This window comes from Petaurus breviceps, unplaced genomic scaffold (assembly GCF_028583685.1).
Source record: "Petaurus breviceps papuanus isolate PSGF00001 unplaced genomic scaffold, PetGlider_PUasm1.0 99, whole genome shotgun sequence".
Lineage (NCBI taxonomy): Eukaryota > Metazoa > Chordata > Mammalia > Diprotodontia > Petauridae > Petaurus > Petaurus breviceps.
This window is the reverse complement of record NW_027187465.1, coordinates 2,127,826-2,195,602: the sequence shown is the minus strand read 5'-3', so window position 1 is coordinate 2,195,602 and position 67,777 is coordinate 2,127,826. Positions and strand designations below refer to the sequence as shown.

Sequence of the window (67,777 nt, the reverse complement as noted above, 5' to 3'; positions counted from 1 at the left end):
AGGCCCCCATCGGTGATGTGACCACAGTGAACAGGACCATAGTCCATGCTCCCAGAGCTGGCAGGGCACCACACGTACCAAGACATGTGAGACAGGAGGGGGCAGAGACTCTTAGCGCCTTCCCTCCGAGCTATGTCCCGCCTCTCCCGCTGACAGCTCGAGTGCGCCTGGCCGCGTTGTCTCCCCCGTCAGACTGAGCTAGTTGAGGACAAGGATAATTTTGGGGCTTTGCCTTTCTGTGTATCCCTAGTGATTGGCCCGCTGCCTGGTACACTGCAGGTGCTTAATAAATGCTTATTGGCTGCCAGCCTGATAAATTGCTCAAGGGGAATTCAGGGAGGGAGAGAACTCAATCAGCTCCCAGAATCAGGAAAGGCCCTCTGGAAGGGGTGGTTGAGTTCCACCTTGAAAGAAGAGAAGAATTCTCTACGGAGGAGGGGATGAAGGAGAGCATCCTCAGCCACCCCGAGAACTACACACTCAACATCCCAGTCAAAAGAAGAAACTCATTGTTCCTCCATCTCCACAGGCCATCTCCCACTTCCATGTATTTGCAGGCCATCCCCTCCACCTGATGTGCCCTCTCTCTTTGTTCCTCCCAGTTATTCATGTAGTCTCTCCTTTCTCTTCATGCTCTTTCAGCTGGTTGGGTGGCTGCTTACCGCCGTTCCTGAAACCATTCCCACATTTCAATCACACTTTCCAATTTGCAAAAAAGCCTTATTCCAGATGGCCCTTGAGGTCTATCTGTAGAGATAATGTGTCCCTACTGCCACACCCCCAGTAGAATGGGAACAGGCGCCATCTTGAATTCCTGGTGCTTTGTAAAGGGTCTTACAAACACTAAAAGTTTAAAAAATGTTTTTTGATTTGAATTCCCTCCTCAACCCCTTGACTTCCAAGCCCACAGTTGTATTAGAAGAGTTCTCTTCAAAACCACCACCAACTCTGAATTCCTAACCCTGATGGCCTATCCTCAACCTTCATTGCTCCCTTTACAGCTTTGGAAACAGTTGGCCTCCTCTTCCTCCTGTGCACTCTCTCTCTTCACCTTCTGTCCCTCTATCTTTTTCTCTTTCTTCTCTCTCTCTCTCTCTCTCCCTGCCTTTTCTCTCTCCTTCTCTCTTTACTCTCCCCTCCTCTCTCTCTTCTCTTCCTCTCCTACCCTCTCTCTTTCTCTCTCTGTCTGTCTGTCTCTTTTCTCTTTCTCCTTTTCATGCCTCCTCTCTAATCAATTCTTCATATGGCCAACAAAATAATCTTCACATGCCTACCTACCTCACTCCCCTTCTCAAAAATCATCGGTTGCTTCCTACTTGCCTTACTTACCTTGAGGACATAGCATAAGCTTTCACAGTCTGGTTCCAACCTGTTCCTCTCTACAACCCTTAGACTTGAGTCACAGTGACCCACTCCCCAGACGTGGTCAGTTGTCTCCCATCTCCGGGCATTTGCACAGGCCTCTTCCCTCCCCCATGTCTGGAATGCATTCTCTGACCAGATTTGTCTTTCAGAAGCCTTATCCTTCCTCAGATTCTCCCTGAGAGATCTTTCCCCTGGCACCATCACCCATGTTCTGTCTATCTGGGAACATGCTGTACCTCTCCCTGCCCCCACCCCCAGAGTATAAGCTCCTTGAGGGCAGGATCTGTTTTGTTTTTGTCTTATATCCCTAATGTGTAGCTGGTCTCTGGGGCATAGTAAGCACTTAATAAATGCAGACCGATATTGTCCAACCCTGACATCCTCTATTCTCAGGCCCCTCCCAGCTCTTAACATCCCCTTTTCTGAGGCCCCTCCCAGCCTTGACATCCCCTGTTCTGAGGCCCCTCCCAGCCTTGACATCCCCTGTTCTGAGGCCCTCGCAGCTCTGACATTCCCTGTTCTCAGGCCCCTTCCAGCCCTGACATCCCCTGTTCTCAGGTCCCTCCCAGCTCTGTCATCCCCTGTTCTGAGGCCCCTCCCAATCCTGACATTCCTTGTTCTGAGGCCCTCCCAGCCCTGACATCCCCTGTTCTGAGTCCCCTCGAGCCCTGACACCCCCTGTTCTGAGGCCCTCCCAGCTCTGACATCCCCTGTTCTCAGGTGCCTCCCAGATCTATACATCCGCACTTAAGAGTTTATATATATATATAAAACTATAGCTTTAAAGAGGGTGGGGGTGAGGGGAGAAGGACTTCAGGAAGCACTGTTTCTGAGAATCTGGGTCTTATCAATGTGAGGAGGGGGGTGGTGGTGGGATGGAGCAGAGTTCAGTCAGTCCACTATGTTATCAACCCCCTCAGGCCCTGCTGATCAGTGGCCCCATCAATCAACCCTGAGAAGGGCTTAGAACAGGTCTTATCATTTCTCTTGCTTTAGGGAGATTAGATGGTCCTCTCTGATCACAGGCTGCTACTGTTGGTGACTGGGCAGAAAACAGATTAGATTTGGAGCCCGAGATGGGGTTCAGTCCCTCCCTGGGCTCTCTGAGGCCTTGGTCCAATGCTGGCCTCAGCCACAAATCCACCAGCTCTCCTTCGTCAGCTCCCAGCTATGGACCTTGGTTTTTACCTCCATCCAGTGGAAGAAGTGAACCTTAATTCTGAGGGCAGAATTTTCCAGTTCTAAGGTCCCTCCCAGCTCCCACATTCCCAGTTCTAAGGTCCCTCCCAGCCCTGACATCCCCTGTTCTCAGGCCCTCCTAGCTCCCACATTCCCTGTTCTAAGGCCCCTGGCCTAACTCTGCCATTCCTGCTCTTAGGTCTGTTTTTCAGCTAGTTGGGTTCCCGCCCTTCATGAAGCTATTTCCCACATTTCAATCATGCTTTCCAGTTTACAAAAAAGCTTTACTCCAAATGGCCCTCGAGGCAGGTGTAACAATGACTGTTGTTCCAATTTACATATAAGGGAATGGCCTGTGGACTTGTGAGTCACGAAATGTGTGATTTACATTCAAAGGAACAGACCTTTAGTCCTGGAAGGGCCTGTATGGATCTTCTAGTCTCAGCCCCTCATTTTATGGAAAAGGAAACTGAGGCCGGCAGAGGGGAGGTGATTTGCTCAGATCCACCCAGAACATTAATCCCAGAGCTGGGATTCAAGCTTCTCTGAGACTCCAAACCCAACACCCTCCTCACTCTTCCCCCAGCCTGTGATGAAGGATCACAGAGCATTCCAGACAGAAGAGGCCTCAGAAGTTATCATAAGCTTATCAGTGGAGACCTCAGAGGTCAGCTAGCCCAACCCCCTCGTTTTACAGGTGAGGAAACCGAGGCCCAGAGAGGAAGTGTCAAAACTGAGATCAGGTTTTGGTTTTCCAAACTCTAAACGTGACTCTCTCTTCAGCAGACCAAGCCTGGAAAGTGAAGCAGCCCCTAGTTGTACAGGGAAAAGGTGTGGAGCCAGGGAGAGATGCCTCTTCTCTGGGAGGCCCTCTTTCTGACCAGAGCCTGAGACCTGGGGTCCAACCAAGGATCCAATTTAAGAAATATGGGAGCATGGCCAAGTTATTGAACCATTCCATCCAAGGACAGTGATATTATTCATAGAAAGGCCTTCTCAGAGGAAGGAGGAAGAACTGGGCCCTTGACTATCCAACCCAGGGCCTCTGAGAAGGCCTCTGCTCAAACCCCTCCAGATCCACAAGTATGTCTGGCTTATGCCAGCTACACTACAGGGTTTGCAAAGCTCTTTACAATGAATTCTACCCCCGAACAAGCCTGGGGGGTAAATGCTCTTATTGTCCCCTTTTTATACTTGAAGAAATTGAGGCAGGCAGAAGTTAAGTGATCTGCCCAGGGTCACACAGCTGAAAATCCTGAAATCAGTATTTGAATCCAGGCCTTTCGGGTCTAAGTTTGACCTCTCTACTACAACAACCATAGCAAAGAAAAGGCTAAGACCTTCCTTTGGAACTTAGCAGTTTTATCCAATTGATATTTATTTTTTAACAATTTATTATTTACTTATTTTTAACATTCCTTTAAAAAACTTTTTTAGTCCCCAATTCTTTTCCTCCCTCCAATTTGTCTCCCACCCATCAAGCAGGCAGGCAATAGATCGACATACATTTAGTTATTTATTGATCACCTGCTCTGTGCAAGGCATGCTGGGATGTCTAGGAGCTTACATTCTGCTGGAAGAAACATATGCAGGTAAATACAAAGCATTTATATATAAACATATATATAAAGTAACTTTGGTGGGTGACTTGTAAAACTGAAGGTGTCAAACAGCTTTGTGGAGGAGCTGAGCCTCAGAGGAAGTCACAGATCTGAAAGCTGAAGGTAAATAGGGAGGGCATTCCAGGTAGGCGGCACAGCCTATGCAAAGGCATGATGACAAGAAATGTTCAAGTAGGCCATCTTGGTTAGAATGCAGAACACTAGAAGGGAGTCTGGAAAAATAAGTTGGAACTAGGTTATGACATGCTTTAAAGCTGCACAGAAGGGTTTGCATGTGATCCTGGAGGTAATAATAATTAATAATAACAGGCAGTGAAGTAACATGAACAGCTGTGGGCTTTGGAATGGCGTGCGGAGGATGGATTTGGAAAGGGGAGGGTTGGGAGGCAGGGAGATACCACATAGGAGGCAACAGTGGTCCAGGGCCTGAATGTGGGAGATGAAAGGCAGCTTCTCTGGTCACTTTTAGGCCAATGGGAGGGAGAGACCCATCTCCTGGAGCAGTCAGGCAGAAGTCCTGGGGCCTTGGCAGCTGGAAAGCCTGGGGAGCCTCTGCCCACCTTCCCCCTTGCCCCGCAGCCTACTTTCCTTCCAAGCTCCTGCCTCTGGCCTGATCCTTCTCTTGGGCCCTTTCCCATGTCTGGCCCCCTCTTCTCTTTCCAGAGCAGACACCACCTCGGTCCAGCACCTGGGCCCCTGTGCTGACCAGCACAGGTCTGGGCAAGCTGAAGTCACTGCCAGGTCTGGGCAGCCTCTCTCCCTGGAGCTGGCACCATTAGTGCCCAGCTCCCAGAGAGGTGGACCCACGGGGAGGCAGATGGTTAACCTCGTGCCTCCTGACATGTGGGCCCCGCATCGGGAAGGCAGGGAGGGGGCCAGGCAGCCCAGAGGGCTCCAATTCTGCCTGCGAATGGCTTTTGTACTCCGGAATACCAGACCAGGGAAGTGGTCTTTGCCAACCTGGGAACAGTCTCCAACAATAATGTTTTTCCTCACGATGTCCAGAGGCATCAGCTGAACGCTAATTCAAACCAGCCCCAGCCTGGAGGTTCAGGCAGGGAGAACTCCCAGCCTGCCTCCAGAGGCTGAGGAAAGGAGCCAGCCAGCGGGGCAGATATGCTGAGTCTTGTTAACGGAACTCATTCTGCCCCAAGGACGCCACTCCCTTAGGTGAGCCACCCCAGGCCCCAGCCCAGGTCAGCCTTTGCGGACCCTTGGAGATGGAAGGGAGGATGTGATCCCAAATGTCCACTGTGGCCCCCAGTAAGAGTGCCCTCACTGAGCAAGCTGAAGTGACTCCCCCCGGGTCAGGCCACTGGGCTGGCTGCCAATGGCTCCAGTCACAGCGAGAGGAGCCACCATCATGTCCCCCATAATAACTGACCGTCACGTATGGAGCCAGGCAGGACTTGGAATCTAGAAGATCTGAGTTCAAATACTTCCTCCAATTCTTACTGGCCATGTGCCCTTGGGAAAGTCATGAAAATCTCAGACTGTTTCCTCATCTGTAAAATGGAAAGAATCCCAGGACCGATGTGAGGATAAAGTTAGATAATATTTATAAAGTACTTTACAAACTTTAAAGCGCTATAGAAATGTTCATTGTTATAATATTTGCTTCTTTTTTGGGATCTACCCACTGTGGGAAGTAAGCTTATCAACTCCATTTCATAGGTGAGGAAACTGAGGTAGGGAGGATGTTGAATGCCTTGCCCAGGGTCACCTAGCTGGTGTCTGAAATAGGGTTCAAACCCATATCTGCCTGACTGTGTTTCCTCAGGTCCCATTGCCCTCTGTAGATCTCCCCTCCTGATAGATTAATAGAGATCCTGCTGGTGACAATGAAATTCAGGCCCAGGTCAGGCTTCAAAGTGACAAAGGCAGTTTAAAAAGTGTGCCAACAAGCCAGAAGGCATCCAGAGGAGGGCAGCCAGCCTGGGGAACGACCTGGAGTCCAGCTTACATGAGGATCCAAGTAGGAGTGTTTGCTCTGAAGGAGAGAAGACTCAGGGGAGCCTGGCAGCTCTCTGCGGGGTCCTCATGGCAGAAGAAGCTTCCCAAAGGGCAATGGGCTGCCTGGACAGGTAGTGAGTTCCCTGTCACCAGAGCTGTGGAAAACAGATGACCATTTGTTAGTCTGTAATAATGTGGGTTGGGTTTACTGGCTTCTGAGATCAGTTAGGCGGTCAACAAGAATTTATTAAGGGCCTGTTGTTTGCCAGGCATGGTGCTAAGCCCCAAGGATACAAAGAGAAAGGCAAAAGCATGGTCCCTGTCCTCAAGGAGCTTTCAGTCTAATGGTGGAAATCACATGCAAACAACTGTATACGTGCAAGATATGGACAAGATGGAGAGAAGGCGATGGGAGGCAGAGAGATCCCAGAACCACACCATGATCTGGTCCGCCATTCCCCGACTGTTGGGCATCTCCCACCGTTCTTTGTTGCCACAAAAAAAGAGGCTCTAAATGGTTTGGGATCCTTTTCCTCTTTGGTCACCAGGTCGAAGCCTAGTAGTGGCATTGCTGGGTCAGAGGTCATGCAGTTTAGTGACTTGTGGGGGGTGGCTCAAAACTGCCTCTCAGAACATCCCGACCAGTTCTCTCAGACATTGCCTTCCCCGAGAGGCCTCTTCTCATCCTGGTCGGCTCCTCCTACACTGGCCCCATCTTAACCACGTTCCTTGAGGCTCCCAGAACTGAATCCCATCCTCCAGAGGGGCTCTCCCCTGAGGAGGGGGCTCCTTGTCCTCCTCAGGCTTGGGAGCTTCTGAAAGAGAGTCAATTTTTTGAAAGTCAGGTCTTGTACTTGTGAAATTGATTCTTTGAAACTGAGTGTAAGATTCTGTATTTACCCCTATTGAATTCCATTTGACCAGATTCAGTCCATTGATCCCGCCCAGCCTGGGGTCAGTGGAACATTGGATAACTACACGACTTACACTCTTATGACATTAGAAAGATCAATCGTTGTATTGATAAGAGAACATAACTATTCTATATTGATAAGAGCAAGCCAAGCAGAGTTTTCTGGGCCACTCCACTGGAGATCTCCTTTCAGTTGACGTTAAACGGTTAATGGCTATGCTTTGGGGCTGCCCACTCAATCATTTCTGATTTAATCTTAAAATGTACTCTCTTTGAAGCCACATCTCTCTATCTCTTTCACGTGAAAAACACAAGACACTTTATTGAATATTTTGCTATCCTCTATGTACAGAATTATCTTAATGTGACAATTTAGTAATCTCATCAAAAACAGAAATGGGGTTAGCCTGGTGTGACCTATTATTTAAAAGAAAACTTTTTAAATGTCTTTTTTGTCTTTATATTACAGTCATATCTGGAAGGGGAAAAATATTACTACCTCCCTCTCCTTCCACAGATACACACATTCTACAGATTGAACGAATAAAAACAAGTAAAAACATGTGAAACAATGAGCACTCTGCCTCAGTAGGCCCTTGCCTCTCAAGGCAGGACTTGTTCTTAGTGAAATCAAGCTATCTCTGTGGTATCCTATCTACCTTTCTAATGTTCACTAATCCTCATGATCCTTCTTTCCTAGGACTCTGCCAGGAATCGAAATCAAGCTCACTGGCCTATAGTTTGAGAAAATGGGGTTATTTCCAAGAGTTATTCCTCAATGAATATGCGGTCCAAGAATATGAACAAACTGTTCTCAAAAAAAGCATTGTGAACTATTATGCTAGGAAATTATCAAATCATGTGAAAGTTTGCTCAAATCACTAGTAATAAGAGAAAAGTAGATCAAAACAACTTTGAAGTTTCAGTTCACACTCAACTAATTGGTAAAGATGACAAAAACCAGAATAGTCAATGTTGGAGGGGCTGTGGAAAGACAGGACCATTAATGCTATTCATTATTGGTGGAGTTTATTAAGTTGACCCCAACTATAAACTCCAATGCCTGCACCTAGGATAGAAAAGAGCAAATGAAAAGGCCAAACGTCCAAACCTTGGGGATCTCCTTGGGGTCCACATGTTTGAGGGAGAGGTCTTATGGACCTCCTCACTTGAAAAATCTAACCAGTTATGAGTCATCCCCCTCTCCCAAACACAAATGCCACCAGTTACATGGCTGGTACCAACTCAGGTCTTTTGGAAGCTTCAGACTATTCTGGCAGCACAACATAAGAAAAAAGACTCCTCCCAAGTATGTGGAGGCCATCTGGAGCCAGTTACAGAATGTCCATGCAAGTTCCAGGCCTCCCAGTTTTCCCAGAAGCAACTCCCTATTATCCTCCATAGGAATGATGACATCTTAGCAAATCAATGGGACAGTGTATGTACTAGATGCTACTATGACCTAGAGAAGCATGGAAAGATTTACACGGACTGATGCAAAGAGACACTACTGGAGCAGTGCAACACGGGAAGAACAAAAACCACAAAATACTTGAAATTGAATGTTGCAAAATTATAAAAAATAAAATAAAATAAAAGAAGAGATAGGAGAAGGCACTTCCCCAAACTCCTTTGCAGAGGCCAGAGTTCACAGGTATGGAACATTGCATGTAATATCAGATCTATTTCACTAAAACTTATTTTTCTTCTCTTTCAAATAATTCCTTGTTATAAGGGATGGCTTTTAGGGAGGGGGAAGAATTTTAGGAGGAGGAGAAATTTAGGCAACATGAAAAAGATATCAACAAAAGCAAAATTTTTAGAAAATTAATATTTTATTTATTTATTTATTTAGTTTTCAACATTCATTTCCACAAGATTTTGAGTTACAAATTTTCTTCCTGTATTTTCCTACCCCCAAACCCAAGATAGGAAGCCTATTGAATACCCCTTCCCCAAATCTGTTCCCTCTTTCATCCTCCCCCATTCTCCCCTCAACTTTCTAGTAGGGCAAGATGGATTTCTATACCCTAGTGTCTGTATATCTTATTTCCCAGTTGCAGGTAAAAACAATTTTTTAACATTTGTTTTTAAAACTTTGATTTGCAGATTCTTTCCCTTCTTCCCTCCTCACCCACCCCCACTGGGAAGACAGGCAATTCAGTATAGGTTGTACATGTGTAGTTATGCAAAACGTTTCCATAGCATTTATATTGTGAAAGACTAACTATATTTCCCTCCATCCTACCCCGACCCCCACATTCTATTTTTCTCCTTTGACCCTGTCCCTTTACAAAAGCATTTGCTTTTAACTCCCCTCTTCCAGAATCTGCCCTCCCTTCTATCATCCCCCCTCTTATTCCTTCCCCCCCCACTTTACTGTAGGGTAAGATACCCAATTGAGTGTATATGTTATTTCCTCCTTAAACCAAATTCAATGAGAGTGAGGTTGTCCCATTCCCTTTCACCTTACTGCTCTTTCCCTCCATTGTAACAGTTTTCTCTTGCCTCTTTTATATGGGATAATTTACCCTATTCTATCTCTTTCTCCTCCCATTATATTCCTCTCTCACCTCTTAATTTTATTTTTTAGACATTATCCCTTCATATTCAACTGATCCTGTGCTCTCTGTCTCTGTATACATGTACACACATATACACACACTCAGATATGTATTTATATACACATACACCCTCCTATACATATATGTATACATATATATTCCCTTCAACTATCCTAATACTGAAAAAAGTCTGAGTTACAGTTATTGTTTTTCCATGTAGGAATGTAAATAGTTCAACTTTAATAAGTTTCTTATGATTACTTTTCCCTGTTTACCTTCTCATGCTACTCTTGCCTCTTATAATTGAATGTCAAATTTTCTGTTCAGCTCTGATGTTTTCATCAAGAATACTTGAAAGTTGGGGGCGGCTAGGTGGCGCAGTGAGTAAAGCGCCAGCCCCGGAGTCAGGAGGACCTGAGTTCAGTTCTGGCCTCAGTCACTTAACACACACACACACACACACACACACACACACACACACACACACACACAAAACTATCCATGTAACCTTGGGCAAGTTACTTAACCACAATTGCCCTCCAAAAGGCAAAAAAAAAAAAAGAATACTTGAAAATCCTCTATTTCATTGAATGACCATATTCTCCCCTAAAGCATTATACTTAGTTTTGCTGGGTAGGTGATTCTTGGTTTTAGTCCTAGCTCCTTTGACCTCCAGAATATCATATTCCAAGTCCTTCAATCTCTTAATGTAGAAGCTGCTAGATCCTGTGTTATCCTGATTGTATTTACACAATATTCAAATTATTTCTTCCTGTCAGCTTGTAATATTTTCTCCTTGACCTGGGAACTCTGGAATTTGGCTATGATATTCCTAGGAGTTCTCTTTTGGGGATCTTTTTCAAGAGGTGATCGGTGAATTCTTTCAATTTCTATTTTGCCCTCTGGTTCTAGAATATCAGGGCAATTTTCCTTGAGAATTTCTTGAAGGATGATTTCTAGGCTCTTTTTTTGACCATGGCTTTAGGGTAGTCCAATAATAATTTTAAAATTATCTCCCCTGGATCTATTTTCCAGGTCAGTAATTTTTCCAATGAGATATTTCACATTGCCTTCTATTTTTTCATTTGTTTGGATGTGTTTTACAGTATCTTGATTTCTCATGAAGTCATTAGCTTCAATCTAATTTTGAAGGAATTATTCTCTTTAGTGAGTTTTTGAAATTCCTTTTCCATCTGGAAAATTCGACTTTTTAAGGCATTCTTCCCCTCACTGGCTTTTTGGGCCTCTTTTGCCATTTGAGTTAGTCTATTTTTAAGGTGTTATTTTCTTCAGTCAGGTTGTTGAGTCACTTTTCATTATTTTCTTGCCTCATTCTCATTTCTCTTCCCAATTTTTCCTCCACTTCTCTTATTTGGTTTTCAGAATCCCTCTTGAGCTCCTCCATGGGCTGTAAGCAGTTCATGTTTTTCTTGGAAGTTTTTGATGCAGAAGTTTTAACTTTGTTGTCTTCTTCTGATTCCATATTTTGATTCTTTTTGTCCCCAAAAAAGGATTCTGTGGTCTGTTTGTGCTTCCTCTGCTTGCTCAACTTGCTAGCCAATGACTTGACTTTTGAGCTCTTTGCCACAGTAGAACTCTGCTTCCAGAGTGGAGAGAGCTGTGTCCCAAACTGCTGGAGTTTTCACAGATGTGGTCAGGGCTATGATGAGGGCTCCCTCTCCACAGACACCCCAAGCTCTGGCACACTGGCCACATACCCCAGGACTATCACCCAAGACCGTGATCCAGATCCAAGCAGGTCAAAGCAAGAGTGATTGCCCACTGAATTGGTCCCCCTTGCTTGGTCCCCCTATCTGTAGGCAGCTCTGCAGGCAGCCACAAGGCAGCAGCTGCAGCCACCACACTCTGCTACATCTCACCCCAGGGGCAGGGGCCGGACCACGCTCTTCAGTCACCCAGTTCCAACAGAGTCCCCCACTGACCTTTTACTTTCTCTTTGGTGTTTATGGGTTGAGAAATCTGGAAACTGCCACTGCTGCTGGTGATTCAGTCTCCTGAAGTTTTCTCTGGCCGGTCTGGGCTGGGGGACGGGGCTACCCTGTCTGGGCCCGTGAGGCTCACGCAGGACAGCTCAGCCTCCAGCCCAGTGTGCTGGATCCTTTCTGTCAGCCTGCCAGGATGCCTTCAGAGGGAGATTTGTTTCTCTCTGTCACTTTGTGGATTCTGTAGCTCTAAAGTTTGTTTAGAGTCATATTTTCCAGGTATTGGAGGTGGTTGGTGTGGGAACTTAAGCAAGTTCCTGCTTTTACTCTGCCATCTTGGCTCTGGCCTCCGTGAAATTTTTTTAAGTGATATTCCCTCAAAAAAAGGAAAATGAAGGAGATGTAAAAACAAAAGAGCTCAATATTTTAGGAGGAAAAAAAAAGGAAATGGAACCCTTTGCCCTTATGCAATCTTGTAAAACTCTCTTCTTTACTCTGAAGTTTTTCAGAGATGGCTAAAGGTGGTGCAATAGATATAGTATCAGACTTGGAATTAGAAAGACTCATCTCCATGAGTTCAAATCCAGGCTCAGACACTTCCTAGCTGTGTGACCCTGGGCAAATCACTTAACCCCATTTGCCTCAGTTTTCTCATCTGTAAAAAAGAGATGGAGAAGGAAATAGCAAGCCACTCTAGGATCTCTACCAAGAAAACCCCCAAACTGTGTTGCAGAGAGTCGAACATCACTGAAACACCAAACAATAATCCCGTCTGCCAGTGTTCACCATGCATAGGGATGTGGTCTGTCCAGTCTTGGTGATGTGAAAGAGAGAGAGCTTCCAGGAATAAGGAGGTACTGATTCCACTGTCCTATGCACCAGCCAGATCCCATGTAGGGCAGAATGTTCAGTCCTAGGAGCCCAAATTTGAGAAGTCCACTCAGAGAAAGCGGAGTGTGTCCAGAGGAGGCAACCAGGATGGTGAAGTGTTCCATGGGGACAATGGTGCTTAGGCTGAGCTCTGAAGGAAGCTGGGGGTTTCAAGAGGCAGAGGTGAGGAGGGAGAGCCTTGTGACTTGGGGGGACTGGCAATACAATGGCCCAAAGGTGGAGGCCAGTTTTGCGGTAACAGAGAGCACATGAATTTGAGTGAGGAGGCTGGAAAGGTAGGAAGAACTTTAAATGCTAAATGGGGGACTCCATATTTGAGCTTAGAGGTAGTAAGGAGCCACTGTTGCTAATTGGTGCTGACATGGTTAGACCTAGGTTTTAGGAAAAGGTGGCTGAGTGGAGAATGGTCTGGAGGAGGGAGATACTTAAGGTAAAGCTGTTGTGAAAATACAGCAACCTTAAGCCCATCAAATTGGCAAAGATGTCAAAAAAGGGGGAAATGATAATTGCTGCAGGAGCTGTGATGAATAGTCACATTTGGGGATCATTGGGGGGCATCCATAAGTTGATCCGCCATTCTGCAAAGCAGTTGGAAACCATGACTAAGAAGTAAAAAATCTCCATACTCTCTGACCCAGTGACACCACGACTACATCCCCAAAGAGATCAAAGAAAGAGGAAAAGGACCCCTATGGACAAAAGCATTCAGAGCAGCTGCTTTTAGGTGGCCAGGAAGCAAGAGGGTAAGCCATTGGCTAGCGAACGGCTGAACAAATCATGTTGTACAAATGCAATGGGATATTCGAGTGATATAGAAATGATGAAGGGGCTGGCTTCCGAGAAACCAGAGAAGACTTGTATGAAGCAATACAGAGCAAAGTGGGCAGAACCAGGAGAATAACCTAAGCAATAATAACAACATTTTAAAAGACAATAGATTTTTAAAAGACCAGAACTCTGACCCAAAGTACCGAATGTGATTCCAACGAAACGGAAAGGACCTACTTTCTGGCAGAGAAGAGATGGGCTCTGGTACAGAGTGAGACAACATTTCTGGACATGGCCAACATGAGGATATATTTTGCTTGATGACATATTTGTTATGAGCTGGGTCTTTAAAAAAAAGATCTGGTTTTCCCATTGGTTGGGGATAAGGGAGTGGAAGGAAGAAGGGAGTGAAGAATAGTGTTGTCCTACCCCAAAAATAAAAAAATATGATGGAAGACCAGAAGTGATCACAGCTAAACAGGAATGCTTTAAAAGTCCTGTGCTGAATTTCATCTATATTTTAAAAGAAACACAAACTAGGTATAATAGAGTCATAGCTTTAAGTACAATCTTTGCCTTCTGTTGTACAATTTATATGGAAGGGTTCGTTTTGTTTGGTGTTTGTTAAGTTTAGAATAAATGGTTAAAAAGAGAGGGAAAGTCTGGGGTAATAGAGAGGTGAGGAAGGGTCTAATCTGGGGAAGGGGGTGACTGTCTCAGTGGGGAGAAGGGAATGTATAAGAGAGATGTGGTGGAAGTACAAGTAAGAGTTGGAAACTAATTGCATATGGGGGATGAGCGAGAGAGTGAGGAGCTGAGGATGGCGCTGAGGCTATAGCGACCCTGGCAGTGATAGGTGAGCTCAGAAGGAGGAAGGCAAAGAGAAGGAACTGGAGTTTCGCAGTCTCTGGGGAACTCAGTGTGAAAAGCAGCTGGTGATGAATGACTGGAGAGAGGTCAGAGAGTTGGCCTTGGGAAGGAGAAGGGCTGTCTTTCCAACAGAGAGGAGCGTGAAGGTGGATATCAAGGGGAAGTGCTAATATGAGAGGGGTTCAGGATGTGAAGGAGTTGTCCATGGATGGCCTCAAAGTATGAAGCAAGGTCTTCAGTGGAGAAGGTCTCAAGAGAAGAGAAGGTTTGGAGCAGCCAATGGTGTTATTTTTTAGTTATGTCTGATTCTTCATGACCCCATTTGTGGTTTTCTTGGCAAAGATATTGGAGTGCTTTGCCATTTCCTTCTTCAGTCCATTTTACAGATGAGGAAATGGAGACAAAGTAGGTTAAGTGACTTGCCCAGGGTCACACAGCTAGTAAGTGTTTGAGGTCAGATTTGAACTCAGGTCTTCCTGATTCCCTCTATCCGCTGTACCACCTAGCTGCTCTGGTCAATGGTGTAGAGAGCTGATTAAGGGCAGAGTGGAAAGATGGCCTTGCTGCAGTGAGGGCCCAATTGAGATTAGATAATATAAATGTATAGTGGATATAATCACAGGGTTCCATAACTTCCTCCATTTCTCTTCAACAGCTAAAGGGTAGGAGGAGAAGAGGTCAATGGGGCCAGGGGGGTACTTCATGGTCAGGACTGGGCAGGGAGTGGCCAGCCTTGTGGCACTGGAGCCTCTGGGAGCCTGGGGTGAGGGTGGGGGTTGGAGAAGTGCAGAAGGCACCTCAGAGAGTCAGGAGGCTGAACCCAGCAGCAGGCATGGTATAAAAGTCTGTGCTCCCCAGAGCCGTGACCAGTGGCTTCCTCCTCCTCCTCTCTCACAAGTTCAGAGATGGAGGGGTCACTTCCCTCCACCAGGTTCCTATCATTCTTGGCCCCAGTAACCACTTCCTTTTTTGTCGGTTGGTGAGAATCAGGTCGATAATGACAGTTCTGCTTAGAGACAGCCGTGCTTCTCTGTACCTGGGTGACTGTAATTGGAAAGAGAATCCCTGTGGTGTCCTAGAATCAGAAGGTCACAGCTTCCCTATGTTTTCCATAAAACATGCGGGGTGACCTGCCCCCAGGTAAAATCCTCTGTGAGGGGGGGTTCTGAAGACTCTTGCTCTCTCCTTAGGCATATCTTGCTCAAAAGGCTCACAGCTGGGTTTTAGGTCCATCCACCTGGGGGTGAAGTTAACTCAAACTGCCCCATGTCTGTTTCTTTGGCCTTTTTTGTAGCCTCAGCCCTTAGTGAAGTGCCTGACCCACAGTAGGCACTAAGTCAATATTTGCTGGTTCACAGTTGGGGGAGTGAGTATCACAGCATCCTGGCCCCCCATCCTGTACAAATTCTTCATCACTGTCCGACTCCCACATTCTTCTCCATCCTTGCCAGCAGACTGCCTCAATCCACTTCTCTCTTCTTCCCACCCAAAACTCAATACCCACAGGCCATATTTTTCTCCCATCCATAAGCATATCCAAATATGTTAATGGGTCTGCGATCTCATTGATCTAGGCATTCCTTTCAGTGATGCTGATTGTAACTCCTTCATACCTGCCCTTCTTGGGTGACTCTTGCCCAGGTCCTCTCCTAAATGCCCTAGAAAGGGTCCATTTACTGTGACAATAGCCTTCCCTTCTTTCTCACTTCTAAATCTGCCTAACAGTAGTACCATTTAACACATATCTCTCTATCCTGGCAATAAAAATAACATCAGAAACTACTAAACGCTTGATAGAAATCTAAGTACCTTATGCCCATAGAATCTGACCCACTAATTTGTCAGCAGGGTTCTTCCAAAGGATTTTTTTTACATTTGATGAATACTTTTATTTATTTATTTTTAACATTCATTTTTTAACATTTTGAGTTCTAAATTCTCTCCCTCCCTCCAGCTCCTCCCCCACTTATTGAAAAGGCAAACAATATGATGTCAATTATACATGTAGAGTCACGCAAACCATATTTCCATATTAGCCGTGTTGCAACAACAACCAAAAAAAAAGGTCTGTTTCGTTCTGTGCTCAGAGTTCATCAGTCCTTTCTCTGGAGGTGGAGAGCAGGCCAGGAGTCTGGTGTGGCCAGTCCTTGAGGAAGCCATGCCGACTCTTTACAAGACCCACATTCTGCTGGTGATGTCCACGGATGGTCTCAGCACATGAAGTGAAACTGTCCTCGAAAACCTGAAAATGACATTCAGTAAGTGTTATTGACTAACCAGACATTTAGTTATTATTGGAACATGGCTGGGTAAAAAGGTGGTGAGGTCTGGGGGTGGGGGGTGCGGATCCAAAAGTGGAACATTAAAATGAGTGGAAATCGAATGTTTATTATACGTATTTTTGCTTTATGGAGAGTTACCACAAAATGGATTTTGTCCTTGTGATGAAGGAGTGGCACACATTCCTCCCTGGGCTGTTGGGAGGACATAACGAGACGATAAATGTCAGTTATTATTACTCTCCCCATTTGACAGATGAGGGAACTAAACTTCAGAGTTAGGCAATCCCAGAAGCAAGGAGTTGGAAGGGATTTCAGAGGCCGCCTAGTCCAACCCATCCTTGACCAAGAATCTTTTCTTCATTGCCTCCCAGGAGTGATCGAGGTTTTACTCAAAGACCTCTGGAGAGAGGAATCCAAGCAATGTAATAATTAATAATAATAATGGCCGTTAGCATTTACATGCCACTCTATGACTTGCAAAGAACTTTAGCAGGATGATCTCATTTGACCCTCACAACAACACTGGGAGATCAGTGCTGTTATAATCCCCATTTTACAGATGAGGAAACTGAGGTTAAGTGGCGGCGTGCTCAGTGTCACACAGCAGAAGTATCTGAAGCTGGATTTCCTCTCCAGTCTTCCTGACTCCAGGTTCAGCATGTTAACCACTGAGCCACCAACCTCTTCTGCTTATGGACAGCTTTCATTGTTAGAAAGCTCTTCCTTACCTCAAACCTTAATCTGTCTCTCTGTGATTTCTGCCCCCACGATTCCTCATTCTGACCTCTTGACCCCAACAGAACAGGTCTAATGCTCTTCCAAGGGAGTGTCTTTCAAACAATGAAGGCTGCTAGAGGGGGCCCTTCCGCTCAGTTCTGAGTCTTCTCTCTGCTGGGCTACCCATCCCCAGTGCTTTGTAGAAATTGGGCATCTCCCCTCTGACGGCAAAGGAAATGAGGTGATTCTGGCATCACCTGTTCTTGATAAAGCAGTGATGACTCTTTGTGATTACTGCTTCCCCTACTGCATTTTTACTTACCATCCCTTTACTAGTATGTTCCAGATTTTTGTCAAGAATGAAATCTAGCAGACCAGCCTATAGTTTGCAGAATCTAACCTCTTCCCCACCCTCCACTTCAACTTAAAAAAAAAAAATTGGGACCACATTTTCCCTTTTCCAGTCCCAGGGTATCTCTAGCTCTCTCCTCTTTCAAAGGTCACCTATTATGCTTCAGTAATCAAATCTGCTTGTTTCTTCAATACCCCACAATGTCTGAGTCTGGTGGTTTGAATTCTATAAGGGCAGCTACATAGTGGCTGGTGGTCTCCTCTCTTGTCTTGGGGCTGCCATTCACAAGATCAGAGAATTTCTGAGGCAGAAGAGATCCCAAAGATCATCTAGGTCAAACCATTCCTCTCAAAGAATTCATTTTGGCCCTGACGTTCTCACTCTGAAAACCATTCTTCTTGGGAAAGGAAATCAAGAACATGAGAGCTGAGCAGCCCCACCTTTATAGGAAATGCCTTCTTCTATTCACTCCAAACACTTCCTAGCCGTGTGACCATAAGCAAGTCACATTATCTCTGCCTACTTCAATTTACTCATCTGTAAAATGGGGACAATAGTGGCCCCTACCTCCCCGGGTTGTGGTGAAGATTAAATGGGATCATATTCATAAAGTGCTAAACACAGTGCCTTTCGAGCACACAGTATGGCTTAATAAATGCTTGCTTCCTTCCTCTGTCCCTGAGGACAGGACCAACTTGCATTTTGTACTGGCAAAAACAATAGATACTGCTCGATACTAGCAGAAACACAAACATGGCATACTCTCTATGGGTCACTGCAAGATTCTCCTCTTGGGGCAGCTAGGTGGCGCAGTGAATAGAGCACCGGCCCTGGAGTTGGGGGGATCTGAGTTCAAATTTGACATCAGACAATTGACATACTAGCTGTGTGACCTTGGGCAAGTCACTTAACCCCAATTGCCCTGCCTTCTGCCCTCAAAAAAAAAGACAAAACAAACAAACAAACAAAAAAAGATTCTCCTCTCTTTCCATCCTTGCTCAAAGCAAAATCCACAATCCTTTGTCATCTTCTGGGTGGCTCTCTTGGTTAACCCCATGACTATGAAAAACTGCCTGTTTGATAAGAAATAAGTCTGATGAAATCCTCACGCCTTGTTTCACCATGTTGCTGAACTCTTGACGTTTTCTTCCATTTCCCTGCCTGTCTTTCTCCCTGGCCCCACTTGAGGACCAAGGAGCCAGAAGCAGCCATGAGTAGACAGGAAGAAATCCAGTAATCTAATGGAATGCAGACTTGTTGCACCTGGCCAATATTCTCTGATTTCTTCCCTCGACCTCCTTGGTTCTCTCAAGCTTTTGTTTTGAGTCCTTAGGTTCTAACCTAGTTCCTGGAACAGAGTAAGTATTTAATGAGAGCTCATTGATTGGTGGAACATCGATTTGGAGCTAGAGGCCTTAGAAGCCCCTAAGTCCAACCCCTTCCTTTTACAAATGACGAAATGGAGATACAAAGGCCTTAGCCATTATGAGGCCAGCTTCTCAAAAGTCTCTCCTCAGTCCTTCATACAATGGCTCATGAAACTATGTGATCCCAAAGAGGCAAAAGAATGAAAAGGACCCACATGTACAAAAATACTTCTAGGAGCTCTTTTTGTGGTGGTAAAGAATTGGAAAGTGAAAGGGAGCTCATCAGTTGTGGAATGGATGAATGAGTTGTAGCCTATGATTGTGATGGAAGATTATTAGGATACAAGATTGAAGGGCAGAATGGTTTAAAAAAAAAACCCGAAAAGACCTCTATGAACTGATTCGAAGTGAAGTGAGCAGAACCAGGAAAACGATTTATATACTAACAATATTCTAAAGACTGAGCACTTGAAAAGACTTAAGAAATGATCCTTGCAATGAGCAATCACAACTTCAGAGTATCGGCAGTGAGGTGTGCTATCCATTTCCTTATAACAGGGTGACAGACCCGGGGTACAGAGTGAGACATACATGTTTTGGGCACAGGCAATGTCAGGAATTTGTTTTGTTTGGTTATAAGGATTTTATTTTTCTTTTGTTCCAAAGCAGGGAAGAAGGAGGTAAAAGGGAGAGAGAAGAGATTTTTGTACTTTGAAAAAAGTGTTTAATTTAATTGTTAAGAAAGAAATTGGCTGCATGCTTCTCTGGAGTCAGAAGACCAGAGTTTGAATCTTAGCCCTGCCATTTACAGGGTTGCCTGTTTGATCCAAGGCAGTGCATTCAGCACACGGAATGAGCATTGGCCCTAAGCTGTTGGATGACTGGAAGAGGAAGAGAAATGAGAGTGAGCCTGTGCAAACTCTCAGCTGTGACTAGCTGGAAAAGGTTTCAAGAGAGTGGGGTGGGGGAGGTGCAAAGAGGAAGCCCCCCCCAGATGCCAGGTGGAGTCTCTGATGTGAACTAAAACCACTAAGGAAGCCAACCTGCGGGAAATGAACTCTGCAGGATGTGTGACCCTCGACAAATAGAAAGTGAAAGACGCATCACTTTCCCTCAGAGAATTCTAGGAAAGAGAAGAAAGTGGTTTCAGGGCTAGAGAGTCAGACTTTGAACTAGAAAGGAAACTCTGCAGAAGCACTGGGGAGAAATGAAAGCTATTGAGGAGGCTGCCCCCAGCTCCACAACTGACCCAGGGCTTGAAGGGGGGACAGAGAGCCTTGAGTTGTCCTCTCTCCCTCCAATGACCTCCAGAAAGGTCTGGAAGGGGGAAAGGGTGTCAGAGCTGGGAGGAACCTCAGAACAGGGGATGTCAGAGCTGGGAGGAGGCTTAGAACAGGGGATGTCAGAGCTGGGAGGGGCCTCAGAACAGGGGATGTCAGGGATGGGAGGGGCCTCAGAACAGGGGATGTCAGAGCTGGGAGGGGCCTTAGAACAGGGGGATGTCAGGATTGGGAGGGGCCTTAGAACAGGGGATGTCAGGGCTGGAAGGGGCCTTAGAACCTAGAATGTCAGGGCTGGGAGGGACCTTAGAACAGGGAATGTCAGAACTTGACAGGCCTTGTGGAGTAGGTAGAGCACAAGGAAAAAAACCAGGAAGACCTGGTTTTAAATCCCCCCCCCCCCACATCATTTACTTGCTGTGTGATCTTGGGCGAGAAATCTAACCTCTTTTGGTCTCAGTTTCCTCATTTGTAAAATGAGGCAGGTGATGATCCCTTTAAAGATCACCTAGCACAGTTTTTATGAGCTCATCTGTGCAAATCTGTTTGGCAGACCTTGAAAGTTTACATAAATGTGAGCTATCATTATCAAATAAATACATGTAACAGTTGTCTAAATTAAGAGGGTGGTAGCTCCCAGGAGTGAGGAGGGACTCATCTTACTGGTCAAAGTGAGGGAGGTGAAATCCTCCTTGCTCCCCTTGGTCCCTTCCAGGTTCACCCTCTCCCTCCATCCATGATCTCTCCTCCTTTGAGGCCTATCCAATCCCCATCTCCCACCTAATCTAAATCCTAGCACCTGTTACCCACCCAGAACCCAGGTCACTCCCCTTCCTTCCTCAATGAGCTCCCTACCTGGCTCACAATTTTTCTCTCCTCTTGATTTCTCCCCTCATACCAGGTGACTTTGATATGCATATTAACCCTCCCTCAAACACCCTAACCACTCAGTTCCTCCTTCTGCTCACTTCCTATAAGCTTCTTTTCCACTTCCCTCAGTCACACACAAAGATGGTCAAACCCTGCATTTGCCCTCACCTGCAAACGCACCACTTCCATGTTCAAGAATTCTGAAATCCCCTTATCCACCCAACAATCACTCTTCTTCCTGCCCTCACCAAATCCTATTTTTCATCTACACTGTGACCTCTGATCTTCCTACCCTTCAGTTCTCTCTCCCCTGCACTAACCCTTCTCTCTACTTTTCCCTATCTTGACCCCTTGGTGATTCAATTCAACTTTACCCTGTTGTCCCTTTTTAAATCCCTAGCCCCCTTATCACAGATTATGCCCAGTCAAATCTCTGCTTTGGGTTGCTCCCACCCCCCCCCTCCCCCACTTTCCTTCCTGTGCATGTGTTGCTGAACTGGAGAAAATGATGTAATCATTCTGGTTGGGTCCACTATAAATTTATGTTACATAACTTTAACTGGGCAATCACTACTGCTAGGCAATCCTGCTCCCCTATCAATCTTCTATCCCATTCTCCACAGTGGCTCTTCCAAACCTTGTCATCCCTCCTCAAATCTATGGTTCCACCTCCCCTCACTCTTTATTGACCGAGTGATTGGTAAGACCATGTACAGAATGTTGTGTTCAGTTCAAAAAGCCTCATCTCAGGAAGAACATTGGTAAAGTAAAGAAGAGAAGAAGTAGGGGGGACAAGTACCCAAAGGGCTATCCAGCAGAAAGATTAGCCTTGTTCTGCTTAGTCCCAGTGGGCAGAACTGGGAGAAATGGGCAGAAATTGCAGAGAGGTGGACTTTGGTGAGACCCAGAAAACTTTCTCATGATGAGAGCTGCTGAAAATGATCTGGGCTGTGCAGAAGATGGAGGACTAGTGATCAGGGGCTCCTCCGATGGGGGCTCCTCCAATGAGCAGTGCCCACTGGTGGTCCTTCCAGCTGCAACCATCCGTGCCTCTCCATCCATCCTCATCATGCAGTCTTGAGAAAGAAATCATGGGTCATTTGAGATTCTTGTTTATTTGTGTGGCTTCAGGATAAACTGGAAATGACGGTATATGGAGAGAGGAAACGTATGGAAGTCATTAACCAAAGAAGGGGCCCAGGCCAAGAGCAGGGACAGATCGAGAAGGATTTAGATAAATGCATGGATGGCAGATGTCTAACAGGTCATTAAGGGAGACCAAGAGGTTGGGATGATCCCTAACCTCTGATGTCAATTATGTCCTTCCTGAAAAAAAAAAATCCCTGTCGCTCCTCTCAGAGACAGAAACTGAACAGGGCAGTGCCAACAGCATGGGGTTTTCAGTCAATGACTAGAGGGCTGCACTTGAGTTAAGAAAACGTGGGTTCAAATTCTTCTTCTAACACTTACTAGTTTTGTGACCCAGGAAAGTTACTGGACCTCAATTTCCTCATCTGTAAAGAGTAGATAATCCCACCCAATGCCCTTATCTTCCAGAGCTGCTTTAGGGATAAATGAGATCCTGTATACAGAGGACTTTTCAAATGTAGAGCCCACTATGGTCACTTATTTATTGTTCAGTCATTTTTCAGTCTTGTCTGACTCTTTGTGACCCCATTTGGGGTTTTCTTGGTAGAGATACTAGAGCAGGTTGTCATTTCCTTCTCCATCTCATTTTACAGATGAGGAAACTGAGGCAAATAAGGTGAAGTGACTAGCCCAGGGTCACACAGCTAGTAAGTGTCTGAGGCTGAATTTGAACTCAGGGCTTCTTGACTCCAGGCACAGTGGTCTTTCTGCTGTGTCAGCTAGATGCCTCTATGGTAATGTCTGTTACTTATCATCCCAGCTCAGCTATTTACCTTGCTATGTGTGGACCAATCAGATGATATCTCTGGACATCTATTTCCTCTTTGGTAAAATGAAGGTCAAGATGAACTCTGAAGTCCTTTCCAATTCGAAATCTTTGGTTGAGATTCCTAAATTTCTTGGGCTAGAGGGGTTCTCTACAGAGAGTTGACTTCAGTGAGCATGACTGATGTTTCTTGATGCAGCCAGAGAAGGATTGGCTTTGAATGAATGGATGAGTGAATGAGTGAGTGAGTGAGTGAATGAATGAATGATAAAATATTTATTAAACACTTATGTTCCAGGCACCATGCTAAGTGCTAGAACTACAGTCCAGCAAAGCAGTCCCTTCCCTCACGTAACTTGCATTCTAATGATGGAAGACAACTTATAGAGGGGGTGGTATCCAGGGAAGAATGTTTGGGTCTGGGAAGTCATGATGATAGATGGCCAGTGGAGCCACAGGGCAAATAATAGACTCAAATCTTTCCAGGAATGGCAATTGATTTGATTTCCCTTTTTTGAAAATTATTATTATTTTAAAAGTTTATTGATCTCTTTTATTTTCATATCCAAGGGAAAGTCCTTCATCCTCTGCTTAAAGACTATTCATTGGAGGAGCCCCCATCAGAGGAGCCCCTGAACACTAGTCCTCCATCTGCTTAAAGACTTCCAGGGACAGGGCATCCACTTCATTTCCAAGAGAAGTGACATAGAATAGCGGTCATAAAACTAGCCTTGGAGCCGAGAAGAGCTGTGTTCAAGTCTTACCTCTGACACATCCTGGCTGTAGGACTCTGGGCAAGTCACAACCTCTCTGTGCTCTAGGCTACTCTCTAAGGCTATAAATTGCAGAGAGAGTGCCGGCCTGCCTTGATACAGGGAGAGTCCTTATCTGAGAATTCCCTGTGTCAGTGAAGTAACATCAGTAAAAACCCCAGGACCAGGTCCTGTTCCTATGTGGATGTGTATATGGACGTGGACATATGCACATAGCCATATATACCATATTTCATTTCTGTATTATTATATACTATCATATCAAATGATAAATAATATATTATTCAATATACAAAATATTCTTCCATGGATATATCCCCACATGTGTTGTATGAATTGCTATACATGTGTGTTGACATATGCATTGTGTATTATACACACGTTTGTGCATATATATTGGCACCCCACTTTCCCAGAAACAATGAATACAAAATAAGAGAAAGAGGGAGAAAAGCACATTAGCAAAATTAGCCAACTCATTGGCCAAGCCTGGGAGGGTATGTTCCAGACCCATAGCATCTCACCTCAGCTAAGAAGACTATTGATTTCGTTTGATTAGAAGCATCTCCCAACTTCCGGTGTTTTCAGTAGGTCAGCCAGCAGGCACCGTCACTCTGATTCTGGCCCATGGTGGCCCACGTGCCCTACGTCAGTGACCAAGTCATCGCTAGAAAGGGGCTGGAGAGGAGAGTCTGCCCTCTCCACAGCTCCACACTTCTTGATGCTACTTTCTTCCCTGCTTCTCATCAGGGAAGGGGAGGGGAAGGAATGCTGTGTAATATGATTTGGAGGCAGGGGACCTGGGCTGAAATCTCAGCTCTGTGTCACTTTAGGCAGGTCATGTCTCCTCTGGGACTCAGTTTCTTACCCATAAAATGAGGCAGATGAGATGGCCCCTGAGGTCCTCCCAGCCATGAGCCCAATCTTGTTGGTCATAGGCCTTGGATGTCTTGGGAGTGACAGTCAGGAAAGAGGGGTTCAGATACAGCTCAGCCACTTGTGTGACTTTGGGGGATTCCTCTGACCTCTCTGGGATTCTTCTTTGTCTGAGAAAGTGTTTGAGCAGAAAGTCTGAAGAGACGTGTGTGTGTGTTTGTGTGGTGGTAGGGTCAAGTATGGGTTGGAAGAGAGAGCCTCAGAGGTCCCTCCCAGCTCTGGGATTCTGGGATCCCTGCCCTGTCTCCCTCCCAGAGCTGTCTGTGGTCAGGATCCAATGAGATAATGGATGCAAAGCACTTTGGAAATAAGTGGGAAAACATACCCATAGTCCTTTGTGAAGATTTCGATCTTTTAGCAGAGAAGATGCTGCAGACCCTACTAGAGAGCCGTGGGACCCTAGCAAAGTCACTTATCCACAGAATGGGGCTGTCATACCTTAATATGCTGTGGAAGAAGGTACTTTGGCCTGGGTTCAAATCCTGGTTCTGATACTTACTAGCTGTGTGACACGGGGCAAGCAACCAAACTGCTGTCCTCCTTGGTTCCCCATCTGCACTACACAGACAATAATATTGCCAGCTCACTCCTCTGTCAAAGGAGGGAAGGGTCAGCTCCATGTCTAGGACCCTGTTCTCACAGGGAAAGCTTTTGGTCAACCTTAAAGGTAATAGGGAGCCCCTCATACTCCTTGAGCAGAGGAGTGACAGGGTCAGACCAGCATTTCAGGAAAATAACACCTCAGCATCTGTGTAGATGACAGATTTGCACAGGGGGAGACTGGAGGCAGGGGCATCTCTTAGTAAGCCCCTGCAAGCATACCCATGAGAAAAGACAGAGGCCTGAGTGAGGAGAGTGGCGGTACGTGTAGGGAGAAGGGCTAGAAGGGACAGCAGTGCTCTAGGCAGAAATGAGGAAATCCAGAAGAGGAGGGTTTGGGGTTACTTCACCCCCCAGGGCCTCAGTTTCCTCATCTGGAAAATGGGGTGGTTGGACTAGGCAGCCTGTGAGGTCTCTAAATCTTATGACCCAATAAAGAGCTACGTTCATGACAACCTGGGAGATTGGGAATGCAAAATCGGTTACTGATATTTTATAGGTGTCGGTAGTCAAGTGACTTTCTCAAGATCACACAACTAGTAAGTGGCAGGCATTGAAAGCCTGGTCCCCAAACAAGCCCTGTGCTCTATTTCCTGCACTGAGCTCCCTGCGCAGGCCCAGCCTGTCAGTGTGTCAGTAACACCCTTCCCACCCCACATACACATTTCTCCTGCTCCCCCCTCCCATCACATAAGTTAAGGCTCACAAGGTTTCTTCCTGCGAGTATGGAGGCAGAGCAGATTGGGGGCTGATGAGCTGATTGTGCCTGGGGCCCTGACAGCCTCCACGCCTCCACGGGGAGGGATCCCAGGTCACGGCCATTTGCGTTCACTCTAGACTGAGCCAAACCAGCTGGCACCTCCTCTGTCTTTAAGAACCAGATGCTTGGAGAAATGGAGAGAGTCAGGACCCTGGGGCCTTGTGCAAAGCCAGCCGGCCGGGGAGAATTGTACAGCCTGCTGGCTACCCCTCGCGCATTCCTCTGGCCTGGGTCCATCCTCCAGGTCAGCTCGCTCCAGCGAGGGCAGGCGAGAAGGGGACCACCTGTACGGATAGGCAAATGGCAGTCCTGGGTCACACAAGAGATCAGCCTTAATCTTTGTAAATGTGTTAGTAGCTGATGCATCGGCCCTCCCAGGGAACAGAACGCCTCGGCCTAGCTAGAACACTCCCAGAGCCTCCCCTCTCCAGCCCAGCCTCCCCACGGCTGCCAAGGCGATCTTCCCAAAGCACAGGTCTGACCGTATTCCTCAACTCGACTGCTCAAGAAGCTTCCATGGCTCCCTCTTACCCCTAGGATGCTCTGTTGGGCATTAAGAGCCCTTCCCAGTCTGGTTCTTGCATGTCTTTCCAGACTGATCTCACATCACCACCATATGCTATGTTCCAGCCAAACTGCCTCACTTCCTCTTATCTGTGCACATCTCTCATCTCCGTGTCTTTGCACAGGCTGTGTCCCCTGCCTGGCATGCTGTTTTCCTTCTCATTTCTATCTCTTAGAGTTCCTGGTTCTTTTCAAAGGCTTACCCTAAGTGCTGCCTCTTACATAAGGTCTTTCTTGTTTCTGCTAATCCTTTGGGCTTCTCACTACCCGCTGAAATCACTTCGGGTTTACTGTGTATGTATTTATCTGAGTACAAGTTTTCTTTCCTGGTAGAATTCTTGTCTCAGTGCTCCCAGAGCCTAATACAATGCTCGACATTTGATTTATTTCTTTTTTGTTCTGGACCTATCATTTCATTGGTGAAAGGAGGTCCCAGTGTGGTACTCAGCTCCCTCTACCAATTCAGACTGTCAGCACCTCCCCAACCTTAGACAACTTTACTGAGAGGTTAGGTGACTTGTCCAGAGTCACGCAGCTAGGCTATTTCACTGGTGGAACTTGAACTCATTGCTTTGGCTTTGAGACTGACTCACTGCCCATGTCACCAGTCCGCTATATCTAAATAGTAGGACTATAGTAAGCAGATCAGAGACTCCCGTCACAAGTGAATGGTGGGGATTGTTTTATAATCTGCAAAGCATTGAAGGGTCATGGGAGCAAAACCTCAGAGGCCATTTAGTCTAGCCTCCCCAAGTCCCATATCAATAGAGCAAGCAACAAGCATTTATTGAACACCGACTGGGATGAATTGCTAAGGACAAGGACAAAACGGTCCCTGCCCTCAAGAAGCTTCCGTGCTAACGGAGGACCAGGTTGACATAGAAAACAGGGAAAAACATACAAAATGAATGCCAGGGAGTTTGGGGAGGGAGGATGCCAGCCAGTATGGGGCAAGGGGTGGGGGAGGTCAGGGAAGGCTCCGTATAGAAGGTGCTGCTCAAAATGACACTTGAAAGAAATTAGGGGTTTCAGAAAGAGGCAGCAGGGAGAAGGGCATGCATCCCTGGCGGGGGGCACAGCCAGTGAAAAGGAGTGGAGATGGGAAGTGGAGTGTTCTGGTTGCAACCCAGTGTGACCAGACCATGGTGTTTCTGGAAGAGAGCTAAGGCTCAGCAAGAAGACCAGAAGTGTAGGAGAGACCAGGGGCAGGAGAGATCAGTGGAGTTATGGGCATGGGGGGGTTGTTTTAGGAAAATCACTGTGGAGAAGATAGATTAATAGGGGCAGCGACATGGCACAGTGAATAGAGCACCGGCCCTGGCATCAGGAGGACCTGAGTTCAGATTCGGCCTCAGACGCTTCACACTTACTAGCTGTGTGACCTTGGGCAAGTCACTTAACCGCAATTGCCCTACACTCAAAAAAAAAAGAAGATAAATTAATATGGTGGAAGACTTGAGGCAGGGGGCCCAGACAGACTGTCCAGGTGAGGGGGGAAGGGAGAAAGGGTGGGAGGTCTAAATATCAACAATTGGCAACTGACTGGACATGGAAGGGAAGGATGAGGTGTCCAGGGTAACCCTGGGGGTGCAAACCTGTAAAAGTGGAGAATGGGGAAACCGAGGCACAGGTAATCACGATGGTGATTGCTAGAATTTATAAAATGTTTGAAGATTTGCAAAGTGTGCGTGCGTGCGTGTGTGTGTGTGTGTGTGTGTGTGTGTGTGTGTGTAATATGATTCTCCCCATTTTACAGATGAGGAAAGTGAGGCCCAGAGAGACCAGGGCAAAGCTGACCCAGTTAGCAAGTGGGAGAGCCAAGATTAAACCTAGGGCCTTCGGCTCCAGAGAGGGCTATCTGGGGTGTTTGGGCCCAACCTGAAATGCCGGAGTGATGGAGGAACTTCCCCCCACTGATACTGAGAAGGCTCGTGGGCTCTGTCTGAACATGTGCTCCTGTTCACAGCCAATAGCCTGCTTGTTCGGCTGGTGGCTGCCGTGTGGTAGCACATGCAAATGGTCTTGGTTGAGTTGGGGACAGAGTCACTTCACTGTGCTTTATTCTTTGGTTCCTGAGGTCAATTGTCAAGTCTCTGTCTCTGACTCCATAATAACTCAACCTCTTCCTATGTGCTCAGAAACCCTAAAGCATCCAGGGAATAAAAAGAAGCTGAGCAGAGACAAAGCTGCCCTTTGGGCATTGTTTCTGGCCCCCTAAGCGGGGTCCATGAGAGGGGGTGCTGGAGGGATCCCAGATCTAGGGGGAACCTTTGAGGCCAATTAGTCCAAGCTTTACACATCAGGAAACAGAGGCCCAAGGCCCTTCAGGGACCTGCCCGAGCTCAAAGCTGGAGGAAGCATCACAGGAAGGACTTGAACCCGGGCTGCTGACTCTAGGGCCTGGGCTGTTTCCACTGTACCAGCCCCCAGGACTGTCTGGAATCTGGGCTGGGGGCGGGTGGGGTCTCAAGCGCCAGACAGTGGGGAGCTTAGGGGCTGAGAACCCCTAGGGCCTGGCCCAGGCTCCATCTCAGCTGCCTGTGGTTTGGCCAGGGATCTCCGGGCCTGTGGGAAGGATGGGGATCAGACCTCCTCCGGGCCTGGCCCAGGCTCAGCTGTCTCTTCCCAGTCTTGCTCCAGCCACAGCAGGGAAATCGGGAGGCTGACGTGAGGGGCTGACCTCACCGGGTAGCTCTCTCTCTTCCCGGGAACCTGGGGTCACCAGCTGCTGCTGCCGGGAAGGAAGTGAGAGGTTCTTGTGTGAAGAAATGGGACCCCTTGGGGATAGGGTGTCCAAGCAGCCTGCAACACGTGTCAGAGGCAGCTTGGCTTGGGAGGACACAGAAAGGGAGCTGCCCCTGATGGAAGAAACCCTCCTGGGTGACCCTCTCTGAACCTCACTTTCCTCACCTTTAAAATGGGGTGAATCATCCTTGTCCTGACGTACCTCCGGGAGGTGTGAGGAAGGAACCTTAGAGTGACAGAGTAATGTGGCCCATGTGAACCAAGTATTATTAGTATAAAGGCTAAAGTGAGATGGTTCCTGCCCTCAAGGTGCTTACATTCTAGTGCGGGGAGAACATACATAGCCAGGAGAGTAGTGATCAGGGAAGGGAGTAGCTGGGAAATGATATAGAGATGAGAGACAGAGAGAGAGAGACAGAGAGAGAGACAGAGAGAGAGAGACAGAGAGAGAGAGACAGAGAGAGAGACAGAGAGAGAGACAGAGAGAGAGACAGAGAGACAGAGAGAGACAGAGAGAGAGAGAGAGAGAGAGAGACAGAGACAAAGAGAGAGACAGGGAGACAGAGGGAGATGGAGACAGAGAAAGAGACAGACAGAGAGACAGAGACAGAAAAAGACAGAGAGACAAAGACAGAGAGACAGAGGTAGAGAAATAGATGATAGATGAATAGACAGACAGATGATAGATGGATAGATGGATAGGCAGGCAATAGCTAGATAACTAGATGAATGGATGGATGAATAGATGAGAGACAGAGGCAGAGCCAGCCGGCCACAGATGGGGACATAATAGCTCGAATTTCTACATCACTGTAAGGCTTGCAAAGCATTTCACAAATATCACCTCATCTGAGCCTCACGACAACCTGGGGGGGCAGGTGTTAGTATTATACCTATTTTTATAGACGAAGAAACCGACAGCAGTTAAGCCCAAGGTCACACAGCTAATGTCTGAATCAGCATTCGAACTCAGCTCTTCCTGATTTCAAGTTCTGAGCTCCCTCTGTTCTCCCACCCATCCGCCCTAAAATAGACCTTGATAAAGGTGTAGACATTGGTATTGATGATATGGAAGTGCTACAAAGATGGGATCATAGCTGCAGAGCTAAAGTGCCCTCAGAAACCATCTAGCCCGGCCCTTGCATTTTACAGGGGAGGAAACTGAGACCCAGGAAAAGGAAGTGACTTGTCCAAAGTCACACATCCAATAAGTGACAGACCCAATATTCAAATTCACTTCCTCTAATACAAGAGCCAACACTCTCCCCTCTGTAATACACTATGAATGAAACTGTGTGACACTGTGGGGAGAGGCCTGCCACCATAATCAAGGAACCCCGGGTTCAAGTCCCTCCTCTGACATGCTGTCTTCATGATAACAGCCCCTCCTTCCTAGGGTTGTTGTGATGATTAAATGAGATGAATTTGTAAAGCACTTAGCACAGAGTAGGTGCTATGTAAGCTTGGCACACAGTAGGTACTGTGTAAAAAAGTCAGCGATTATCATTATTACCTAAACTTTCAGGGCCCCAGCCCCCAACTCTCTAAGATGAGACCTGGCAGAGAAAATACAATTCTGTATTGGTAGAGGACGCTTTCTACACAGGAAACTCCTAATGTTCATGAGATCACAGGCTGGGTCCAAAAGAAATAATTAGAGCTGTAAGAGAGGCACCTTTAAGGGAGCTGGCCATTCTCACCCTGGCTCTGTGGGAGCGTCAGACAGTTTGAGAGATCAGATAGTTTTTCTATTAGATATTATGGGTGTGAGAATGTGTGTGTATATGTGTGTGTGCACACATAGGTATATGCACATATATGTATGTGTGTGCATGCACATATGTGTGTATATGTACATACGTGTGTGAGATACGGTGTCCCAAAAGTCTAAGTGCAACTTCAAGCTATCTAAAGCTATTGAAGCTTAAAATACACTAAGATTTTTGGGACACCCTGTACATGTGTGTGCATGCACACATTAAACCAATGAATCAGCGTTTATTCAATGACACCATGCTAGAGTGACTGACCTGAAGGAACTCACACGTTATTATTCATCAGTGTGGTGTAGTATAAGGAGTGCTGGGTTTGGAGTCAAAGGTCCTGGATTCAAATCCTGGTTCAACCATCCATGTGTCCTTGGGCAAATCACTTAACTTCTTGTATCTCAGTTTCCCCATCTGTAAAATGTTGGCCTTGATGACCCCTAAGGTCCCTCCCAACTTCATGTCTATGACCCCAAGTGTTGTGCTGCATTGAGTTATAAGACATCCAGGCCAGGGATATGGGAAGGGTAGAATGCCAGGGGCCAGATAGGTATTGGCATTTATCGGCTGAGCTGCCGATAAACCCACTAGCTATTGAGAGAAGGCTGTTGGAAGGTAGATGAATGAAGCCTGAGCCTTAGCTAAGACATCTCAAGGAGACTGATTCTACAAGTGTGGAGTGGATCGCCAACAGCTTTTGCAAGCTCCCTGTGTGAGCTTGGGGTAGCCCCTGTACCTCAGTTTCCCCCTCTGTAAAGCAGAGTCGGTCTCATTAATTTCAAAGGGCCTTTCCAGCTCTGAACCACCTGCAATTCTATGGAATCCAAGCTTCTTCTCCATGAGGAAATGGATGAATTTAGAGTTAGCTAGTGGTGGTGTGATGTCAGCTGGGATGACTTCTCAGCCCTCTGAGAATTCTGGGGCATGCAGCCCTCACCGGTGTTATTGATTCTGAACAAAAACATGAAGGAAAAAAGGCGTTTCAGGGAGACAGCTTTCCGGGCACCCGTTCTAAGCACCCTCCCCCCAGTTCTGACAGTCCCTGCTCCAAGAACCCTCCTATCCTCAGAGGTCTCTAGAATTGGGGCTGAGCTGGATCTCCAATCCTGCACATACCCAAAGGCTGGCCAGGGGTTAATTGGATAGTTTGGGAGCTGAGGACAACGTGTGAGCTAAGTACAAAACCATCAGTCAAGAGAAAAAAATGTGAGGCATTTTTCTAATTCCAATCGGCTCATTCCCAGCTCCTCCTCAGACAGGCAGGAGATCAAAGGCACGGGGAGCCGGCTGCTGTCCTGCTCAGCCGCCTCAGCGGCCTGTTTAACGGGCCTCCCTCTTCCTCTTCCTCTTCCTCCTCAGAGGACCCTGCTATCCATGGCTCAGCCCTGAAAGAACGCGGACATTCTGGGTTTTGTCTTCTCTATGGATTCTATTCAAGCTGGAAAGAACCCAGAACCATAGAGATTTTTTTTTGCCCTTTTTTTGGGGAGGGCAGTTGGGGTTAAGTGACTTGCCCAAGGTCACACGGCTGAGGCCAGATTTGAACTCAGGTCCTCCTGACTCCAGGGCCGGTGCTCTATTCACTGTGCCACCTAGCCAACCCAAATAAATTGATTTTTTTGTTTGTTTGTTTTTGGAGAGGGGAAAGTAGGGCAGTTGAGGTTAAGTGACTCGCCCAAGATCACAAGGCTAGTTTTTTTGTGTGTCTGAGGCTGGATTTGAACTCAGGTCCTCCTGACTCCAGGGCCAGTGCTCTATTTACTGTGCCATGTAGCTGCCCCCATAGAGATTATTGAGTCCACAGGATGTCAGTTTACAATAAAAGACCTGGGAATGTCAGAGCTAGGGGAGGGGGGAAGCTTAGAAGAAAGAACATCAGAGTTGGGAAGGAGCTTAGAACAAGGAATATCAGAATGGGGGGGGGGAGTTTAGAACAGAGAATATTAGAGCTGGGAGGGAGCTTAGAACTAGGAACGTCAGAGCCAGGGGAGGAGGGGAGCTTAGAACAGAGAAGGACCTTAGAACAGAGAATGCCATTGCTGGTAAGGGGCTTAGAACAAGGAAGGTCAGGGCTGGGAGGGGATTTAGCAGGGAGATCCTAAACTATTTACACTGAAAGGACCTTTGACCCCACCCTGTCAGCTAAGGAGGAGACCCAGGTGTGGGCTTCCTGGCTTTTACATTCCTCTTGTTTTGATCCTACTCCCTAATCCTGGCCCAGCCATGGTTCAACTAGAATAAGCTGATCTGATTTTTTGTAATCAAATCTGTGGCCTGTTAAATAAGGCCATGAAGTGTGAGGGTGGAAGGGGCAGGGGAAGCATTTCTATTCCCTGATGCCAGGGGTGGGTGTAGCCCCAGGCCTTAGGGAGGTGGTGCCTAGGCATGGGGGCATCATTGACCAGAGGAGCTCTATGTGCCTCTAGTCCAGAGGGAAGATCCAAAGACACTCTAGCATGGTGGTCCCATCCCCTTCCCAGATGCTTGATGCCTGAAATCAGAGAATGTCAGCATCAGGAGCAACCTTAGGGACCATTCTCTCATTTGACAAATGAGGAAACTGAGGCACCAAGAAGGAGCTGTGGTTCACCCCAGGCCACACAGGCAGCAACAAAGCCTCCTGGCACCCAACCTGAGGCTCCCGACCCAGACTAGACTGAAGCTCTCAGGCTTGTTTGGGGAGCGAAGCCATATATACAAGTGAAATTTAACACAGGACTGGGCAGGAAATGATGACTGACACCCAGGACATAATCTAGGAGAGGGGAAAGTGGAGAGCAGCCAACTGTGGGGCTGTAAGCAGCCCCTGGGCCTGGAGGATGAAGGAGCCAGGATGTTTAACTCCAACCTTCCTCCCAAGTCTGCTCAGAGCAGACCAGCCCTGCCTCCCCGCCTCTATCTGCCTCCCAAGATGAAAACGTTTAAACTCAGGCTGGTATGCCCATGGAAAAGAACTGGAGGAAGATTCAGGATCCTCCTCCTTCCCCTCCCCCTCCTCCCTTTTTTCCCTTCCTCCTCCTCCTCTTTTCAGCATTCTCTTTCTACTCCGAGGGAATATTTTTAAGAAGTATCCTCTCAGAGTGATACTATGAGGGGAAACGTGCAATCTGGAAGCAAGCTCTGTGGAGAATCTGAGGGTCTAAGAGCTGGGTGGGCCCCCAGAGACAGACCGCCATCTCCCACCCCTACATTTTTCAGAGAGGTGGCAGGGTATAGTGAATAGGGAGCTGGAGTCAGGAAGATCTGGACTTGAATCCCACTGACGTCACCCTGCTCAAATCACTTAATTTCTTCAGGGTTCAGTTTCTTCATCTGTAAGCTGACTTGAGGGTCCATCCATACCTACTTTCTCAGCAACTCTAGAGTTAAGCCTGAGGGAATGTGTTTCCTGATTTTGTCACTTATGAGCCCCTACCAGTATACTTTCCGTTGATTTTCAGGCAGGCTAAATTTACTTTTAGGTAGGGTATTTACTAAACAGGCAAAGCAAAAACAGGGGAAAAAAATCTTCCCTCAAAAAAAAACAAAAACCTGATGGGGCATCTAGGTGCCACAGTGAATAGAGCACCAGCCCTAGAGTCAGGAAGACCTGAGTTCAAGTCCAGCCTCAGACACTTAACACTTACTAGCCCATGTGACCTTGGGCAAGTCACTAAACCCCAATTGCCTTGCCTCCCCCCTCCAAAAAGAAAAAAAACACCTGATAGTGCACACTCTCCCTGTATATGCAGGAATAAATCAACAAGCAAAATTATTAAGCACCTCCTATATGCCAGACATCAAGTACTGGGACACAAAGACAAAAACAAAACAGTTCCTGACATCAAGGAACTTACATCCTAATGAGGGAGGGGACATGAATACAGATATAAATATATTCCTTTTATACAATGGTAGCCACCACCTGCAAGCTGGTAAAGGAGACCTGGTTCGAGTCTCACCTCTCTCCTCTCTCCTCCCTCCTCCTCGAGAAGACTCGAGGGTGGAGGACCAAACTCCTCCCAATGCCGTCCTTTACAGACCAGCCCACTTTGCTTCTGCAGCTCTGCCTGGAGCAAGGCGCCCCCTCACGCCACCTCTGCATTCTCTTCCCAGCCTCCCTCTTTCCGGCTTCCTTATATGTGCCATCTCCCTAATTCATTTGTAAGCTCTTGGAGGGCAGGGAGTGTCTTTTTTTTTCTTATCTGTATCCCTAGCACTTAGCACAGTACCTGGTACACAGTAGGTGATTTATAAATGCTTATTGAATTGAATTTAAAATATGACTCTGGATAACTCGCTGACCCTCTCAGAACCCTAGACAACTCTACGGCTGGGTTTGATTGGAGTTGCCAATCAGCATCAGTGGAGGAACTTTCCATGCTGGAAGTACCCTATCCAGTGACATCACAGGTTTGTGCCTAATCGCAATCATGAGGTTAGTTCATGTTTCCATAGCATTTATGGCTTATAAACTGTTTTCTTAGAGTAAGCCTTCTTCTTCTGTGTCTTTTGTGCCCAGGACTTCCTCTTGAAACATAAGAAATTGGCTGACTACAGCCTGACATTACCCTGGCTTTGTGCAGGATAAATGTTATTGAGTTGAATCCAGTCCCCTAATTATGGTGCCCCCAAACTAAGTGAAGCATCTGGTAGGCAGGGAATGCTGAAAGCCACGTCATAGAGCCAGAGAGTGCAAGAACTGGAAGGGCCTTAGAAAAGGGGATGTCAGGGCTGGGAGGGGCCTTAGAATAGGGGATGTCAGTGCTGGGAGGGGCCTTACAACAGGGGATGTCAGAGCTGGGAGGGGCCTTAGAACAGGGGATGTCAGAGCTGGGAGGGGCCTTAGAACATAGAATGTCAGGGCTGAACTGGAAAGAACCTTTGATATTATCTAGTCCAGTTCCCTCATTTATAGATAGAGAACATGGAGCTCAGTTAGATGATGTGGTCACAGTTGTAGCCAGAAGCCAGGCTCCACGCCCGAGGCTAGGGTTTCGGCTCAGATTTGGGACTTGGTGCAATGGTACGACTTCAAACAAGAAACTGCATCAAGCCCCTTTGTCATTTTCAGTAATATTCTTAAGCAATATGCGTTCCTTTAGCTACAAATTGAAGTCCATACACTTGTCCCCTACACATGTCCTATGCTTTCATTGTCCCATAAATATATGTGTATGCATGCTTAGCTTCAAGAGGATGGATGGGGAGAGGAAGTCTATACACCACATATACCCACTTGGACATCAGGGTGCCCATTTTCCTGATGCACAAGGATGTGTTCTAGGCTCTGGGTCACCTGACTCTCTTCATCACCGTTGTTGATTCCATATTAGTGAATCCTTCCTGAACCTCTACAATCAAGGCCAACTCAGAATATGTTCCTTTACCCTTGCCATCTTAGGGTCTAGATATGGTTCTCAGGCCTGCCTCAGTTGCTTCATCTGTCAAATGGGAAAAATAGCTGTTTACATAGGGTGGTTGTATAGATCAAGTGAGATAATCTAGGAGAAAGTACTTTGAAAGATGTAAAGGAAGGAATAGTTTGGCCCATTAGCTCCCATCAGCTCTGTTATCACCTGCAGGTAGGACTCTCAACCCCCTTTAGTCCTTCAGTACCCACTCTCAACTGGACAGCTCCATTTGGACATCATCTTGGCATCTCAGACTCAATGCCTTTCCAGACCGAAATCATTGCATGAGTTTTCCTCCAAACTTCCACCTGCCTGCTGAGGCACAACCATCCTTCTAGGCTCCCAGGCATGAAATCCTTAGAGATTCTGAACTGATTTACTCAAGGTCACACAAACAGGAAGTGTCAGAATTTGACCTTGAACTCAAGTTCTCCAAGTCCAAATCTAGAACTGTTTCCACTCTACAGCATGGTTCAACCACACTGACCACAAGAGCATTTTTTCAGTGAAATGGAGAAGTAGATGTCTGATGGTCTCCATCCATTTTTTGACATCCTCAGTACCCTTGTTTCTTTGCCATTCATTCATTCAACAAACACTTAATAACCACCTACTAGGTACAAAGCACAGTGCTAGGAGCTCATACTGGCCCCACTGTGGCAATATTCAGTCTTACTCATCCCTCATTTGGGCATGACTCAAAGCTTTTCATCTCTTTGAATTCCCCTTTCCAACCAAACACACCCATCCTGTGTCCCACGCTCAGCTAATATCTCTCCCCCCCCACACACTTACTGCTCCTTTGGCCCCAGAGAGACCCTTTGGCAAACTTTGAAACTAGGACCACAGAACTTAATTCAACTTTGACGTACATTTATTAAGCACCTACTATATACAAGGCCTTGTGCTCGGCACTAGAAAGAAAGAGATGACAAATTATATTCACTGAACTCAAGAAACTCTAACCAGATCTCAGAGATTAAGGGGAGTTTAGTGGTTGACTCTTTCAACTTACCATCTCAACTTGGACCCCTTAGTAGGGAAGGGAACAAGTCTTTATTAAGCACCTAAAATACGTCAGGCACGGTGCTAAGTGATTTATAAATATCACACCAATTGAACCTCACAACAACCCTGTGAGGGACCCCAGTAAGGGGTCATTCACCTACTGCTTGAATATGTCTATGGAGATAGAGCTCACGCCCTCTTGAAGTTGCCCATTCCATTTTTCAAACCACCCGGATTCTCGAAGACCTTCCTTATATTCAACTATAATTGACCTCTCCTTACTTTCTGCCTATAGTTCAGTCCTTTGGAACAATACTGAATACCTGTTCCTTCTTTCTACCAATGAATCCTTCAAATATTTGAAGGCATTGATTATGTCTAGACTAAACCATTTTCTCAAAGTAATGGACATGCTATTATTCAATACTCAAAGAATTCCAATAAGGAAGATTTTAAGAAAACGATTTTTCTTCCTCTCCTCACTCTTCTCTTCTTCTTCCCTCTCTTTCTCCAGGCTGAACATCCTCAGATTTCTATGGTGTTTACTAAAAAGTATATATGAAAATCTGGTCTTTGACCAATCTTCCAGACAAGAAAGCCCAGAATGTAACCATAAGATTGGTCTGATTGACAAGAGGGAGACACTCCATCTAGCATTTAAAGAGTCCATCACTTCAGGAGGGTTTAAGGGACAACTGGGGGCATGGAGTTGCACAGTCCAAACAGACATGGATACAGAAAGAAAAGCAGGCACTTGAGGGAGGGAGCAGTTTCAAGGAATGGTACCCTTGGCAGCACATATATGAGCTGGCTCAAAAGAGTCATTCTCTCAATCAAGAACCATTGTAGAGAAGAGCATACTGGGAGCTCATCTGGGCAACCTAAGCAGCAAAGATGCTGCACCCAAGGATAAGTTTTGGGGTGATTTGAAGAAAATAGAAACTACTGACCCTCCAATTATACAATTAATACCAGTTAGTTTCCCTAGCCACATAGAATTGTTTGTACCTCATCACCAGCCATCTTGTACTCATTCCGGTCATGGACACTGCATTTGTGAGAGAGTAGACGACAGGTTTATGGGGAGGGAATGTTTTGTAGATACTGTTTTTCAATTGTGCCACTTTAGTAAATACCTTTTAAAGAGCTAATTATGTCTACTTAAAGAGTTAATTGTTTCTACAGTCTGATTGCTAATAGTAATCATACTGATGGGGGCTCATGAGCTACAATATTAGAAATGTATCACACTGTAGAACCTGAGGTTCTGCTGAGGTAGCAGCCAATCTATAGGGGCCCAATTCTTCCTGTTGTTGCTGTTGTTAATTTATTTATTTTTAGTTTTCAAAATTCACTTCCAAAGTTTTAAATTTTCTCCTCCTCTCTCCCCTCTTCCTACCCAAGATGGCGTGAAATCTGATATAGGCTCTACATATACATTTCTATTAAACATTCCTATTTTCACATTAGTCGTGTTGTACAGGATAATTACAATGAATGGGAGAAACCATGAGAAAGAAAACAAAAAAAAAAAGAAAAAAGAAAATGGTCTGCTTCACTCTGCATTCAGACTCTGGATGTGGATGACTTTTTCCAATATGAGTCCTTTGGAATTGTTTTAGGTCCTTGCATTGCTGAGAAGGGCTAAGTCTATCAAAATCAGTGGCTGTTACTGTATACGATGTTCTCCTGGTTCTGCTCACTTCACTCAGCATTAGTTCATATAAGTCTTTCCAGGTTTTTCTGTAGTCCGACTGTTCAACATTTCTTACAGCACAATAGGATTCCATGACATTCATATACCACAACTTGTTAAACCATTCCCAATTGATGGGCTTCCCCTCAATTTCCAGTTCTTGGCCACCACAAAAAGAGCTGCAATAAATATTTTTGCACATGTGGGTCCTTTCCCCATTTTTATGATCTCTTTGGAATACAGCCCTAGAAGTATTGCTGGGTCAAAGGATATGCACATTTTATAGCCCTTTGGGCATAGTTTCAAATTGCTCTCCAGAATGTTTGAATCAGCTCACAGCTCCACCAACAATGAATTAGTGTTTCAACTTTCCATCATTTATAATTTTCCTGTTTTTTCATGTTAGCCAATCTGACAGGTGAGATGTGGTACCTCAGAGTGGTTTTGATTTACATCTCTCTAATCAATAGTGATTTAGAGCATTTTTTCATATGACTATAGATAACTTTAATTTCTTCCTCTGAAAACTGCCTGTTCATATCCTTTGACCATTTATCAATTGGGAAATGACTTGTATTCTTGTTAAGTTTGACTCAGTTTGATATATATTTTAGAAATGAGGCCTTTATCAGAGACACTAGGTGTAAAAATTCTTTCTTAGTTTTCTGCTTTCCTCCTAATCATGGTTGCATTGGCTTTGTTTAAGCAAAACCTTTTCAATTTAATGTAATCAGAATTATCCATTTTGCATTTTGTAATGTTCTCTATCTCTTGTTTGCTCATAAATTCCTCCATTCTCCATAAATCTGACAGATAAACTATTTCTTGCTCCCCTAATTTGCTTATAGTTTCAGCCTTTACATTTAAACCATGTACCCATTTGGACTTTATTTTGGTATGTGGTGTCAGACGTTGGTCTATGTAGGGACCCGAATCTTAAGAGTGAGGGAGAGTATCCCATAAAGCATTGCATAAACAAATCATGTGGACAAATTCATAGAGGAAAGATAAAAGATGTACCCATCTGTTTCCCTATCAACCCTGGTTCCTCTTTCTTTGTCTAGCCCAGAGAAACGAAACCCTACATTGTTACTACTCTCAGAAGGTGGACAATCCAGACAGCCAAGCTGCTGGCTAGCCTACAGATGTTTGGACCATGAACTCTTAGGCTGAGGTAGGTGAAGGGAGCTAGATGTCCCGGCCCAAAGTGAACAAATCCCTGGTACTTTTGAAAACACCAGTTGTGAGCAGAGCAGCTCCTCCTAAACACAAGGGTTGGCAAGATTCCTTTGGAGTTGGGACCTGTGTGTGTGTTTATCAGTCACTGTTTCCTTTTACTCTGTGGGGGAAGAGGTCCACATCCCCTTCTTCCAGAGGACGCATGGAGCTGAGCACAATACATGAGATGTCGTGGTCCCAGGGCAGGGAACCAAGTTCCTGTTAGTTTTTGACTGCCATATCACATTGTTGACAAATATTCAGATCAGCTAAACACCAAGGCCAGCACCAACTACTGACCCATATGGATCCTATTATTTCTATTTCCATTTCCCTTCCCATCCCCTCTTCTCTTATCCTCTCCTCTCTTCCCATCTCTTCTGTTCTCTCTTCTCATCTCTCCTCTCCTCCCTTCTCCTCTCTTCACCTAGCCCTCTTCTCTCTTCTCTTCATCTCTCCCCTCCTCTCCTTTCCCCTCTCCTCCCCCCTCCCCTCCGCTCCCTTCTCCTCTCCTCTCCTCTGCCTCCCAAGGAGCCAGAACATGCTCCCCCACTTTTAAGTGTGAAAAGATACCAAAGCTTTAAAAGCCCCTGTCCATTTCTCTCAGAAATCTTCTGACAGCATTTAAGGGTCAAAAGGGACCTTAAAGGTCATTAGTCCAGCCCACATCTGAGTAAGAATCCTCTGTCCTCTCTACAATAGACCTAGCACTCATGGACCTCCAGCCTTGGCTTAAAGGCCTCCACAGAAAGAGAACTGGGGGGGACACTGGAACCAGTGTGAACCCCAGAGCTGATGGTTCAGTTTTTGGTATGAGTACTGACACCACTAAAATCAATAAATGTCACAGATCAAGACTTGATTTATTGGAATATTGATTGTCTAGACTCTTAAAAAAAAAGTGATGGAGGGATGGCTAGGTGAATAGAGCACTGGCCCTGAAGTCAGGAGGACCTGAGTTCAAATCCGGCCTCAGACACTTAACACAGTAAGTGTAGTCACTTAACCCCAATTGCCCTCCAAAAAAGCAAAAAAAAAAAGTGATGGAGAAAATGTTAATAATGCAAATTAAATTTTAAAATGGCTTATGGGTATTTTTTTTAAGAGAGATATGTTTTGTACATTTGACAAATTTTACGTGTCTTGTCCATTTATCAGTGCACTCACCTCCTTTCCAAGATAGCCCATTCCACTTTGAGATCACTCTAAATATTGGGATAGTTTTCCTAGTATCAATCAAGCTTAAATTTGCCTCTTTGTGACTCCCCCTCCCTCAGTGACCCTTTGCCCAGAGGGCTGAAGCCCAAACTCCTTTCCCTGGGATGATCTCACAGATGTGAACAGAGATCATAGGACCTTTGACTCAGCTGGCAGAAACCTCCCAACCATCAGGTCAAACTCCCTCATTTTACAGAAGAGGACACTGAGGCTCAGGGAAGAGAAGTTACTTGCTCAGAGTCACCTAGATAGTAAACAGCCAAACTGAGACTCCAAGGCAGGTCCTCCAAATGCATCAGCTTTCCACACCATCTGCCTCTCAGATGCATTCTTCCTGAGTTATCTCTCCTCCAGGTAAATCATCTCTCCTTGAATTCAAAACCAACCCCAACCTTCCCCAATCACACAAATACACAAGGGACAGAGGAGAGATTTTTGTGAGCAATCTCCTTTTATTAAATTTTTTCTTTTCTTTTTTTAAAAAAAAAGAAGTATTCATTTTGGTATAAAAAAATAAATATTTTAAATATAAGACTAAATAAATAAAAAATAATTTGTCAATATGAAACATTTCCACAGGGTACATTCATCAAACAGGAGCTTCTCCAAGGTCAAGATCATTCTGGTAGAAATAGGTGAATGGAAAAGCCTTTAAAAAGATGACTTTGTGGTAAGTGCTGTGGGCAAGCCTCCTCCAGGCACAAGACATAAGACTCAGACCCTGTCAGGATAGGGGAGTGGGTGTGCAGCTATAAAGGACAGGCATTGGTACCAATGGGGGAAATGGTAGGTTGACCCCCACTTCCAGAAATCCACCTGCCACCATGTCTAAGCTCCTGGGCTACAGCGGGGGGATAGTCAAGAGTCCAATGGGGTGGGGGTAAAGGTTGATGAAAATGGTGGCAGATGGGTCAGAAGGGGAAACAGGAAAACATGGGAAGCTCTGGGAGCTGCAACATTAGGGCTAAGAGATACAGCATGAGGACTGTTGGCCTCAAAGAGTTCATGTCTCTTATGATTGCCTAGCTGGGGGAAGCTAGCCCCTGTCCCATCTGAACCTGGGCTGGGGTGGGGGACAGACAGGGGAGGAGGGGCTGGGAAAAGGCACTTTCACTGGATACAGAAAATGTCACCATACAAAGAATGAGCAGGCCCAGGAAGGCTCAGAAGACAGAGGTGGGATGAGGTCCTGGGGTTTCCCTAAGCCTTGATTTTACTGTTAGAGCTAGAAATCTCCAGCTCCCCAATATTCTGTGCCCCACCCTCCACTTCCCACCACCAGCCATGGAACCTGCCACATGGGTGGGGGCTGGTAAAGTGCTTAGAGATACTCAGAGGAAGGTACAAGTAAGTGCAAAATTATCACAACCGTTTTTCATACAGGCAACTCATTCCCCACTGTCCCCATCCCCCCACCCCCGGTTCAGGAGAAAGTAAAGAACACCCTCATAGCAGCTGCTCCCACTCTGCTTCCTCCTCACCTTATGTGTCTCAACTCCCCCTCCTCCAGTGCCCAGCACAGGACTCTGTACATGGCAGGTGCCTAATATATGCTTACTGAATTGAGCTGAATCTGAATCCAAGCACAGCATAGGCAGGGAAGGAGATATAACATCCTCATCAGTGCTGAAGCCCTGGGGTAGAACAGAAGGCCCTTCCTTCCCCCACACCCCTTTCCTCTACCCCCAAATGGGGAGAAAGCTCAGTTCTTCATTTGCTGCCACAGCAGGGACAGGCATCTCTTAGTCTGGGAGGCCAGGAAAAAGAGGAGCTGGCCTGGATGACCTGGGGAGAGCCCTGCTGCTCTGACCTTCTTGGGGTTCTCAGGCTCCCCCAGATAATAAAAGGTCTCAGAGGGGGATTCTCAACAAAAAAGGGCCTGGAGGCGGGGAGTGACCCCAAAGTTGCCCTCCATTTCATGGAATGTCAGCTTCAATCTAGAGGGAGGTCTGGGGAATTCCAGAGATGCCTTCATGTTCCACATTTGTTCTAGGTGCCTCCCAAGGCTCTCTGTGGGAACTCGGACCCTCAGCCAGAGTCACAACAACCAAATTTTAGATAAGGCTTTAAGGAGACCAAGAACACCTCCAAGGCCCTTCATCCTCACTATCTTTCTGATAGCCTAGAAGCTAGGTCAAAAGCACATGGAGTGGTGACACTACAGAACAGATGCTGAGAGCCATTCACCAAGGCCTTCAGTCCCAGCCATGCAGTGCCCTCTCAGATACCAAACTCAATTCATAAGCAGTTCTCAGGTCCAAGTCTTGTCTCCCCCCTCAGCCCAGAATAATATACATATATTATTGTTGCCATTGTTGCTGGGGGAGGAGCATTAACTTTGACAGGAAAAAGCACCAATAAATTAATATAAATAGAAAACACAAATAAATAGACAGTCACCTTGGGTTAGACACTGTGGGTGTCTGGCCTGGCTAGATCTCAGATCCAGCAAGTCCAAGTGTCCTCCAGTGAGCTCCTGGTCCTCTCCCTTGCCCTATCGACTCAGGAACACAGTTCTTTCCAGCCCCGGACCTTGCCCCCCACCCCAGCCCATCCCCTCACCCCACCCTTGCTCTCTTTGCAGTTCTTTTGTAACTTCGTGGGGACTCAGGCAGGCTCTCCTCTCTCTCCTAGCCCCAGCTCCCAGTGACTTCTCCCTATGCAGGCCTGGACTCATGGGCTCTCTGGGCCACCTCTCCCAGCCTGACAATCCCTAGAATCCCAGATGGAGAGCCAGAAGTAGCCTCCAAGGTCAGCTAGTCCATTTTATGGCCAAGAGGCGAAGGTGTTAAGGTTAGGGTCTTCTCCTGAGGGAAGAGGACACAGCCCGGTCATCAGCAGAGGTGACACTAACCTCTCCAAATTTTGTGCTCTGTCCACTATGCCACACTTCCTTAGGCCCCCAAGCCTCTCAAACAGCACTGAGAATCACTTAACCCCTATCACTTCACAGTGAAGGAGTTGGACAGGCAAGGGATGGGGGACGGGCCAGCTCCCCCCTGTCCTGGCCCTCCTGAGGGGAGAGGCAGTGAATCCACGGGGCTTTCCTTCATCAAAAACCTCCTTCACCTCCATTCCCCAAAGTACCTTTTGCCACCTACTTACTTCTCCCTCCCTAGAGGGGCACTGCCTCCCTGAAAGGAGCAGAGCCCTCCTCTGGCACCAAGAATGTCCCCAGATCATCAGAGATGTTGACAACCCCACCAGCCACCAGGGCCTTCCATTGAACTGCCCACCTCTTTTCCCATAGAGATTCCTTTCTCAGCTTGCACCAACCAGAAGCCCCAGCCCATCGGACACCATCTTTACCGGCCATCCCTACGGATCCACGGATGGTCATTCTGTGTCTCTTCTCACTGCCCAACCATTGAGAATGGCACAGACCAACCCGGCGTGATGATCCGACCTGCGGACCACCTAATGGACCTCGTGGATCCCCAGAGAGTGCCCCAGACCAAGCTTTGGGATCTCTTTGCTTTAAACTACGCTTTGAGATTCTCGCTCTCCCCTGGTCTGAATCACTCTTGGGAATCCTTAGGCCTAGCCCCCTGTTTTGAGATCTCTCACAGGTCCAGTCGAGATTCTCGAGATTCCCCCACAAGTCCCGGTGACACCTTGAGATTCCCAGGGGGCCTAGAAGGCCTGGGCCACCACAGAAATGACCTGCTTGTACTTCCCTAACAAATGGCAGCCTAGCTTCTTCTTCTGGAAGGTATCCTTGCTGGAGGTGTCTGGGCCGTAGGAGACCGAGACATGGGCCACGTGGTACTTCTTGCACAGGCGACACGTGAGGTTGTTGAGCAGGCCCCTCATCATGGCCGTGGTTATGTTCAACTGGCTGAGGAGGGGCAGGGCGCCGGGGTTGAGGGCCTTCTGGTCCCTGGTGATATTGCCCAGCGAGGCGTTGAGGTAGGCTATGATCCGGTATAGCTCCACCAGCTTTTCCTTGTCCGTGCCGTTCGCATGGAAAGGTGGGAAGTCCGTCACATTGGGGTTACACAGCTTGTCTAGGTTGGTCTGGAATGGATCCCCCTGAGCCTTGTACTGGGGACAGAGAAGAGCAGAAAGGTTAACCACCAGCAGGGAAGGAGCAGCATGGTGATTACTCAGAGCCCGAGGCTAGTGCACGAGGTCCTTGCTGATTCTGGAATACTTCACCCAAAGAGTGATGTGGAAAGGGCTCGTGTGCCAGGCAGGGCCCAGGCTGTAGAGGGCAGAGGTTCCTCCTGGTGCCAGAGGCTATGCTTCTGGGACAAGGACAGACACCAGGGACACTGGGCTGCAGGGGAGAGTATTCCTAGATCTTTCCTAGACCCAGGGAATATCAAGAGCTGGGAGGAACCTTAGAAGAGAAAATGTCAGAGAGGAGAATGAGCTTGGGACACAATGGCAGAGCTGGGGGCACTTTAGAAGACAGAACATCAGAGGAGGGAAGGAGCTTAGAACACAGAATGTCAGAGCTCAGGGGTCACTTTAGAAGACAGAATGCCAGAGGTGAGAAAAAGCTTAGAACACAGAATGTCAGAGTTGGGGGTCACTTTAGAAGAGATAACGTCAGAGGTGAGAAAGAGCTTAGAACACAGAATGTCAAAGCTGGGGGGGCACTTTAGAAGACAGAACGTCAGAGGAAGGAAGGAGCTTAGAACAAAGAATGTCAGAGCTGGGAGAAGACTCAAGGACAAAGAATATCAGGGCTAGGAGGGACCTGAGAGACAGTATCTTAAGTGAGGGTCCATGAACTCTTTTAAATCTTGGTTTCTATGTTTCTCTAGAACTTTCTTCCTTTGTACCACTCTGTGTTTCATGCATCAAGGCTTCACTAAACAGTCAAAGGGACCATCACACACAAAAAGGTGAAGAGCCCCTGGTCTAGTCCAGCTCCCTCAGTGTGCAGGGGAAGAAACTGAGGCCCATGAAGGGGAGATATGTCATCAACCAGTGCTCCTGGCAGGGACAGGAAGAGAGCCCAAACCTCCTGTCTCCCGCCTCCCGCCTCCGCTGTCCCGTGGCTCAAGGCTGCCTTCCCTGACCTGCCTGCGTCATAAGGGGCTTTGAGGATCAGATCACACCCTGGCTGTGAAAGTGCTCTGGAAAGTCTCTGAATGTTACCCAGATGTGCGGGCCCTTTCAGTGAAGCCTTTGTGCCCAGCCCTAAGCTAAAAGCTGTGGAGCATGCACAGGTGGGAGGAGATCCTGAAGTAGCACAGCCCAAGCCTTGAATTAGGAGGAAGGGGCTCTGGGTCTCAAGCCCAGCTCTCCAGTGGCCAGCTGTGTGGCCTCTCACCTCTGGGCCTCAGTTTCCCCATCAGTAGTACGAAGGATTTGGACCAACTGATGTCCCAGGGCTCTTGAAAGTCCAGCATTCACACCTGGCATGAGTACATGCGCACATGCACAGACACACACACAAGAACTCATACACACAACCTCACACTCACACTCTCACACACACACTCATACACAGACTCACACACATACACACGCACTCTCACACACATACTGATGCACACATGCACTCTCACATACACACACAAGAACTCATACACACGTCCTCACACTCACACTCTCACACACACATACTCTCATACACATATACAAACTCAAACACTCTCACACACATACACACAAAAGCACTCATACACACATCCTCACACTCACACACACTCTCACACATATACACACATGTACTTCACACACATACACTCACACACACACTCTCACATACACACATACTCTCACTTTCCCTCTTACACAGCTTCTTCCTGTGTCTCTCCCACAGGCAGCTGCCCTCAGACCATTGTCTGTCTCACACGCAGTCTCACTGTGCCCTTCTCTGTTTTCCTTGGTCTCTCAGTTACTGCCCATTTCTTTGTATCTCTCAGCCCTTCTCCATCCCTCTCTGTAGAACAGGAAGTATGCTAAGAACACAGAGTCACAGAGTCTGAGCCCTGGAAGGGGCTTCCGAGGCCACTGAGTCCAACACCCCCGACCACTGGGCATCCAGCCTCTCTACTGGGAGTCTTCCAGGGTGGCAGCCAGCCATCGGGGGGAGAGCCACAGACTAGGAGGCTCCATCCCTGGGCTGGCCACCGATTTATTCTTGCCATAGGGCACAGTAATAATTGCAGTTCCGTGTCAGGAAATCCTTCCCAGCAACAACAGCTGTCTCCAAGTGGGCTGGGCTGCCTGGTAAGGTAGTGAGCTCTCCATCATTGGAGGTCTCCAAGCAGAGGCTGGAGAAGTCCTCATGGGTTAGTCAGTCAGGTCTTGGTTGGACTTGGTGGCCACTGAGGTCTCTGTCATCCCATAATTTTATGACTTTGGGCAAATCCCTTCTTCAGGGTGGGTCTCAGTTTCTTTACATATGTAAAATGACCTAAATTTGACCTAAATTTCCAAAGTCTATATTCAAGCTCTGAAGATCTGATTCTGTCTCTGTCACTTCTTCCTGTCTCTGTCTCTGTCTCTTTCCTTCTCCCTCTCTCCCTTCTTGTTGGACTCAGCTCCAAAATCAGCCCCATCAGGAAGCCTCTCCTTACAGATGCCTCCAGTACCCCCCTGACTCCAGCATCCCCTCAGTCCCTCGGGGCAGTCCCCCTAACATCCTCTCCAGACACCAGGCTGAGCCTTTTCCTACCACATTCCAGTTTCATGTCCTAAGGCATATACATAAGAAATGTTGGGGGGGGGGGAGGAGAGACAGCAATGCAGCAGGGTCTAGACCAAGGCTGTTGTTTCTGCTTTCTCTAAAGTTACCCCACCCACCAGGTATCCAGGTCCCCACCCTCAGTGGGGACTTGCTGGCAGAAAGACCACCTTCCTGACCTGGCCAGCTGGCTCTGGAGGAAGCCCCATGTCGGGGCTGAGGGCAGGAGTATGGATGGGGTCACTCACATAATAGGTGAAGAGTTCCGGGGCGCTGCTATTGAGCTGATTCAGCTGGCTCCGGATCTGGAACGTGAGGTTGCCTTGGCACTGGTGGCGCATTTCGCATTTGGGATCATCAGGGGTGATGGGTAGGGGGCTCCCGGCCCCATGTTTCCAGTGCAGAACCAGCAGCAGGGGCATGACTCCTGGAAACAGGTGGGGAGGGGTCTATGAGTGGGAGGGCTTGGAAGGACCTGGAGCTTAATCTTCAGGTCAACTTGGATGGGGAAGGGGAAGGCTACACCAGGCTCACACAGCCTTGCTCATTGACAGTAACAGTCCCAGGAATGAACACCACTCACGTTTCTATAGGGAGGTGAAAGTTAAGAAACACCTTCCCCATGACAGTCCTATTAGGTCAGTAGGGCAAGAATTCTTATCCTCATTTTCAGATGGGAAATGGGCTCAGATGAGGAAGCCACTCATCTGCCCAAGGTCACAGAGCGGGGAGGATGGGGGTGTGCTCAAACTCTCTCCCTGTCTTTGTCGCTCCCTCCAGTCATTTCTCTGGCTGGCTCTATTCCATGCCATCATTCTCTGTCTCTGTCTGTCTGTCTCACTGTCTGTCTCTGTCTGTGTGCTTCTCTCTCTGTCTCTCCTCTCTCTCCCCTTCTCTCTCTCTGTGTCTCTCTGTCTGTCTCTCTCTCTGTCTCCAGCTCTCTTTCCATTTCTGACACTTCATACTTCTGTCCTTCCCCTCTCTTTATTCCTGGGATCCTGGGTTAAGAAAAGAAGGGTGCTTAGAAGCCATCAAGTTCTAGGATCCCAGACCTATGGCTTGGAAGGGACTTCAGAAGTCATCTAATCCATGCTTCCTCATTTTACAGATGAGTAAACTGAGGCCAGAGAAGTTAGGTGGTTGCTTAAAGTCACATAGCTATCCGAGGGAGGATTTGTGCCCAGGACCTCTGACTGTGCCACACTGCTCTGTCCCTCTCCATCTCTGGATCACCTCAGATGCTGACTAGCTGTGTGATCTCTCTGAGCATCTGTAAAATGGGCATAAGATACCTTGCAGGGTTATGGTGGGGGTCAAATAAGACATGTACCTAAAGTGTCTTGCAAACCTCCAGACCATATAGATGTGTCAGCTTGTATTACTCATTTTTTATTTCTGTCCTAGGACCAGGGCAACTGAGGAGGGCAGGCAGAGACAAGAAGGGGAGTGGCACCTGTCAGAGGTTGGCCCTGGGAAGAAGGCAGAGGGCTGCCTGGCTCCACCAGCTCCCAACAACCTCTGGCCAGAGGGCTTGAAAGTAAGAGAAAAGCCCCCAGGGTTCTGTCCAGGTTGGGTTGGCTCTATAAGGATACACTCTCTGATCCAGGATTCCGCCCCTAGCAGGATCTGGCTTATCCCAGATTCACTGCCCCAGTCAATGCCAGTCCCTGAGCCCCTCAGTGTCTCCTGATGTCATCTACCCATCAGACACTCCCTCCATCTCTCTAACCCTGCTGGGCTTCCACATAGGCAGATGGTCACATGGCAGATAGAGCTGAGAGTGAAGAAGAATAGCTCCAGACGCTTCCTACTGTGTGGCACTAGGCAAATAGCTTAACCTCAGTTTCCTCATCTGTAGAAATGGGATGATGAGAGTCCGTGCTTTCTAGGGTTGGTGTGAGGATACAACGAAGTCATTTTGTAAAATTTTTACAAACCTCAAGGTGCAGTATAAATGCTGGCTATTATCATCATTGTCAACATCATTGTTGTTATAACTACTATGTAACTCAACCCTCTCTTTCTAAATCTGCCCCCCAGCCACCCTGGGAAGAGTTCTGGGTGAAGTCAGATGAGCTGGCTTGGAATCCCAGCTTGGTCACTTACAACCTATGTGATCTCAGACAAGTCATTTAACTTTTCTATGCCTTCACCTGTAAAATGGGGGAACTAAACTCTCCAGTTCTATATTTATGGTTCATGTGCCCCTAAACAGCCCCCTCACTCTGCTGCCTCCATGGACACCTGATTCTGCCCCAGTCCTGTCTCTTAATCAATCAACTGATTAACAGCATTAAGTGCCTACCAATAGTCAGGGGCTGGGGATAATTCCAATTCTCTGAGGAGCTCATACTCTCTTACCTGTATCCCCACAGCTCTGCCCACAATCCCACACTCCTACCCTGTCCCTTCCAGCTTCATCTCCTCACCCTATCTCTCCAAGAGTCCCTCAAGTCTAGCATTCCCTTCTTCCCATGATTTACAGGTATAGACTTTAAAGTTAATTTAAACCCTAACCCCCTCCTTTTACAGAGGAACTGAGACCCTGAGAAGTAAAAAGACTTGCCCAGGGTCACACAGCTAGGAAGTTTACAAAGCAAGTTTCCTCTGATTCAAAATCCAAGGTTCTTTCATCTGTGCCATATCTCTCCACCTTCTTCCCTACCCCTACACCGGGACCCTGGCACCAAATAATCCTAGGCTAGTCCCTTCCTGAGAGATGGGAGGTTGGAGTTGGGGCAGGGAGGCTTTTACCCTCCCAGTCAAGGCTGGAAGGGTCTGAGGGGGTCCTACTTGGCCTGGGGAGGAGGAGGAGAGGGAAGCAGGGAGGAGGTGGAGGAAATGTTGCAATAATGAAAGGGAAAGGTTGCAGGAAGTAGATCTGTGGGGGAGGCAGAACAGAGAAAGGTAACCATGAGGGCTGTTGGGACCTGTCCACGGAAGCTCTGGGGCTGTGGCTGTCCAGTTGCTGGAGGGCTGGACCACATGGCTCCCCGCCCCCACGCAGCCCTGGGCCTGCTCCATCCTCCCTGGATGGCCACCCCCAGCCCCTCTGAGTCACCCAGACCTGGACCCCCTCCCCCCAGGCCTTCCAGATGAGCTAAGCTTCATTCAGCCCTGAGGGTGGGACACGTGCAAAGGAAGGGAGGTGAACCCACAGTTATCCCAGGCTCGGGTATAGATAGGGAGGGAGTTGTGACCCCCCCTCCCTGCTTAGTGAAAATCTGACCTTGTGCAGCCCCTCTTCCCACCCCCTAGAAGTTAGGACAGCATCCCAAGAATGGGATGGTGCTTGAGTGGGGAAAGTGGTGGTGGGGCCATGGGGGGGGGGAGGGCTGCAAAGGACCTCTGAGATAATCCAGTGACTAGATTCTAGTGCAACTCAGAGGGAAACTGAGGCCCAGAAAGTTAAAAAATGTAGCAGAGCTGGAATGTGATCCCAAGTCTTCAGATTTTTCATCCCAGAGCCAGCTGGAGATTCCCATCCCTCATCATTCCCACATCCCCAAAATGTATTTGGGGAGGTGGAGCAGGAAGAGAGTGCAGGATTATTATATGGGTGTTTGGGTTATTTCTGGTGTCAGCATAGCACAGTGGACAGAGAGCTAGCCTCTAAACTACGAAGAAGTGAGTTCAAGTCCTAGCTCTGACACATACTGGCTGTGTGACCCTGACAAAGTCATTTCTCCCTTCACTGGGCTCAACACTAAAATGCAGAGAAACTCCAGTCTGCATCAGTATAGGAAGTTTTCTCACCAGGGAACTCCCTGTGCCAATGGAATCACATGTGCAGTTCCCATCCTTATCTCGGCCCCCTCCCCCACCTGCTTAGACCTTCCCCAGGCAGAGCTGAGGAGACTCATAAAGTACCCGCACCACACACACACACACACACACACACACACACACACTTGCTCGCACACGAACACACACTTATTCTCCAAGCCCGCAGCACAAACATTGGCTCTCTGCCCTATGCCAACCAACCCAATCCTGCCAGCGTCCTGCAAACACCTTCAGCGGGAGAAGGAAGAGGAGACAGAAAAACTGCCCCTATGAACTCCAGGGTCTTTACAGGGGCACCGCTCCCCACCCGGATGCGGAGCAAAGAGGAGTTAGAGGAGGGAACCCAACAGAGGCAAACAGTACCAGAGAGAGACAGCGAATGGCTGGCTCACTGGCTGAGTGAATGAGTGAATGAATGAATGAAATGAGAGAAAGCAATTGAAGTGAGAAAAAAAATGCAGACACGAAAGGGAAAAAGTAGGAAGAAATGGAAAGTGAGAGAGGAAGAAGAAGAAAAAGAACAATAAGAAAGCAAAAAAGGAGAGAGAGAAGAGAAAACGAGAGGGGGGGGGGAGAGAGGGGGGGAGGGAGAGGGAGAGCGGGGGAGGGAGAGAAGGAGGGAGAGGGGAGGGGGGAGAGGGAGGAGGTGATGGAGGGAGAGAGAGAGAGAGAGAGAGAGAGAGACGCGGGCGTAAGAAGACCCAGGTGGGTGGGAAGCCGAGAGTGAGGGAGCACTGGAGAAGGGAGGAAGAGTGAAGCTTGGAAAGGAGCGGGAGCGCTGGTCGGGACTCCCCCGACGCTCGCAAACCTGCATTCAGCGGCCACTCAGTCCTGGAAAGCCCAGGCGCGCCGCTCTCTGCCGCCTCCTCCTCCTGACCCTCCGGATGCTGGAGTGGCGGGCGCCAGGGGGCCATGTGCAAAGCCAGGGCAGCTCCCTGGAGTCGCTCGCCCCGCTCGCCTCCTCCCAGCCACCAGCGCCCAGCCCCGCAGGTTGGCTCGGCGCGCCTCGCCTGGCCGGCAGATTGGGCAGGCGAGCTGCCTGTCTGTCTGTCTCCACGGGTGGGTGGGTTCTCTCTCTCTCTCTCTCTCTCTCTCTCTCTCTCTCTCTCTCTCTCTCCTTCACTCCCTCTCTCTCTCTCTCTCCCCCCCCCCCCCCGCCCCCCCCCCCCCCCCCCCCCCCAAGCACCAAGTCAGGAGAAGCCCCACAGAGTGAGGGCCGGAGCGTGCGGGGTATTGCATTTACCTGCGGCCAAGACCTTCATTGTGGGCCGGACTTGAAGTCGGGAGGGACCTAGTGGAGACTGAGTTTATGTTGACAAGGGTGTTTGCAGAAATTCATGCTCGAGCGGGACTTGGCCTGGTTTATATACGGGAGCCTATGTTGTAAGACAGAGGAGAAAAGCTATATTTAGCCACTCAAAAGGATACCCAATTCAGGAAGTTGTTTGAGGTGCATCATAGTTGTGGAAATTATGAATGGGACGAGAGTGAAAGTGAGGGGGGGGGCCTCGAGAAGGGGGGGGGGGGGGGGGGGGGGAAAGGAGCCTTTTTTTTCCTTCTCTCTTCTAAGAATTTTCTTGTGATCGCATTATAATGGTCTTCCAAAAAACCAACAGCCTGTGGCTCATTTTTCTGAATTGTTTGAAATTGAGGAAGGGGGTGGGAAGATATCCCTCCCCACAAACCAGGGTCCTACCTCTATTTCCCTGAAAAAAGACTGTGAAACTCAGAGAAACTTCCTGATTCACCTGGTAGGGAGGGAAGTTGGGCAAAGGGACTGGCGAGGTTAGTGGAGGGCAGGGGGTGAGGGGAGGAGACTGACATTGCCCTCCCTCAGGCGCTGTGGGATAGGGCAGCCTGGGAGCAAGATGCCCGCCCCCCCCCAAGACCCTCTCAATCACTGTGGTTTACAGCGGTGAGGAATCTGACACTTGACTGTCTCTCAGTGCCAGCCCTTGGCAAAAGGGTGTTGTCGCTTAGGGAGACTGGTGATGGCTGGGATAGGTGTGGAGAGCTGGTTAAAGGGTGACAGCTAAGAGAGGCAGCATGCCACCAGGAAAAGCTTGGGCTTGGAGTCAGAGGCTCGAATCCTGGCGTTTACCATCTGTGGGACCTTGGGCAAGTCTGGGCATCAGCTTTCTTGAAAATGAAGGTATTGGACTGGATTACACCTGAGGACCCTTATAGCTTGAAATTTATGCTCCTAAAAAAGGATATTGTTAAATTGGGATCTTAATTAACAGCAATAAAGAGATAGTGAATGGAAGGGTCCTTGAAGACCCCTAGTTTCACCCCATCATTTTACATATGAGGAAACGGAGGCTCAGAGAGGGGAACAGGCTTGCCTGCAGTCACACAGCAGTTAGTGATAGAGACTGGCTAGCTCCAGTACACTAATACTCAGCTAGACTGAAAGCTCACTGAAGGCAGGAACACTTTGATTGTGAGCCTTTGCATTCCCAGCACAGGGCACATGGTAAGTAAACTCTTGATATATGCTTGTGGATTGATTGAATGGTTATCATAAGATACCTTGGAACTGAGGTAGTCCAATTCTTCCATTCTATAAATGAGGAAACTGAGGCCCAGATAGGGGAAGGGTCTTGCTCAAAGTCCTACTCTACTTTCAAGGGTTGTTGGGAGAATCTAATGAAAGTCTGTATGGCCTAAAGGGTACAGTGCTATAGAAACAGCAGCTAATGGGCAGGCTCCAACCCTGGCCATAGGCTGAGGCATCCAAGTGAGATGGTCCCTGCCCTCAAGGAGCTTAAACTCTGCTCAGATATAAGGCATCCAATTCAACTCAATTTAATTTTAAAAGCTTTTGTCAAGCATCCTTTAGGTGCCCAAAACCATGCTGGGGATAGAAACAAAGTGATACAGTCCCTACCCTCAAGGAACTTATTTGTCTACAGGACCACATACTTGAAGCTTTAAGGAACCATAGAGACCACCCAGGGCAACCTCTTTATTTTACAGAGAAGGAAACTGAGGCTCAGAAAGGAGAACGGACCAAGACCACACAGGGAGCAGAGCTGAAACTTGAACCCTCTGGCTCAAAATCCAGCACATCTTCCCTACATTCTGCTGCCCTGACATTGTCCTGCTCTGGGCCTCAGTTTCCCCATCTGTGAAAGAGGAGAGGAAAAGACCAGCATGGCTGGGAGAACCTTCTTTGTGGTCCTCGGAAGTGAGTGCCACCACCCACCAGGGCATGGGCACTGACAAGTCTTGTGCAGCTCCAATTCCATGTCCTGGCCCCCGAAGGGGAGAAGGATGGGAACCAGTTTCCAAGAGGCAAACTCCTAACCATGCAAGCTCCAGTTTCCACCGAGTGACGGGGGTGGTCCCGCCCCAGTGCTGCCACAGGGAGGTCTGTGGCTTTGGCAGCCAGGCCCAGGTCAGGAGCTCTCCTCTTTCCCCACCACCCCATCCGACAAGTTGCCACATCCCACCCGCTCTCAGGCCTGCCTGGCCATGTGTTCCTTCCTGGTCTTGCCAGGGCCGGTCTGCCCCTCTAGGACTGGATGGAGGTTCAGGAACCCTGGGGGCTGGGACCAAGGGCCTGATAACAAGCTGCTGGCTATTCCTAACCAACTGCAGGGATAAACACAGCTGGACCCAGCTATCCCGCCCAGCCCCTGCCCCTCCCAGCCTCACCTCCTGCTTGCTTCCTCTGGACTGCCAAAGATTCTGCCTGGCATCTTCTCTCCCACCCCACCCTATCCTGGGATTGGGGTAATCAAAGGATGTCGAGGTCACCCACAGAGGCGCTCTGCCTCCGGCCCTCTGAGATGATGGGCTTCCTGGCTCCCCCCACCTCATCCCTCCCCCAGAGCCCAGCCAGGGCTACAGGTCCCATCACTTGAAGACCTCATCCATCCCAGGCTGGTTCACCCTGGTCCAAAAAGCCTCACCATGTCTTAATCAGTCCTCGAAGCCCACCCCTTGCTCCAAATAGGTCACTACTGTCCAATTCACTTTCCACCTTGTCCAACCTGCCTCCCTCATCAGAGCGCCCGGATCATCTAGCTCCATCCCCCCATCCCCTTTGCCAGGCCCCCCAGCTTCCAATACTTCTCTGAATTCAGGCTCCCGGCCCAGCTCCCGTAGTTCCCCAACTTGGCCCTCAAAGGGACGTGACTCAGCCCCTCAATCCTTTCTACTGGCCCCCTGACCCCCTGGCTCAGCCCCTCTCTCCCCTTACACTCCCAGCTCAGTCTCTGTGTGCCCTGATGAAAGCCTGGACACGGCCCACTTGCCACTCCTGCCTCAGCCTCCCCTTTCCCTCCCCCACCCCCATCCCCTCTCCGTGCTCCGTCTTTCCCCTCCTTCCTCAGGATCTTCCCTAAGTAGGCGGCTCCTTCCCTGAGCTCTGATTAAATTCTTCTCCCCCCCCCCCCCCCTTATCTTGTCTGCTCCGAGGCCCCGGAATCTACCCTCCCCCCACGCACCCTGATCGCCATCTAGAGAAAACCGAAAGTGGGGGTGGGGAGAGGGAGGTGTCATCAGAAGCTCGCGCTGCGAAGGCGCCTGACAGAGCATCCCTCTCTTACTTCATCGAAGAGGAAACTGAGGCCCAGGGAGAAGCAGGTGATTCTCCCGAGGTCACACATAGAGTGAGAGGCAGAGCTGGGATCTGAACCCTCCTCCCCTCTTTCAGATCCAATGATCTTGCCCCTACATCACAACGTCCAGGACCCCGACGTCCATCCCCTCCAAAGCCCTGCCTGCCTCAGTTTCCTCGGTCCCTGGTCCCTCCCCCCATGCCCTCCCCCGTACCTGACGTAGTGCTCTTAGATCCTTGGTGTCCCAACCCTGGCCTCCCCCAACACCCCTCCATGTGCTCTGCTCAGCAGGGAAGCTAGCCTTGGTCCGGGCCCCAGGGTGGGGCAGTCGGGGCCGGGGCCCAGCTCCGTCCTCAGCCTCAGCCGGTCAGCCCGGCACTGGGGCCCCTGCTCCCAGGGTAGTGAGCAGCGCTGGGGTGGGGTCGGGTGGGGTGGGGTGGCCGCCGGCCCTCCCTGCTCAGGGCCCAGCTCCAGGCCGAATTTGGGTGTTTGTTTGGGGTGTGTTTTTCCCTAGTTCTTGTTTGTCTCCTTCCCCTGGTTCTCTCACTGGCCGGTTCCCAGGGTCACAACCCCCCCTTTCACACTACCCCCCCCCCCCCCCGGCACCCCACCCTGGAGTGGCAGCCCCAGCCGGGCCCCTTCCAGCTGTGACTTCATCTTCATCCACTCCAGTCCCTGCTAAGGAAGCCGGGCTGGAGGCTAGAGACTGGAGCGCTGGAGAGCAGGGCTGAACTGGGGCTGGGGCTGGGGCTGGGGCTGGGGCTGAGGGGATCTGGGTAGGGCGTGGCCTCTCCCCAGGCTCTCAGTCCCAGGGATCAAGGGCTGCTGCAGAAGGCTGGCCCCATCCCGTCATTTTACGGAGGAAGGGAAGGCACCCACCCAAGGTCACTCCTCAAGTAGGAGACTTTGATCCCAGGACTCCACAGACAAGGCTCGTCCTGCTGCTGTTCCAGGCTGGGCAATGTGAGGACTGAAAAGGGATTTCGAGAGGTCACAGGGAATCCGTAATCACCCAAGTTTCTCTAGCACTTTATACACACCCGGGACTGGGGTGAAGCACCACGGGCATTATCATACCCATTTTACAGAGAGTTAAATGAATAAATGAAAACGCATTTATTAATCGTTAAGTAGTGCCTGGGATATGGAAGATAAAGCTTTGACTCAGGCTTAAGTGACTTGCCCAAGGTCTCACATGAACCCAAGTCCTCTGGATTCCAGGTCTGGCCTTCTTTCCTTTATTCTCAATGCAGATCGCTGGGGCTCAGAGCTGCTGGATTTTCTCACAAGGCATGATCCATATACCCCCTCTTTCCCCACCACCACACCTTTGCCTAGGTGGTTCCCCTCCCTTGGAATGCCTTCCCCACTCCTCCGATTCTCTAGATTCTAGGAATCCTTCAAGTGCTTGCAGGTGTAATGGATTTGGAAGTCAAAGGACCCGGGTTCAAGTCTCTGCTTTGGCACTTAACACAAGCGTGCCTTGTGCACGCCTATTCCCCTCTGCTCTTGGATAAAGGGATCTCCAAGTTCCCTCCTCCACTATGCTATGACCCCACAAAAATCCCACTTCCTCCAGGAGGCCTTCCCTGATTGACACAGCCCCACACATCTTCCCCTTATGGTCCCTTCCCACACGATCTCTTCCTGGATTATTGCCTACTTCGTACAGAGAACTCTAGGCCCTTTCATGCAAGTTAATTTTAGGGCCATGGAGGCAGGGAATTGCATGCTAGGTTTGGAGTCAGGAAAACTCAGATTCGAATCCAGCCTTTGACACTAACTAGTTGTTTGACCCTTGGCGGGTGGCATCCGCTTCTGTCTCAGGCAGCTCCTTAAGGCCTGGGCTCTGCTGTTCCCTCTGGTAAAGGGCCTGCCCACACCTGGAGTTTCTCCCCACTGATGAAATCACAGATAAAATCCTAAATTCTAAAGGAGTTAGAATTCAGAGCAGTGAGGGGCAGGCTTGGTCTCCCATGGGAGAAAGGGCAAGGGGAGGGTACCATGGACCATAGATTTAGAACCTCAGAGGGAATCTTGTCTAACTCTTTCATTTTACAGATGGAGAAACTGAGGTCTTAACTCCTTGCCAGGTGATGGTTTCCCTGAGGGCAAGAACTATGCATTATTCATCTGTACTCTTGTGCACAGGGTTGAGTTCAGTTTAACCTGAGGTGTTCAGAGAGTCCCCTCAGAGACCCCTGGTGGCTAACAGTCCTCTCTCCCCATGCCAGGGCTCAAGGGCGGTGGGTCGGGTTGGGTTGGCCAGGGCAGGCTGCTGCTGCTGCTGATGGAGGGATGAGGCTAGGTTGTGGTCCCCCTCCTGCCTCCCACAGAATGGGGGCGAGGTCACCTGCTTCAGTGACCCCAGTCTGGTACAGGGGCAGGAGTATAGCAAATAGCTTTAAGCTTCAAATCACAGCTCTGAGTGACCTTGGACAAGGGTTCCACCTTTGTAGAATAAAGGAATTTGACTAGGTGCCTTATGCCAGCCCTTTCTGACTCAGTCTAGTGTCCTATGGTGCCCTGGCCTTTCTCTTCCTCCAAGAGAGAACCCAGACCCTGGGGTTCTGCAGCAGGGGAACACCTGCTTTGGGTCCCTCTTGGCAGAGAACATCTCCAGCATTCTGGGAATGCCCCTGACCTTAACCCCTGGCTGCCCTCAAAGCTGATTCACCCGGGGGACCCTTGGCCCCTGGGGCATTGCTGCTCCTGGGGCTTTGAATCACCAGCCACCCCCTGCAGAGGGTGAGTGGGGGTGGTGAGCAGTCCCTTTGTCTCCCCATGGGTCACCAGGCAAAATGGGGGCCAGCTGGTATGAGTGGCTGTTGGAGGGGGATGGGGGGTGGGGTGGGGAGGACCTGGTCGTCCTGTGTGGGCAGTGAATGCTAGTGAGTCACCAGGTAGACAGGCTGACTGGGGGAATTCCCCATAACTAGCCATCCAGAAACTGCCACTTTCCCCATCCCCACCCCCCACTAGGGCGGGGGGGGGGGGCAGCTCAGCCCTACTACCCCCCTCCTTCCCTTCTGTTTCCATTGTAGCCAAATGACCCTTCTCCCAGGTTAGGCTCAGGATCCCTAGGCTAATGGAATGCTGGGGAATGGGGGGAAAGAGCTAGGCTATCTCTAAAGTCCTTTCCAGCTAGAAATTCTAGAAGCTTATGAAAGAGACTTAAGATACCCTCTGACCCAATCTCCACTATTTGGCAGATGAGGAAACTGAGGAATGGAGAGGTAAGTCATTGGCCCAAGATCACACAGCCAGTGATTCCCAGTCCAGGGCTTTCTGTAAAACCAGGTCCTCTTCTGGGACCCTCAAGCACCAGCCCTAGTTCAAATGCCAGCCAACACCTTGACCCCTGCCCCAGTTTCCCCATCTGTGAAATGGGCTCCAGGAGTCAGGGCTCAGGTGAGACCAGGTTCAGGACTCCGACCACAGACAGGCTGGGGACTCAGCCTGTATCCAGTAACAAAGTGAAGCAAACATCTAGTGCTGTATGAACACATTCAGGGTAGGTAGTGCCATCCAGTGGACTCTGACAGTTTCCAGGTAGTGAGGATGCCTGGGAGCTTTCAACTTCACTGCTGCTTTGCTGCGGGTTCCTTGGGGCAGGCAGCCTCTCTGGGCCTGGGGACAATGGGTCTTAGGAAATGCCAGCAGGATTCAGCTGGGAAGGCAGGCCAACCGGGGCTGGATCTCCAGGCCAAAGAGCCTTTGGAGCTAGTTCTAGTTGTCAGGTCCCCCAGAGAGGGGACAGAGGGAGCCCAGGGCTAGCTGTGGAGGGGCCTCCCCCCCACCCCCCCCCCCCCCCCCCCCCTCCAGGAAGTCCAGCTGCAATCCTGGCATTTCCCAGCTGCTTTCTAAGTCAGGAATTGACCTCCTGGGAATTACATCAGGGAGAAAGTTTTTTTATTTTGTTTCTTCCGGTTTGTGTGTGTGTGTTTGTTTTTAAAATCCAGACGGAAGTGGAATGGCCCTGGAGCCATGAGTGTGCTAGCTTCCCCACTTTCTCTCTCAGACTCAGAGGCAGAGAGCTGAGGGGCTGGGCCCCAGAGCAGTGCTGTGGGGAGGGTGCTTCTCAAGGGCCAAGGAATAGGGTTCTAGAGCTGGAAGGGACCGCAAGGGTCATCAAGTCCGGTCCCCTCATTCTACAGAAGAGGAAACAGAGGCCCAGTGAGGTTGTGACTTTCCCAGGGTCACACAGACAGTAAGTGTCTAAAGCAGGATTTGGACTGAGGTCTTCCTGATTCTGAGTTATACATATCTAAGCATAGGTTGCCACTAAGCTACCCTGCCTCAGATGTCAGCCTGATACTCTGAGCTCCTTTCCAGATGCTGTGTCCCCCTCTCTGTACCAGGAGCAAGAATCTAACACCTTCCTATGCTGCTTCTCAGAACAGGGAGAGGGACAGGGGTTGTGACCCCCATTTGACAGATGAGGAAACTGAGGCCAGAGAGGACCTTGAATCCTAGGATTCTGAGCTGCAAAAGAGCTCAGAGAGACCACTGAAGACAAGTCTTACAGATGGGGAAACTGAGGCCCAGAAAGGAGAAGGGGTTTGCTCAAAGTCACATAGCAAGTTAGTAGCAAGGCTGAAGTTAAGACCCAGGCCAGCCCCTAGCTGAGTGCTTTACCCACTGTTCCCTCAGACCAGAGATGAGAGAGGCCAAGTAAGAGCAGGGAGAGGGAGGCAGAGACCATGATCAAGGGTACACTTAGGCCCCACTCTGGGCAGAAAAGCACATAGTAGGCACAGAATTAGTGCTTGCTGAATTGAACTGACACATTCCTCTGCTCTGTGCCCCTCCTCCACCCTGGTTCTCACCCCCTCACATGAACTGGTCTCCCTACACAGGACCTGTCCCATCCGAGGTTAAGGGGCAGGAAGGTGGAGAAGGGGGGAGGAGGAGGGAGGAAGTAGGCTTCACTGCCCTCACACAGAAGAGACCCATGGCTAGCCCAAGAGTCTGACCAGACACTCAGTGTCTCTGTCTGGAGTTCTAGTTCAGGGCTACCGTGTGTGTGTGTGTGTGTGTGTGTGTGTGTGTGTGTGTGAGCATATGTGTGTGAGCGTATGTGTGAGTGTGTGTGATGGCTCTGCTGGTTTGTTTACAGTCTTCTCTGGGTCTCCATATATATTTCACAGAGAGAGAGAGAGAGAGGAGACAGAGAGAGAGAGGGAGAGAGAGACAGAGACAGAGAGAGAGGGAGAGAGAGATAGAGAAATATGTTATATATGATTTTGTTGTAGTTCAGTCTCTTCAGTTGTGTCCAACTCTCTGTGACTCCATTTGAGGTTTTCTTGGCAGAGACACTGGTGTGGTTTTGCCATTTCCTTTACTAGCTCATTTTACAGATGAGGAAACTGAGGCAAACCAGGTGAAGTGACTTGTTCAGGGTCACACAGCTAGTAAGTGACTTGTCCAGGGTCGTACAAGCTAGTAAGTGTCTGAGGCCAGATTTGAATTCAGATTCCAGGCCAGGCACTTTATCCACTATGGCGCCTCCTAGCTGCCCCTCCTCCCCCAGTTACATATTGTTTTTCTGTCTCTGTGTGAGTCTGTGTCCATGTTTGTGTGTTCATAGACTCCTAGATCTAGGGCCAGAAGGTGCCTCAGAGGCCAATTCCCTTCTTTTTTCAGATGAGAAAATGGAGACCATGGAGGTGAAGCCACTTGCCCAAGGTCAAGTGTCAGGAAGCCTCAGATGTAGGATTTGAACCTGGGTCCTCCAGCTGCAAATCCAGGGCTCTCTCTGAGGAGAGTGTTCATCCACATAGGTTCATGTATGTATCATCTGTGGACATCTGAGTGTGTGTCTGCCTCCCTGCGTGGTCCTGCCCTCCCCTCAACTGCTTTGTACTCCTTTTGAAAAGACTCTGTAACCTTAGAAAGCTTGTTTCCCCCAGTAGACTGTAAGATCACTGAGGGCAGGGACCACTGCATTTTCAGCTCCACATCTCCAGTACCAAGGACAGTGGCTGGCACAGAGTAGGTGCCAGACTAAAAACTACTTGTTGAACTATAATGACTTGTCGCACGCTCCTGGCAGATTGTCAGCTCACTGAGGGCAGGGACCATTCTCTTTTTGTCTTTGTTTTTCTGGTACTGTGGTTGGCACATAGTAGGTGCTTAACAACAAATACTTGTTGATTTATGTATCTCAATGGAAAGAGCATTGACTTTGGAGTCAGGAGACCCAGATTCGAATCCTGATGCTGATTCTACCTGTGTGACCTCCCTAGGCTGCAGTTTCTTTCTCTGTAAAATAGGGCATTGTAATAAAGGGCCTCTGAGATCCCTCCCCACTCTCCATCTCTCTATGTGTGAGGGAGGAGGGGGATCTCTGTCCTATCTCTCTGGGTATTTGGGGACACGTAGATATATACATATGTATACACATACCTGTATATACATATAATATATATCTGTTGTTCTCTTGGAGTCTCTGAGTGTGTGTGTGTGTGTGTGTATGTGTGTGTGTGTGTGTTTGTGTGTGTGTGTGTGTGTGTAATTTCCTTCATAGGCCTCCTCCCTCCCTCCCACTCCCCACCCGGCCCTCAGGAATGGTCGTGGGCCCCGGAATGTGGCAGTGGCTCCCATCCCATCCTGTCCTGTCCCATCCCATCCTGGGGCCTCCACAAGCCAGGTTTCCTCTCTCCTCTCTCCCTCTCTCTCCCGGCCAGCTTCCCCCCAGGCCCGCCCAGCCCAGGCCGGCCACCCTGACTCTTGGCTCAGGGACAGTGCTGATGTCAGAGGCAAGCTGACAATTTCTCCTGCTGGATTTTCCGAAAAGGGAGAGACTGCATCACAGCTCCTATGAAAGAATCACGGGAGGAGGGGAGGCGGCGGCGGGAGGAAGGATGTTTCACTCAAATGGTTTCCTGACCTCAGAGGCAATAAACATGACAGGAAGAGGCTGCTGGAATCCACTCCAGCAGGAGCCGGCCGGGTGGCAAAGGTGTGGGGAACGTCCCTCCTCCCTCTGGCCATGCCAGCCTGCAGTCCTGGCCCTGCTGCTCCTCCTGGCTCCTGCACCTGGGAGAGGCCCGGCCCTCACCTGGGACTCGGCAGCACACTGCTCAGCCGTGCTCTCCCCCCAAGCTAGGCCTCCCTCTGCTCCTGGTCCCTCCAGGTCCCATCCTGATGGGGTGCCATGATGGCCACCATGGAGGCAGCTGGGCGGAGGGGTGGGGACCTCCAGCCTCTTCCTGGCCAGGGTGGGGATGGTGATAGTGACAATGAGAGCACAGAAGGACCAGACCTGGGAGGCCCTGGGAGGCCATCCCTCATGGAGACCCAGAGACAGGAAGGGACTTGCCCAGGGTCACACAGCCAGGAAGTTTCAGAAGAGCTGGGATGAATAGCCCAGACTCCAAAGTCGGGCGCCTTCCTACCATACCATACTGTCTGCTCTAAGTCTTCTAAAGGGAGAGAAAGTCTAGACTCAGAACAGAGGCTCAGAGAACAGAAGAGGTCTGTGCTTGGCTTTTAAGATCATTCCTAACATCTTCCTCCTCCCGCCTTTCCAGCTGTCCTACCCCTACAGGGACATTGGCCTCCTGGCTGTTCCTTGTACAAGACTCTCCATCTCCAGACTCCACGCATTTTCTCTGACTGTGCCCCCTGCCAGAACCGCTCTCTCCCTCCTCATCTTTGCCTCCTTCCCTGGCTTTCTTCAAGTCCTAGCTGAAATCCCACCTTCCCCAGGAAGCCTTTTCCAATGGCCCTTAATGATAATGCTAACGTTTTCAATTCATCCTGTCTGGCTTGTTTGCACAGAGATGTCGATGTGTAGTCTCCCACATTAGGGTCTGAGTACTTGAGGTCAGAGGCTGCTTTCACCTTTCTCCCTGTCCCCAGCACCTTGTACAGTGGCTGGCACAGAGGAAGCAGCTCAGAAATATTGGTTCATTTGACTTGAATCAGAGCTGGGAGAAGAGTCAGAACAGAGGATGTCAGAACTGAAAAGGCCCTAAAACAGGGGATGGCAGAGCTGGGAGGGGCCTGAGAACAGGGGATGTCAGGGCTGGGAGGGGCCTAGAACAGGGGATGTCAGGGCTGGGAGGGGCCTAGAACAGGGGATGTCAGAGATGGGCAGGGTGTTAGAGACCATGTAGACCAGCCTCTTTCTGTAATGATGAAGAAGTGAGTCCCAAAGAGCAGTGCTCAGAGCTTGAGCTCCCACAGGCAGCAAGTTCCAGAGCCAGAATGTGCACTCAGCCCCTTTGATTCCGAGAGCTCCTTCCACATGGCCATGCTGCCTCTCATGATGGGGCTCGTAGCTGCCACATTTTCTCTTCCCTTCTATGTTCTGGGGGGTTCTCAGCTGCCAGCCCATCCCCTACTGGCACCGCCTGGCCACAACAGCCACTCCACAGGCCAGAACACTCTCCCAAGTACCAAGGCAGAACAGCAGATCCCTGCAGCCCCAGGCCAAAGAGCGCATCCCAGAATCATTCTAGAACCACAGAACGTCATAGGGGTCAGTTAGTCCAATATGCACATTGGACAGATGAGAGAGTTGCCCCAAGTCCCATGGGAGAGTCAGTGTGGAATGCCAGAGAACTGGAGCCAGGAAGATCCAGATTCAAATCTCCCCTGTGTGACCCTGGACAAGTCATGTAACTACCTGAGGCTAGAAGTGGCAGACAGCTGGTGCCCAAGTCTGTGCTGGTAGAAGGAATTCCCTAAAATGAGGAGATCAGAGGTCCACTGGGAGAGGTGGTGTCACTGACCTGAAAGCCCCAAGGATGTGTCCCCCTTCTTTTTTTTTTGAGGGCAATTGAGGTTAAGTGACTTGCCCAAGGTCACACAGCTAGTTTTTGTGTTAAGTGTCTGAGACTGGATTTGAACTCAGGGACTCCTGACTCCAGGGCCAGTGCTCTATTCACTGTGACACCTAGCCGCCCCCTGGCCTCGTGTTACCCTTCTAATTACAAGTAGCTTCAGGACTTTGGGCAAACCTTAGTTTCCCCACCTGTGAAATGGGCAGTTTGGATTAGCTGGCCTCTGAAATCCCTGACATTCTTCTATGAGCTGCAGGCTAGGTCTGAGGTGGGGAACATTAGGGCCCATGCAGCTGGGAGGGTCCTGCCCTGCCTGGTGAAGCCTTCCTGGAGGGACAGGGCTGAACCCTCCAGCTTCAGCCCTCCTCCTCTGCCTCCTGACTTGGTATTATGGACCCATCTAGAGAAATATGATACAGAAAAAGGAGGAGTCAGGAGCCCCAGGTTCTAATCCTGCTTCAGCTACTCCCTAGTGGTGGGGCCTTTGACAGCTTGCTCCTTTTCCTGGCCTTGGTGACCTTGCCCTAGCCAAGACTCACTGGGCCTCAGTTTCCTCACCTGTAAGTTGAGGGCTTTGAACCAGTGATCAGATTTAGAGTTGTGAGTTGGGTGGACAATCCTTGCAGGCCTCTGAGCTCCAGGGAGTAGAGCCCTGGGGCCACAGCACTGGCAGCTCTCTTTCCCAGGCAGTAGCAAAAATGTTGGCTCTAGAGGCCTTGGGTAAGTCACACCCCATCTTGTTTTTGTCTCTGTATTACTAGTGTTCATGTAAAGTAGGTGATTAATAAATACTTACTGAATGTCTGTTGAATGAATAAATGAATGCCTCTTCCAGTTCTAAAGCCCAGGAGTCTTCCTCCTGGGCATAAGTCTGGTGGGAGGAAAAGAGGATGGATCTGGATTCAGGAGCCCCTACAAGTCACTGGCTGTGTTACCTTAGACAAGTCATTTTCTTGCCCTGTTCCCCAGTTTCTTGATCCAGAGCCAAACTCCAGGGTGCTAGGATTCCTCCCTGATCCTCAGATTTCCTTCTAGGGAGCAGACAAGCTCATCCATGTACACACACTTAGAACTCCCTGCCATAGGTAAGAGATGGTTGCAGCCAGTGCATGGAGCCCCCCTTTCTGGGGTGGTGATGGGCAGCTGGTCTTCATGCCAGGCCTGGCACTGAAGTCATGTCCATGTAGGACGGTGGCTTACTTGCAGCTGTGAAACTGGCCAGTTCAATTTCTGGGCAACAGTGCCCCCCACTGCCCACTGGACACGTGGACACCTGGTCCCTGGCTGCTGTCCTAGGCAACTGGCCCTGGGTCAGAGACTCTGCCAAGGGAAGCAAGTGAGAGCTGCATCTGAGGAAGTGGGGGTAGGCCCCAGGGTCGGGGGGGGGGGGGTGGGGATGGAAGATGCAGCCTTGGCCAATGGCTAAGCCAGGAGCTGCTTTCGGCTCTCCACTCCCTCTGGTCATTCCAAAGCCAGTCCATGGAGGGCTGTAGGATTCAGAGCCTGCATCCAGGGAGGAGGACACTGAATTTGGAGATAGGAAGACCTGGGTTTGAATCTCGCCTGGGTAAATGACTTACTCTAGGCAGCTCTGGAAGTCTATCAGTCACAGAAGTGTCAGTCTGCTGCAGTGGGGGTGTCTCCTCTGGGGGAGCCAATGAGCATTTATGAAGCCTGCAGATGTGCCAGGCACTGCTGGGATGCCCTATTGGTGTAGGGGTCCTCAGGTCCAGTCCCTGTGCCTAGTGCCGCCTTTGGCTCTTGCGATGACCCAGTGAGACAATCTGGGGAGTTTTGCCTTCCTTGCCCGGTTTGACAGATGAGGAAACTGAGGCTGGGGGGGGGAGGGGAGACGAGGCTTATATAGCTAGGCTGTGGCTGAACGAGATGAAAAGCCAGGTCTCTCCCTTGTGGAAACTCGAGACTTCAAAGAGAGGAGGAAAGGAGCCAGGAGAGGGAGCCACTGACCAGAGAGAGAGGGGAAGGAAGGGGAAGGAACTGGGTCAAAGCTGGGGCGGGGGGAGAGCCCAGAAATCCTGTGTCTGAGCCCAGGGGGCTCCCCTCCGCAGGCTAGCCAGCAGGGGCAGCGACCTGGGGCCCGGAGGACTGACGGTGGGCCGAAAAGACCGAGATCCTCTAACCCAAAGCTCACGTTAGACGGGGAGGAGACTGAGGCTCAGAGCGACGGGGCCACAGAGACGGGATTCAAACCCAGCACCTCTCACTTCAAATCCAGTACTCTTTCTACTCGACCGTGACATGGTCTCTTTCCCGAGAAAAGAAGCCATCTGCACACGTTGGGAGTCAGTGGGACAACTCTTACCGGACCTCCGAGGCGCCTCTAGGGCTCCCCACAACCGTCAGAGCCCTCCCTCCCTTCCATTCAGTCCGTAATCAATCAGCCATTCTTGAAGCCCCTACGCGGCGCCAGGCGCTGTCCGCATTCCCTCCTGCCCT

At 48.8% G+C, this 67,777-nt stretch overlaps 1 protein-coding gene and 1 long non-coding RNA gene across 3 annotated transcripts; one reads left to right on the top strand and one right to left on the bottom strand.

The window, feature by feature from the left end:
• The first annotated feature begins 16,039 nt into the window (after positions 1–16,039).
• LOC138156244 (uncharacterized) lies at positions 16,040–50,581 on the top strand. Its single transcript, XR_011167102.1, has 4 exons — positions 16,040–16,326; positions 40,157–40,266; positions 42,108–42,198; positions 49,579–50,581. It is a non-coding gene; the product is annotated as an uncharacterized lncRNA (long non-coding RNA).
• Positions 41,983–56,868, bottom strand: LIF (LIF interleukin 6 family cytokine). Of its 2 annotated transcripts, XM_069081451.1 has the most exons (4): positions 56,743–56,868; positions 53,204–53,336; positions 48,423–48,601; positions 41,983–45,572 (listed from the first exon to the last, which is right to left on the bottom strand). In XM_069081451.1, exons 2-4 carry the CDS (start codon positions 53,220–53,222, stop codon positions 45,162–45,164), a joined length of 609 nt encoding a protein of 202 aa, XP_068937552.1. In that variant the 5' UTR covers positions 53,223–53,336; positions 56,743–56,868; the 3' UTR covers positions 41,983–45,161. The 2 variants fall into 2 exon arrangements, with proteins under 2 accessions (XP_068937552.1, XP_068937550.1); XM_069081449.1 differs by lacking the exons at positions 53,204–53,336; positions 56,743–56,868 and adding an exon at positions 52,769–53,029.
• Between the last annotated feature and the right edge of the window lie 10,909 nt (positions 56,869–67,777).

Bases quoted from the DNA above. Each gene is read 5' to 3' on its own strand.
- LIF (XM_069081449.1), bottom strand. From the start codon at position 52,874: ATGGCCCCCTGGCGCCCGCCACTCCAGCATCCGGAGGGTCAGGAGGAG. The intron at 48,602-52,768 runs GTTTGCGAGCGT...ACCTGTTTCCAG, and splicing joins TGAGTGGCCGCTGAATGCAG to GAGTCATGCCCCTGCTGCTG. The intron at 45,573-48,422 runs GTGAGTGACCCC...CTCTGTCCCCAG, and splicing joins CGGAACTCTTCACCTATTAT to TACAAGGCTCAGGGGGATCC.